At 40.4% G+C, this 72,089-nt stretch overlaps 1 protein-coding gene and 2 pseudogenes across 1 annotated transcript; 1 reads left to right on the top strand and 2 right to left on the bottom strand.

Annotated features, from left to right (window-relative positions):
• Positions 1-31,113: 31,113 nt before the first annotated feature.
• LOC122016545 (probable nucleoredoxin 1-2) lies at positions 31,114-33,773 on the top strand. Its single transcript, XM_042573882.1, has 4 exons — positions 31,114-31,209; positions 31,854-32,333; positions 32,446-32,934; positions 33,061-33,773. The coding sequence occupies exons 1-4, from the start codon at positions 31,126-31,128 to the stop codon at positions 33,661-33,663; spliced, it is 1,656 nt and encodes a 551-aa protein (XP_042429816.1). The 5' UTR covers positions 31,114-31,125; the 3' UTR covers positions 33,664-33,773.
• Positions 33,774-36,039: 2,266 nt separating this feature from the next.
• Positions 36,040-36,211, bottom strand: LOC122018190 (annotated as a pseudogene).
• Positions 36,212-36,218: 7 nt separating this feature from the next.
• On the bottom strand, positions 36,219-36,365 carry LOC122018195 (annotated as a pseudogene).
• Positions 36,366-72,089: the final 35,724 nt, after the last annotated feature.

Below are 72,089 nucleotides of genomic sequence, written 5' to 3'. Positions count from 1 at the left end.
TAGTTGCTCTAACTTAACCACCTAACCCTCCCCCTTTGGCATTCATAAAAAAAAATAAGCAAGGGTAAACAATCATAGTGTAGAGTTACTGTAAAAAGTAATCAAATTAAAAAACAGCTAATTTTGAAAAATATCTAAGTTTAGTTCAAAATTCAAAGATAAAAGTACAATTTTTAACACCAAGTTAAAAATAGTCAAGTTGACTTGGGGGAGACAAGTTGAAAAGTATAAATTTAAAGTTAATCAAGTTTAACTTTTCAAGCGTGTAAAATTTTTCAAATAAGGTTTTTCAAATTTACTTTTCAAGTTTAAGTAATATTTACTTTTCAAAAAGGTAAATTTTCAACTTTGATTTTTCAAAACAAAGCAAAAATTAAACAAGTAAGATTAATTTTTCAAGAAGTAAAATTTTTGTCAAAATAAATTTTTAAGGCTAATTTGATAATAGCTAAGTTTGGAAAGTTTAATTTTCAAGCATATGTTACAAAACTGAATAAGTTTAAATTTGCAATATTCAACTTTTAAAATCAGGTTTAAAAATTAGGTGGGATTAAACTTCCAAATTTTTCAAACACTTAGTTAAATTTAACTTTTTGAAAACTGGTGTTTTAAAAAATAAGTTAGTTTTAAAATAGATGTACAAAAGCAATTTTTCAAACACAAAAATTTTAATTAATTTCTCCCCCTGAACTTGATACTTAAAATTAAACAGCTGTCTAACCAATTAGGTACTAACTAACTATCAGAAGATAGTAGCTTTCACTTGGTTAGTCAGATTAAGGTGATTACAAGCAGTCAGTGTTTGACTTGACTGATGATCTTAATCTGATTACTGTCTGATTTGTATTTAACGTCCAGACTTATGCTGATGCACTGAAATAAGCATCTTAAGTCCAGACAGTTGGCCTACGCATCTCACCCCTTTCTATGTTTGTCAAACACAAGCAAGGTAAGCCTAAGGTGTTGGTGAGATGCTCAAAAACTAGTCCTATGGGTACATGCTTTCTAAGGATTCAAAGCTAGTCTAAGGCCAAAACTGTTTTTGAAAATCTAAAAATGGAAAGTTTTGAAAACAAACAATTTTAACTTATAATTTGAAAACAATTATTTTTGAAAACAATTTTGAAAACCCCTAGTCTATTAAGCACATCCCTAATTTTCGACGTAAGTTGCTAAATTCACTTTCAGAGAGTGGTTTTGTGAAAATGTCAGCTAAATTTGATTTGGACTCAATGTATTTGAGTTCAATATCACCTTTAGTAACATGATCCCTGATAAAGTGGTGCCTAATTTCAATATGTTTGGTTCTTGAATGATGCACAGGGTTCTTGGTTAAGTTAATTGAACTTATATTGTCAATTAATACTTTTACATTTGTGATATTTAAGTTGAAATCTTTTAGAGTATGCATCATCCATAATAATTGTGCAACACATTCGCCTATAGCTATATATTCTGACTCAGTTGTAGATAGAGCAACACAATGTTACTTTCTACTAAACCAGCTGACAAGTGATGAACCTAATAATTGACATCCACCACTTGTACTTTTGTGGTCTAATTTACATCCAGCATAATATGAGTCAGAATACCCTATTAGTTCAAAATTATTTGTCCTAGGATACCAAATTCCTACATTTGTTGTTCCCTTAAGGTATCTAAAAATTCTTTTGACTTGTGTCAGATGGGATTCCTTAGCACAAGTTTGGTATCTAGCACACATACTAACTGCAAATAAAATATCAGGTCGGCTTGCAGTTAAGTACAGTAGGCTACCTATTGCACTCCTATAATATTTTAAGTCAACTGGTTTTCCACTTGGGTCATTGTCTAAGATTGTGTTTACTGCCATAGGTGTTTTATTTCTTTTGTATTTTCCATTCCGAATTTTTAAGTAAGTCTTTAATGTATTTATGTTGATAAATATAATTTCCTTCATTTGTTTGTTTGATTTGTAATCCTAAGAAATAAGTTAATTTTCCTACTAGGCTCATTTCAAATTCTTTTTCCATTAGATTAATAAATTCTTCTAAAAATTCTGAATTTGTTGAACCAAATATTATATCATCTACGTATATTTGTGCAATAAATATGTCTGTATTTAATGATTTAACAAACAAGGTTGGGTCAATTTGACCTTGGTTGAATCCTTTAGATGTTAAGTACGATGTTAGACTTTCATACCATGCCCTGGGTGCTTGTTTAAGTCCATATAATGCTTTCTTTAACTTAAAAACATAATCAGGGTGTTCTAGACTTTCAAACCCAGGAGGCTGACCTACATAAACTTCTTCTTTAATTAGTCCATTAAGAAAGGCAGACTTAACATCCATTTGGTATAGTTTAAATCCCTTGTGGGCTGCATAACTTAGTAACATTCTAATGGATTCTAATCTAGCTACTGGGGCATAGGTTTCATCATAGTCAAGTCCTTCAACCTGACTAAACCCTTTGGCAACTAGCCTAGCTTTATTTCTAGTAATTTCCCCAGTTTCACTTAATTTGTTTCTGAATACCCATTTTGTTTCTATTATTTTCTTATTCTTAGGTGGTGGTACTAGGTCCCAAACTTCATTACGCTCAAATTGGGCTAGTTCTTCTTGCATAGCTATAATCCAGTCTGGGTCTAGTAGGGATTCATCCACAGTTTTGGGTTCAATTTTTGAAATTAGAGAAATTTGACTTAGGTTTCTAAAGGATGATCTGGTTTGAACTCTCAAGTCTGGGTCACCAATTATTTGATCAGTTGGATGGTTAGGATTTACTCTTATAGTTCTAATGGGTTCATTTTCTTGATTGTGTTCATCTTCTTCATAGTCTAGGGATTGATTGGTTTCTTCAGAATTATTAATCTCAGTAGGTTGAAGTTGAGTTTGTCCTTGGGTTTCTTCAAATTTTACATTTGTGGTTTCCTCGATTTTTAGTGTAATTTTATTATATATTCTGTAACCCCTACTGTTTAGAGAATATCCTACAAAAATTCCATTTTCTACTTTAGAGGTGAATTTTCCTAAATGTTCTCTAGTATTTAGGATGAAGGCTGGACACTCAAATACTTTAAAATATTTTATGTTGGGTTGTTTGTTATAAAATATCTCAAAGAGGGTTTTATTATGTCTTTTATTTAATGTTGTTCTATTTTGCACATAGCAGGCTGTGCTAACAGCTTCTGCCCAGAAATATTTAGGTAGGTTATATTCATTTAACATGGTTCTAGAGGCTTCTAGTAAGGTTCTATTTTTTCTTTCTACAATTCCATTTTGTTGGGGGGTTTTAGGACATGAAAATTAGTGATGGTAACCATTTTCAAGACAGAATTTGTTAAAATTATGATTTTTAAATTCTCCCCCATTGTCACTCCTAATTCTTTTAATTTTAATATCTTTTTCATTTTCAATTTGTTTGCAGAAGTTTATAAAGATTTCAAAAGTTTCATCTTTATGTTTTAAGAATTTTACCCAAGTAAATCTAGAATAATCATCTATAATTACTAAACAATATAAGTTTCCATTTATAGATTTGACTCCATGGGAGTCAAAAAGGTCTAAATGTAGAAGTTCTAATATTGAGTTAGTTTGTGGCTGATTTGTTTGTTTGTGAGTGAATTTGGTTTGTTTATCTTGTTGACAAGCATTACATATGGTTGAATCTAAGTTAGGTAATTTTGGTAAGCCTCTCACAAATCCATTTAGTTTACTTATATTTCTAAAGTTGGTGTGAGACATCCGCCTATGTCATAACCAAGTTTCTTCTTTTTGTGTTAAATAACACTTAATGGAAGAAGTGGTTAAGTTGATGGCATAGATGTTGTCTTTTCTAAAACCTTTAGGCTTATGGTAGGATTATCTAGATGTTTGATTAAACACTCTGTGGATAGAAATTTAACCTTATATCTAGTATCACACAATTGACTTATACTAAGAAGATTATATTTCAAATTTTTAACAAGTAAAACATTTGTAATTATAAAGTCTATTTTTAATTCAATATTACCTATACTAATTACCTTGAGTTTGCCATTGTTTCCAAAGGCAACTGTTCCTAAGCTTTTGTAAGTGAGTTGAGTGAACTTGGTGTGATCTCCAGTCATATGTTTGGAGCAACCATTGTACAAAATCCACTTGGTTTCCTACAGTAAGTAGGATTTAAAGTTAGTCTTTTTATTTTTGAGCAGGAATTATTTAAGTTAAGTTTTTTTTTTTTTAAATTAAAGTGAGTTTTAAGTTTGAAATTAGAATTTTGAAATTACTTAATAAGTTTAAAATTAAAATTTTGAAATTAATTTTTTAAGTTTAAAATTAAAATTTTGAAATTAATTTTTAAGTTTAATATTAAAAATTTGAAATTAATTTTTAAGTTTAATTAAAATTTTGAAATTAATTTTTAAGTTTAAAATTAAAATTTTGAAATTAATTTTTAAGTTTAATTAAAATTTTGAAATTAATTTTTAAGTTTAAAATTAAAGTTTTGAAATTAATTTTTAAGTTTAAAATTAAAATTTTGAAATTAATTTTTAAGTTTAAAATTAAAATTTTGAAATTAATTTTCAAGTTTAATTAAACTTTTGAGATTAATTTTTAAGTTTAAAATTAAAATTTAATTAAAATTTTGAAATTAATTTTTTAAGTTTAATATTAAAATTTTGAAATTAATTTTTAAGTTTAATATTAAAATTTTGAGATTAATTTTTTAAGTTTAATTAAAATTTTGAAATTAATTTTTAAGTTTAAAATTAAAGTTTTGAAATTAATTTTTAAGTTTAAAATTAAAGTTTTGAAATTAATTTTTAAGATTAAAATTTTGAAGCCTTATTCATCTCACCCGATCTATATTATCAATCAGGGAATCCTATGATTTTGTGAGATGAAATTGGATTTTTAATTATGGAGTTTTGGTTTAACTTGTGTTAGATTCAGATTTAGCTTTGGTCTCCACAAATAGGCATTCTTCGGATAAACTTCTAAGCTTGGTGAGTCACATGGACGTCATTAGAAGTAACCAACCTTTCGAGGTTTTCCGAATAGTCCTATCCACGGAGCTTAGTACTAAATCTTGGTCTAACTGGTTAGGGTTCATTTAAGGGTAGCTTCGGTCAGTTCCACTTGGCCAAATGCACCAGATCGAAACCATATCTTTCTAGACATGCGATGCCCAAACTTCCCTAACGTACTATTATCCAAAAACTTCACCAGTACCATGATTCAAGTTAAACTTGGTATCTTTTTAACTAATCCTAATTACCCTGCCAGGTTAGTTAATTTTGGAGGTGCCAGCTATTCTGGAGCCTCCCCCTAAATTATTGACCTTTTAATTTAAATTTTCGTTTTAGGTTTGTGTCGATTCCTTTTATAGTTATGGTTAACTTGGTGATAATTTTGTTGATTTTTAAAGTGTTTAAATTTTGATTTAGGTTTGTATTTTGGATTTTGGTTTGGTTTATTCGATTTTATATAATGTATTTTTTCTTTAGGTATATAATATTGATTAAGTCCTATTTGCATGGTTAAGCACGCTTTCGGAACCCAAGCTAGATTGGTTGATTTGTATTGGGTTATTAATGATTTGAAAGTTTTATTTGAATTCGACTTATATCCTAGTCCGGTTTTATTATAGCATTCTTTTTTATTATTTAGGATTAAGTCTAGATTTTTTGATCTTGTTGTGAATTTTTCTAACATTTCTTTTAAATTGTTAATCTCATTTTTTAATGATAAATTTTCCTCCTCAAGTGTTAGATCTTGAGTTGGATTTGTATTTTCTTTTTGTTCCTTGAGGTTTTGATTTTCCTCAAGAAGTGATTTGTTTTCATTTTCTAGTTTAATCAATTTACTATTTAAACAGGAAATAATTCTAAAAAAAATTTTGTTTAAATTAAAATCTACCTCATTCAGGCCTTCGGAAACGAGTACGGACTCGTGGCTTGTTTCGGGATCAGACCCGTCTTCATCTTCCGACTCGTCTTCTGTTTCATCTTCGCAGGCCATCAGTGCGAGGTGGCTCTGATGTTTCTTCTCTTCTTCTTCCGATTCGTCCGAGGAGTCATCCCACGTTGCTTTGAGGGCCTTCTTTTTGGTTGGCTTCGATTTGTCGAGCTTCAGTTTCGGGCATTCGTTCTAGTAGTGTCCCTTTTTGTTGCAGCCGTAACAAGTCACGTTCTTTTGTTCTGAGGGAGAACTGATCTTTTGAAGGTCCTTTTTGCTGAAGCTCCTTTTTCTCCTAATGAACATTTTTCTTACCAAGTTCACCAGGTGTTCTTCGTCTTCGGAGTCTTGGTTGGAATCTTCTTCATATTCAGGTTTGCTCTTCTTTTCTTTGGAGGAACCTGCAAATAAGGCTATACCTTTCTCGGCTCCAGCATTAGTTTGTTCATGTAATTCTAATTCACAGAAGAGCTCGTCTAATTTTAATTTAGAAAGATTTTTAGAGATTTTGTAGGCATCTACGATTGATGCCCACAAACTATTACGTGGAAAAGCATTTAATGCGTACCTTATTAAGTCTCTATTTTTCATCTGGTGGCCTATCGCATGAAGCCCGTTGAGGATGTCCTTGATCCTCGCGTGGAGCTGATTCGCCGTTTCACCTTCCTGCATTCTTATATTAAAAATTTTATTTAAGAGCAGGTCTCGTTTGATTACCTTGGCGTCGCTCGTTCCCTCGTGCAGCTCGATCAATTTGTCCCACAGCTCTTTAGCGTTTTTGTGTGGACCGACTCTGTTTAGTTCTTCTCTTGTTAATACGCACTGTAGAGTGTTGATTGCTTTATTTTCTGTTGACGCCTTCTTCTTCAAATCTGCTGTCCAGTCTTCAGGATCCAGTATATTCCCGGAGTTGTCAGTTGGAATTTTATAGGGTCTCATAACGCTCATCCACTGGTCGAAGTCTGTTTTGAGGTAGACCTCTATGCGCTTCTTCCAGTACGGAAAATCGTCCCCGTTGAAGAGTGGAGGTCGTACTGTACTGAATCCTTCTTGTTGGGACATCCTGTACACAAGTAAATAACCAAGAAAAATATCCCAAGACTTGGTCTTGGATTAATAGTGCGGGAAGAGAAAATAGTAGAAAAATCTAGATTGGTGTTGCACCAATTTAGATTTAATTGCAATAAAAATGTTAAAAAAATGATAAACCAGTTTGGAGTTAAGTGTAAAACTGAAGACCGGAAAAAAAGAAAAAAAAATTTCACCCCCAGTCTGATTGGTGGTTGCACCAAATCAGAGTGGTACCTGCTCTTATACCACTTGTAGGACCGTTAGATTCGATAGAGGGGGGGTGAATATCGAGTATAAGCGCAGCAGAAAAGTAAAGTAGACACAGTGTTTTTTACTTCGTTCGGAGCCTGTGACGACTCCTACTCGAAGGCCCATACTCCTTGAGTACTTTCGTTGGGCAATTCACTAGCAATTCGGATAATTACAATTTAAGTACAAAAAGATGCTAATGAAAAGAAAAACAAAGCTGTACCGATAGACAAGGAATTTAAAAGAGCGGGATTGTGTCGTCGGACCTTTGTGATCGTCGTTGGAGCGTAGAGAAGCAGAGCGAGTAATCTCAGAGTTCTCAGATGTGAAAGATGATTCTGAAGCTCTTGCCTGTGGCTTCTTTTATATGTTGCTCCGGGCGCCTGGATTCCTTCCGGGCGCCTGGAATGTGACGTAGCTGCTCAAACCAAGATGCTCCACGTGGCGACGACTTGGCCTGGATATAATTTGCTTTCCGGGAGCCCGGATCCCTTCCGGGCGCCCGGACCACCTTGTTCCAGAAAACTCCCTTTTCCTGCAAAATAAAGTTAGTCTGAGGCAATATATATTCTGCAAAATAGATTGTTAGCACATTTATGAATTTGCACAAATAGTATGACTTAGATTCCGTCTTTCCGAGACCGGAATCTAGTCACGATCTCGACTTAGACATCCGAAATGGATCTAAGCCAGATCGACGCCTAATGTTCCCTTCCCGGGAACGCGTCCTCGCAGTCACTCCCCTCTAGTGACTTACCTCACTTACCTGCCAGACGTCCGGTCAGCCCTTCGACCCGTCTGGACTTCTTGCCAGCTATCCGGTCAGCCCGTCGACCTTGCTGGACTTCTTGCCAAGCGTCCGGTCAGCCCGTCGACCCGCTTGGACTTCTCGCCAGCTATCCAGTCAGCCCGTCGACCTAGCTGGACTTCGTGCCAGACATCCGGTCAGCCCGTCGACCTGTCTGGATTTATCCTGCACACTCGATCAAAGTGTTAGATAACGACGAACCTAACTTAACTTGATTTGTCATTCATCAAAACCTGAGTTAGACCGTTAGTGCTAACCGCACCAACAGTACTGTTTGTCAGGACGGTGATGGGATGCGCCAAAAAATACGGTCGGAGGCGTCGAGCCATGAGAACAAGTCCGTAAACCAACTTTTCCAGGGCCGAATACTGAGACTCAGCCCTCTTCAATAGATGGCTGAAAAAATACACTGGCCGTTGTACATTGTCCTGCTCTTTAACCAGCACGGCCCCCACGGCCTCGGGGGTGGCTGACAAGTAGACCCAAAGGGGCTCTCCCACAACAGGCTTAAACAGCGATGGTAAAGACTCCAGGTATTGCTTTAGCTCCTCAAAGGCCTGTGTGCATTCTTCCGTCCACTGAAACTTGGCCGCTTTCCTGAGCACTTTGAAGAAGGGCTCAGCTCGATCTGCAGATCTGGAGATGAATCGGGACAGTGCTGTTATCCTGCCGACCAGCTTCTGGGTTTTCTTCAGATTCTGAGGGATCTGCATGTTCCGAAGTGCTTGAACCTTCTCAGGGTTGGCTTCTATCCCGCGTGCAGTCACCAGATACCCCAAAAACTTCCCTCCTTTGGTCCCGAACAAGCATTTCAGATGATTCAGCTTTACCCCATATTGCCTTAGAGTCCCGCAAGTTTCCTCTACATCTCTTATGAGATTGGACGCCAAGGGGGATTTGATTAGGATGTCATCAACATAGACTTCGATGTTCCAGCCAATCTGACTTCGAAAGACTTTGTCCATCATCCTTTGGTAGGTAGCCCCAGCATTCTTGAGTCCAAATGCATGACCGTATAGCAGAAAGTACCGTCAGCTGTTATGAAGCTAACCTTCTCCTAATCCTCCTTAGCTAAGGGTATCTGATGATACCCTTGATAAGCGTCCATCATGCATATCCTCTCACAGCCAGCAGTTGAATCCACCACCTGATCGATCCGCGGGAGAGGATAACAATCTTTGGGGGTGACTTTGTTGAGGTCGCGAAAGTCTATGCACACCCTCCACTTGTTGTTAGGCTTTTTTACCAATACGACGTTAGAAAGCCAGGACGGGAATTGTACCTCTCGAACATGTCCTGCCCTCCTGAGCTGATCCACTTCAGCTTGGATAATTTTATTCTGGTCGGCCGAGAAGTTTCTCTTCTTCTGCTTGACGGGCTTGGCTTCGAGCATTAAATGCAGCTTGTGCTCAGCTATCTCTGGTCTGCCTCCGGGCGGTTCCTCCGGGGACCAAGCAAAAACGTCCCTATTCTGGGTTAGACTCTATATCAGCTGCGACTTAATTCCTGGTGGTAAGTCACTAGCGATGCGAGTGACGCTCTCTGCCCTATCAACATGCAGCTGCACCTCTTCCCAAGGGATAGGCTCCTCGGCAATAGGCAGAGGCTCCTCTTGGATAGCGTGTACACCACCATCCTGCGTCCTCCGGCTTTTGCGCGCCTCCACCCGGACCATGTCAATGTAGCAGCTGCGAGACACCTTCTGCTCTCCCTTGACTTCCCCGACCCGCTCGCCGACCGGGAACTTGATCTTCTAGTGAAAAATGGAGACAGCAGCTCGGAACTCATGCAGAGCTGGCCTTCCCAGGATGACGTTGTATGAGGAAGGCGAATCCACCACTATAAAGGTGCTCCTCCGGGTGCGCACCAGTGGCTCGGTGCCCATGGAGATGGCCAGCTTGATCTGACCCATGGGCTTAACTTCGTTGCCTGTGAACCTGTACAGAGAAGTGGTTACGGGTTGGAACTCAGCGACATCAATCTGCATCTCCTCGAACGCAGCTCTAAACAAAATATTGACCGAGCTCCCGGTATCCACAAATACCCGGGCCACTCGGCTGTTAGCGATAACGGCCTTGATTATGAGAGCATCGTCGTGGGGTAGTTCCAGACCCTCCAAATCTTGTGGCCCAAAGCTGATGATAGGGCCAGACGCCTGCTCGTGGCTGCATCCCACGGCTCCCACATATAACCGCCGACCATGTGACTTGCGGGCTCGGCCTGAGTCCCCGTCAGTGGGCCCTCCTGAAATCATGCTGATTTCTCGCACGGCAGCGTTGCCCCGGTTTTCCAGCTCTCCGGCATCTCTTCGATCTTCCCCGGGACCGGCTTGGTTGGAAGGACCGGCTAGGTCGGGTCGGGTCTGACGAGCACGTCCAGCCGCGGCCCGTTCTTCCTCCATTCTCTGTATTTGGGGCGCTAACTCCGGGGGGGGCAGACCTTGCTCGGCGGCTCGCCTGGAATCACGAGCGAATTGGAAGCAGTTGCTGAGATCATGCGTCCTGGACTGATGGTATGTGCAATATGGTGCTCCCCTTGGTCCAGGCCTGGGCGCGTGTATGGCAGCAACTCGTGGGGCTGGTCTGACTCCCTGAGCGGGCTGAGGGGCAGGCCTGGGTTGAACGTGCTGAAAGGGCTGAGCTGGTTGGGGTGCTATCCTTTCAGGTCGGTTGCCAGGAGTCACCGTCTTTTCAGCCTTCCTCCTAGCGGCCTGAGCTTCCTCCACCTTGATGTAGCAAGAAGCTTTCTCCACCATATCGTCAAAACTCCGGGCGGGGTTTTTGATGAGGTCCCTGAAGAATTCCCCTTCTCGCAATCCGTGGGAGAAGGCGCTCATCAATATTTCTGAGGTGGCGGAGGGGACGTCATTGGCCACCTGACTGAACCGGTTGATGTAGTTTCGCAGAGGCTCGGTCGGCTCCTGTTTAAGAGCGAAAAGGCAATGGTCGGTTTTTTGATATTTACGATTGCTGGCGAAACGACGTAGGAAGGCCATTTTGAAATCCATGAAGCGGTTGATGGATTCTGGGGGCAATCCATCGAACCACTTCTGCGCCGACCCAGATAAGGTATGTAGGAAGACTCGGCATTTGACGGCATCGCTGTATTGATACAGCATAGCCGCATTCTTGAACTTCCGCAGATGCTCTTCCGGGTCCTTGCTTCCATCATATTATCCGATGTTTGGGGCTCTATAACCCCTTGGCAGGCTTTCCCTCAAGATCTGAGCCGAGAAGGGTACCTTATCATCCAGATCTTCAGGCAGATCTCTGGCAGAGATTATAGCCTTCCCCTTTCCTGAATCCTGGGGTGGATGCAAAGAGCTCTCCGCCACTGACGCCGGCGGCTCTTCTTTCTTCGGACTATGCTCTCGAGGTCCAGCTCGATGATAGTTGCGGCGAGGCTCTCGGAATGAAGTACGAGGGAGTTCTTCCGGTTGCTTTCTCTTTGAGCTCCTGTCGGAAACAAGAGCTGGTTCTTTGGATGCTTCAGGTGCTAGGCGAGGTCGTGAAACCGTGCCTTGTTTTTCAGAGGCAGCTCGCTTTCTGACCTCCTTGAAGAGCTCGTACTCCCCCGCGGTCATGGTAACTGATCCGGCGGTAAGAATGGGGGACCCACTTCCTGAAGGGTCCCAGCCTGAGGACGGATGGAGGGCTGACTAAGCGGGTAATGGCCGCGTCAAGCAGTTGAGCAGGTCCGAGCGGAGCCAGAGATAACCTAGCCATAGGCTTGGGTTTCCGACGCCAAGGCGGGAGGACTGAATGGCCGAGCGGGTGTCTGCCCGGCTGGAACCGAAGGGCCGAGCGGGTGGTCCGTTCGGCCAGGATAAGGGCGAGGATACAAAGGTTAGCCGAGCGGCCTATTCGTTCGGCTCGGGATATGGGATGTCAGCAAAGGCATGTCTGATGATTATGTCGTACACAAGATTTCACGATAGAGGGTCTTGCCGTCACATCATGGAGAGGTCGATACAGTAGCGGTATGGCCTTATGGATGCCCTTCTGACAGACTCATACCTGGGCATGGTCGAAAGCAGGTGATTGCTTTTCTTCACCGGAGGTATGCAGGTCTGCATCTTGAGGCCACCTCTTTGTTATTCCTCGCCTGACTTGAGCGTCGGAGGGCCGTCGCCGGGACACCTCTCCCGGCTCGGTTTTGTTGCAGGTTCGCCGGAGCACTCGAGGATCCAGCAGGGAGCGCCACATCCCCAGCGTCTGTTGACTCCTGGTTCGGACAGGATCAATTTGGCGCCGTCTGTGGGAACGCACCTGCATCCGAGCAGAGGCAATGGACGAGGCTGGAAGACTACATACCGTGGTACTCTCACAAGAAGAGTTGGACGCTATAGTCGAGGCGAGGGCAGCCAAGATAGTGGCGCAGCAAAAGGAGAGAGCACAAGCTGAGCGAGCGCAACAGCAAACAACCTCGGCTTCAGCAGGCCGGGCGGCGCAAGCAGACCGCCCGGAATATGTTTCAACAGGAGGGTTCCCTCAGGCACTCTTCCGTACTCCCCCAGAAATCGCGCCCGCTCATGGGGAGCAAGGATCTTCATCTGATGAGCCTCCCGTTCGGGATCATAGGAAGGGAAAAGCTCCCCGAGCGAATGCACCGCCCGAGCAGGTTCACCGACAGTTCTCTGAAGCCATACATCGGGATCCGTTACCAAAATACTACACACCACCGCCGATCGGAGCTTACAATGGGACGACCGACCCCGACGATCATTTGGGGAAGTTCAACAGCATCGCCACCTTGCATCAGTACTCCGATGGCGTAAAGTGCCGGGTATTTCTCACCACTCTATCGGAATCTGCACATAGGTGGTTTCGGGGGTTGCCGGACGGCTCTATCACTAGTTTCCAGGAATTCCGAACGACATTTCTTCATCACTTTGCGAGCAGCCGACGTTATCAAAGGACAAGCGTCAGCCTGTTCACCATCAAACAAGAACCAAGAGAATCTCTCCGGGCGTCCTATGGGCTCTCCGCACGACACCAATGGAGGGAACGGGCGTCACCCCATTTCACTTGGTATATGGAGGCGAAGCAGTCATCCCGATTGAAGTTGGGGTGGAGTCCGTTCGGGTACAAAATTATGATGAAAATAACGCCGAACGGAGGAACATGGAGCTAGACTTCGTCGAAGAGGAAAGAGCTAAAGCATCCGTCCGGCTGATGGCGTACCGGCAACGTATGAAACAGAACTACAACCGGCGCGTGATCCCCAGAGCCTTTCAGGTAGGTGACCTAGTTTGGAAGAAAGTCAAGCCAGTCGGAGATGTCGGCAAGTTGGAAGCTCCCTGGGCAGGACCCTTTGAAGTGGTCGAGAAGCTCCGTTCGGGCGCTTATTACCTCAAGGATGCGGAAGGTCGGATGCTGGATCGGCCATGGAGTGCAAATCACCTTCAGCCATATAGAGCTGGGTGAGAGGTGCACTTTTGCTCTATTTTGTGTAAATTCAAAATAGCTGTACTCCTTTTATCGCAGGAAACAAATTATTCCCAAGGCATTCTGTGTTCATAGCCGAACGGTTAGTTCTTCGAAGGCCCCGTGCCGCTCGGCCGGAGGTAAATTATTGGAGCCAAGCACTCGACGACGAAGGCCGTTCGGCCGGAGGTATATTGTACAAGCCAAAGGCTCGATTCCAAGACCCTTCGATCGGCCAGGTAAACGTTCAAATTAGGCTTAAAAGCCCGACGAGCTCCGTCGTTAAAGATCGAGCAGCTACGACCGGCTATAAATATCCGCCCGACGAGCTCGTCGTTAAAGATCGAAGCCGGGCTAAATATCCGCGCGACGAGCTCCGTCGTTAAAGATCGAGCCCCGCGCCGACTATAAATATCCGCCCGACGAGCTCCGTCGTTAAAGATCGAGAGCCCGACCGGCTATAAATATCCGCCGACGAGCTCCGTCGTTAAAGATCGAGAGCCGCCGACCGGCTATAATATCCGCCGGCGAGCTCCGTCATTAAAGATCGAGAGTCGCGCCGATTGAATATCCGCGCCGACGAGCTCCGTCGTTAAAGATCGAGAGCCGCGCCGACCGGCTATAAATATCCGCGCCGACGAGCTCCGTCGTTAAAGATTGAGAGCCGCGCCGACCAACTCTAAATATCCGCGCCGACGAGCTCCGTCGTTAAAGATCGAGAGTCGAACCCGCGACTGTGAGCTTACTGGACGAAACTAAGGACGCCAAATAACGAGCGTTCGCAAGTACTAAATTGATTAAGTCCGATCGGCCATCAGTTTGCCAATACTTCGCATTCACTGAATGCAAACAACATAGCCAAGCGCTAAACGATTTCGAGGAAAACAAGTCAACTGATTAACCTGATCGGTCGCCTAGTGGGGAACACGTGGAGCTTAACTAACTCTACGGATCAGCACCGCCATGCGAGAAGAGCCACGTGGCGCTCTGTCACCAGGCGCAATTAATGCGCCCATACCGCGCATGCTTCGACTTAATGAAAAGGATTTGCGTGATTTTCGAGAAGATTTAGACAAGCAAACATCCACGTTGAGCGCCAAGACATCTAAAACGAAGAGCCGAGCGGCTGAATTTGGCATAAAGGCCGAACGGCTCAAGGGATATTATAAGCGACGGTAAGGCGACGACTGCCCGCTCGGACACATAGTCCAGTCAGTCGGACTCACTGCCTCCTTCGACTAGACTTGAAGGGGAGGCAAGTGATCCGGCGGTAAGAATGGGGGACCCACTTCCTGAAGGGTCCCAGCCTGAGGACGGATGGAGGGCTGACTAAGCGGGTAATGGCCGCGTCAAGCAGTTGAGCAGGTCCGAGCGGAGCCAGAGATAACCCAGCCAGGCTTGGGTTTCCGACGCCAAGGCGGGAGGACTGAATGGCCGAGCGGGTGTCTGCCCGGCTGGAACCGAAGGGCCGAGCGGGTGGTCCGTTCGGCCAGGATAAGGGCGAGGATACAAAGGTTAGCCGAGCGGCCTATTCGTTCGGCTCGGGATATGGGATGTCAGCAAAGGCATGTCTGATGATTATGCCGTACACAAGATTTCACGATAGAGGGTCTTGCCGTCACATCATGGAGAGGTCGATACAGTAGCGGTATGGCCTTATGGATGCCCTTCTGACAGACCCATACCTGGGCATGGTCGCGTCTATATAAGGTCTCCATTTCTTCACCGGAGGTACGCTGGTCTGAATCTCTGAAGCCACCTCTTTGTTATTCCTCGCCTGACTTGAGCGTCGGAGGGCCGTCGCCGGGACACCCCTCCCGGCTCGGTTTTGTTGCAGGTTCGCCGGAGCACTCGAGGATCCAACAGGGAGCGCCACATCCCCAGCGTCCGTTGACTCCTGGTTCGGACAAGATCAGTAACATTAATCCTCCTGCTGGAGCTTCGACCAGAGTCCTCCATCTTCACGCTTCGGATCAGGCTGCTGTGTTTCCCACAGACGGCGCCAAATTTGATCCTGTCCGAAAGCTGAGTCGGACGGAGGCTGGTCATGGTGGCCTAGTTATTGACGGAAAGTCGTGGGCGATTCGGCTCCCACGGGCGGCTGACGATGCTGCAGGACCCTGCACACACTTAGACGATCTCCCCCTCTCACGTTAGAGACCAGAACCCAGGGAAAAAGTCCCCGGATCAGGCCCTCCGACGCTTAAGTCAGGTTCTTTTTCCCCAGAAAAAGCAGAGAGACTCAAAATGAAAAGTTGTGGAAAAAAAATGACGAGAGAGCGCGTACCCGCGTACGAGGAATCCCCTCCTTTTTATGCACCCGCCTTGCTTCCAGAACCTGCAACCCTGTCAGAAAACGTTAGACGCTAGGCTTTGTCGTATCTCCCGGACACCTGTCGTGCTGCTATTGATCGTGAAGGCATCTTCTTGTTTAGGAATCTCTGCCTTTACACATGGGTTTTGTCTTGTAGCGAAGGGCATCTGTCAGGCTACTATTGGTTATGAAAGCATCTTCTCCTTTAGAAACCTCCGCCTTCGCACATCTCACTGGTATGTAATGATTACCCTTGACGGACAATTGTGATCCTTCAATTCCTGCATAGCTTGGCTCATCCTATTTATCGCGGTTGGCATCTACCTCACACCCCTCGACCAGATCCTGCCTCTAAGCGTTACTTGTTAGTCGGGCTAACCCTAAACAGCCCTGTCGATCACGGTCTGTATTCTGTACCCTGTATTTGCTCGCCCTCGACTGTAAGCCCGTAGATCGGGCTGTTTTTACATAGCTCTGCCGCTTCTGACCTGTGAGTTGTGACTTGCACTTCCGGATCTTGGAGTCGCAGACCTGCAGATCGAGCCATCTCTACACAGCCCTGCCGCTTCCGACCTTTGATTTGTGGCTTGCACTTCCGGGCCTTCGAGTCGCAGACCTGTAGACCGAGTCGTCTCTACACAGCCCTGCCGCTTCTAACCTTTGATTTGTGGCTTGCACTTCCGGGCCTTCGAGTCGCAGACCTGCAGACCGAGCCGTCTCTACACAGCCCTATCGCTTCCGACCTGTGATTGTTTCCTGTCCCTCGACCATAGGCCTGCAGCTCGAGCTGCCTCTGCCCAGCTCTGCCGATCCCGACCTGTACCCCAGGTTCCGCCTGCCATCTTCCTTTGTTTTCCAACGGCTTCGCCTCCTTGAACAACACGTCTGCCTGACCTCTGCCTATTCCATATGCTAGCCTTTTGACTGCCTAGTCAGCTTGACTATTGACCGCTACGTTTTCTTGACTTTTGACCGCTATATGGCCTTGACCTTTCTCACCCTTTTCTCTGGGGCCCCTTCATTACCAACCGTATCATGCCTCAATGTTGTACTAGCGAACGGCTCCAAGGTTAAGATCCCCGTTGCAAATATGCCTGCAGTCACGACGCCAGTCACTTTAGCTACCTTGACGCATACAAACCAGATAGAAAAAATCAACATAACAAAAGCCATGAACGTGATGAAACCGATGCAGATTGAACGCCGCAGGTTGATTGACTTCTGCCGCTCTGAGATATTGTCCTTCAGTCGAGGGAGTATGTGCGTCGTCTCCGAAGCTGCATCAAATAGTTCTTTAGGTGCGGATTTATTGATGAAACACATGAGTTTATCCTGCTCATGATAGGCGTCTGTGATAACTCGGTCCAGCTCCCTCCTCTTCATTTTTCTAAAGTTCGAACTATCATGATTATGGTGGATGACAGAGAGAGAATCGCATATCTTTTTACCGATGGTGTCGATTTCGATCATTATCTTCGGTGCGATGATATCTATATATATTACTTGGTCATAGCATTTAAATCCTCATTTTGCCGAATGAATTCCTTATAATTAATATATTGGGAAGAGACGGTAGAATCAACAGTCGAAATCCAAAGTCTATCCATTCAACTATATAAAAAAAAACATAATTCAAAAATAAAATACAAATCTAAAAACGGCAAGATAAGAAAATATTCTTCTTACTTACCTAAATATATAAATTGCTCGTTCTTAAGTAATAGGCTCTTCTGCATTAAGCCGTCCGGCAGCTGCTGCGCTTATTCCCATTGCCCGACAGTCCTCTGACATATTATCTTCTTTGATTACGTCTCCTGTGACAAACGATGAAATCGCTCGTCCCCAGTACTCCCGTCGCACCCGACCTAAGGTCATCATGAGAGAGGTAAATCACAGCATCCTGAGTGAGTATGTGACAGATGGGGTGAGTTGCACAGTGATTAGAGATTTACACTCCGACTATCCTGAATTTCGATCCCACGATCTCATGTGACAAACATCCCACCACATACCAACTCGAATGACCTATAGGATCTCTTTCATTACGCCTCCTGACCCATATCTTCCTCGCGTATGACACCCTTTAATTTCCTCAAAAATAATTAAATTACAAAAAAAATAGTCTAAAATTGCTACGTCATCGGTCAAAACGATCAAAAATCTAATAAACTAATCCTAATTAATAACAAATCTAATAATCTATTATAACGGAAAATATTTTTAAAAAGTTTTCTCCGCAACCTTCTAGACCTACACGGATTTAAGGATGGAGATTTCAAAATATAAATTTTACCCTTTAATTTAATTATCAAATTTAACATATTTTTTCTTTTTGTAAAAAAATCCTTATATGATAATTGGACAATAATAAGATTATGCGTCGGAATTTAGCCTCAATCCTTCTACACAGGCGACTCTAGTTATCGAACTTCTTGTTGAACTCTTTCACGCATATGATGTTATACATTGCAATTACTTGTTGGCCTGGGTAAAAATCAAGATGACGTCTAATTTTTTTTTAACTATCAAAAGGGCACTCAACATTTATTTTTCATGTATTTGACAGTCAAGTAATTTGGACAAAAATCAAGATGATGCTTTTTTTACTAAAATCAAAGGAACATCCTACTTTTAGTTTTCATTAAAAGGACGCCCTTTTGACACTGTTTAGTCAATTAATTTTACTCCATCATCTTATATTCTATACAATATTATTTAATATTATTATCTTTCGTCTAAATCTTCCATCTAAATTTTAGATTAGTTAGACACATTGTAATAGTTACGATTTAATAAGTGCAATAAATCTAATTAAAGCTGAAATGGTATCCTAGTAAGATTCCATGATCTCCTTCAGCTTCGAGATCTTTGGCCGAATCAGATTCTTGAAGTCACGAGCTACGTAGAGGTTTATAAAGGATCGGGCTGATTAAATCCTCGTCAGAGGCAGAAGTCATGGAGTGTCACCACCGAAGCATGGCGAAGCTGCAACCATAAGAATAACATCGATCCCTTTTAAAGGGTTTATACAAAAATAAACTTCTACGGGACCATTTCGATTTAGGATTATTGGTGAATTCCAAAAAATAAAACTAAAATTTTGTTGGAAAAATATGAATGAAAAGTGGTGGAATGTATAAAGGAGGTTTGATTGTGCATGGTACTTTAGTCCTATATTGAAAGTTTCAATGTTTGATAGTTTCTTTATATTATTTCACAAGTATATTTATTATGAATTAATGCATGAGTAGAAATTTTCTTTTGTATATGAGTGCGTAGGGGATGTAAATCCAGGTTCACACTGAATCAAATTGATTCGTGTGCACCCAATAGCAATGAACTAAATTAATGTAGCCAAGATTTTATTAAAAAAAATTATACTTTTTATTAACCTTTTATATTTTTTTCCATTAGAAAGGGTGCCTTGGCTCAATAGTAAAATTATTATTTTGTGATAAAAAAATTACAGGTTCAAGTCCTGAAAACAGTATCTTACAAAAAGTAGGGTGAGGTTACGTACATTGGATCATTCCCGAGATCCCATATAGCAGGAGTTTTATACACTGGACTACTTTTTTTTTTTGTATTTTTTTAATTAAAAATAAAAATAGCTAAATTTAGAATATTACACTAAAAAAATGCACATATTGGTACTTGATTTGAATAATACTAGAAAATAAGACAGTGAATTTATTTAAAAAACACACACACATTTCAATATAACAAAAATACGAACACTTGCATTTTTATTTGAATAATATTAGAAAATGAAATATAAAATTTACTTAAGAAAAATACACATTTCAATATAACAAAAATACACATACTCATATTTTAATTTGAAAAACATTAGAAAATTATATCATATTTGATTATTTTTTAACTGTCGCTTCGGGCTCCTCGCCGAGATATAATTAGAGCTCTCCTGCATAAATCCTATCGTATCTTCATGATTATCATCGTCTGACATATTATTCTGCGAAGGTGGCGCATAGGACATGTTGTTTAATGGGGCCACCCAAAAATTGTCCTTATCCATCTGTCGCCTTGTATTGCCACGTCATCGGTCAAAACGGCTCAAGATCCATTATAATTGGGTGAAAGTCCAGCGCGGTTTTCTTAAAATCAGGATCATGCTTGGTAATTTAATGGAAAGTTAGTTGCTACTAATAAAGTCGTTAATTTTAATGCTGATTTACCCGACGAGTGACGTTGCTGCGGGGTTAGGGTTTAGTTTAGTTAAATTTATATAATGTTTCTTTCTTATGCTATCATAAATTTATTGTGTTTGTTTAATTTGTTTATTTTTTTAATGAATTCATCTTGACTGCCTTAATTTACTTTTATTTATTATTATTACTTTTTATTCTTTTTTTATTCGGTGTAAATTTATCATTTACTTTTTTAAATTATTTTTTTTAATGAATGAATCCAGTCAGTGTTATTTATTTTCTTGAATCACGGGCATGCATATTACTTTCCATTTTTATTTTTATTTTTTTATTTTACAATTGATGTAAATTTATAAAGAAAAAAGTGTTATTTTTTACCAGCTGATAAACTTGATTTTTTTTTCCACTTAACGTTTTTGTTTAAATTTAAGTATCTTCGTAAATGGGCGCTTTTAGTGAGTTTGGATTTGATTATTAAAATTAAATCCAAAAAGTCATCCTTACCTTCTTACTATTAATAATAATAATAATAATAATAATAATAATAATCTTAGCTAAATATTTTCATAAATGATGTGACAATAATTCGATCCATCTTCAACAACATATATTGTTTGATGCAAAGTACGTAGGGGAAGAAGTCTAAATAAAGTTTGATGCAAAATTGTTCCCCAATACAGTTTGTCGTCACTACTTACTACTTGACACAAAAAAAAAAAGACGACAGCACATAGGCGTTGGCATCATCAAGAAACTGCATACTTAATTTTTTTTTATGAGTTTAGTAAAAGTGGTCTCGAAGTGTTGGACATTGTAGTGGTATAGTTTAATCTGGCGCTTCAAATCCCTCGTATTGTTCACTATCTCCTTTAGTATCTCTGGAACTGAAATCCGTACTGATTCAACCTTCTCCGTCGAATAATTTTGCAGCAACTCCTCATTTGCCTGTCTGAGCTTAGATAAACACTCCTTCATCTGTTTACGAACATTGTTGAAATTGTGCTCGAGCAGACGCACTCCCTGCACCCTCATTATCTGGACCATTTGCTTCTCCTTGCTCAATTTCTGTTCTTTTTTGTCTAATGTCAATTTAGCAAACGGCTCCAGTGTTTTGATCCCCATTGCCACAGCGCTTGTCACGGCGCTGAACGCCGGAGCTTTCTTGGTGAATTCAAAGAAGATGGAAAGAATTAACATACCGAAGATGATGAATAAGACGAAGACAGTGTAAACTAAACGTCGCTGCCTGATTGACTTCAGCCGTTCAGAGATGTTGTCATTTTGTTGACGGAGTAGGGTCTTCGTCTTATGCAGTGCCTCTTCCAGTTCCTCGGATGCAGGTTGTTGATTGATCAATTCATCAAGCTTTTCTAGTTCTTCAAAAATGCCTCCGCCAAGTTTTAAGAGCACAGCCTTGCTCAGTTCCCTCACACTCTTCGCACGGAGAACACGCTGAACATTGTTGATCAATCTCTCTGACAGTGCTATTTAGTTTAAATTTGATATGCGGTATCATGACTTTCAGGTAACAGTGGATAATAATTTGTACATCCTTATTTTGTTGAATCAAAGACGTGTCGAAGAAATTAGATTCTGTAGTAGTCGTTAACCAATCCCACTCCATTCAACTAACAAAAACGATTAAAGAGAACAACAACAAAAATAATAATTAAGCCTTTTCCCACTAGGTGGAGAAAGACGATCAAAGACAAAAAAAAAAAAAAAAAAAATACAATAATTCTTACTAGATAAGGTGGTTTCAATTAATTTAGAAATAAAGCATACGCACAACTTCTATTAATAATCAGAAGAAAATAAAAATCACCTAAACAATTAGATATTAGAAGAAGAACCGCATACCTTTCTTCCTCTCCAGGAATCTGCCTCCAAGAAGCGTCGCGGGGAGCAATCTGAGAAAGGTAAGAGCGGAAAAAGTTGCGCTCGATTACTTCTTACCCGAGAGAATGGTGCTCCACTCTCTTAAGTCGAGTTCCGCCGATGTACATGCCAAGTAAGACAATACCACGTCATCATATGACGTGTCTTCGTTAGATTCGCTTAAAATAACAATTCCTATCCTGTTACATTTTTATAACGAAATGTTTCGACAACGTTCGTAAAAACACTAAGGTCCTGTCTTTTGAGCAGTTCGTGTCAGTGTTGTGATCTTCTACCGAAACTAAACTGCATGGACATTTGTTAGAAGAAGCAACAGCTACAAAGAAAAAGATGGTTTCAATTAATTTAGAAAGGAAGCCTGCGCACAACTTCTATTAATAATCGGAAGAAAATAAAAATCACAAAAAGCATTAAGTATTAGGAGAAGGATCGCGTACCTTTCTTCCTCTCCAGGAATCTGCCTCCAGGAAGCGTCGCGGGGAGCAATCTGAGAAAGATAAGAGCGGAAGAAGTTGCGCTCGATTACTTCTTACCCGAGAGAATGGTGCTCCGCACTCTTAAATAGAGTTCCGCCGATGTACATGACAGTTAAGACAATACCACGTCATCATATGACGTGTCTTTGTTATATTCGCTTAAAATAATAATTCCTGTCCTGTTACATTTTTTAAACGAAATGTTTCGACAACGTTCGTAAAAACACTAAGGTCCTGTCATTTGAGCAGTGTGTGTCGGTGTTGCGATCTTCTTCCGAAACTAAACTGCATGGACCTTTGTTAGGAGAAGCAACAACTACAAAGAAAAAGGTGGTTTCAATTAAATTAGAAAGGAAGTCTGCGCACAACTTCTATTAATAATCAGAAGAAAATAAAAATCACCAAAAGCATTAAGTATTAGGAGAAGGATCGCGTACCTTTCTTCCTCTCCAGGAATCTGCCTCCAGGAAGCGCCGCGGGGAGCAATCTGAGAAAGGAAAAAGCACAAGAAGTTGCGCTCGATTACTTCTTACCCGAGAGAATGGTGCTCCGCTCTCTTAAGTAGAGTTCCGCCGATGTACATGCAGATAAGACAATACCATGTCATCATATGACGGGTCTTCGTTAGATTCGCTTATAATAATAATTCCTGTCCTGTTACATTTTTTAAATGAAATGTTTCGACAACGTTCGTAAAAACACTTAGGCCTTGTCATTTGAGCAATTCGTGTCGGTGTTGCTATCTTCTTCCGAAACTAAACTGCATGGACCTTTGTTAGGAGAAGCAACAGCTACAAAGAAAAAGGTGATTTCAATTAATTTAAAAGGAAGTCTGCGCACAACTTCTATTAATAATCAGAAGAAATTAAAAATCACCAAAAGAATTAGGTATTAGGAGAATGATCGCGTACCTTTCCTCCTCTCCAGGAATCTGCCTCCAGGAAGCGCCGCGGGGAGCAATCTGAGAAAGGTAAGAGCGGAAGAAGTTTCGCTCGATTACTTCTTACACGAGAGAATGGTGCTCCGCTCTCTTAAGTAGAGTTCCACCGATGTACATGCCAGTTAAGACAATACCACATCATCATATGACGTGTCTTCGTTATATTCGCTTAAAATAAAAATTCCTGTGCTGTTACATTTTTTAAACGAAATGTTTCGACAACGTTCATAAAAACACTAAGGTCCTGTCATTTGAGCAGTTCGTGGCGGTGTTGTGATCTTCTTCAGAAACTAAACTGCATGGACCTTTGTTAGGAGAAGCAACAGCTACAAAGAAAAAGGTGGTTTCAATTAATTTTGAAAGGAAGTCTGCGCACAACCTCTATTAATAATCAGAAGAAAATAAAAATCACCAAAAGCATTAAGTATTTGGAGAAGGATCGCGTACCTTTCTTCCTCTCCAAGAATCTGCCTCCAGGAAGCGCCGCGGGGAGCAACCTGAGAAAGGTAAGAGCGGAAGAAGTTGCGCTCGATTACTTCTTACCCTTGAGAATGGTGCTCCGCTCTCTTAAGTAGAGTTCCGCCGATGTATATGCCAGGTAAGACAATACCACGTCATCATATGACGTGCCTTCGTTAGATTCGCTTAAAATAATAATTCCTGTCCTGTTACATTTTTTAAACGAAATGTTTCGACAACGTTCGTAAATTAAGGTCCTGTTATTTGAGCAGTTCGTGTCGGTGTTGCCATCTTCTTCCGAAACTAAACTGCATGGACCTTTATTAGGAGAAGCAACAGCTACAAAGAAAAAGGTGGTTTCAATTAATTTAGAAAGGAAGTCTGTGCACAACTTCTATTATTAATCAGAAAAAAATTAAAATCACCAAAAGAATTAGGTATTAGGAGAAGGATCGCGTAGCATTTTTCCTCTCCAGGAATCTACCTCCAAGAAGCACCGCGGGGAACAATCTGAGAAAGGTAAGAGCGGAAGAAGTTGCGCTCGATTACTTCTTACCCGAGAGAATGGTGCTCCGCTCTCTTAAGTAGAGTTCCGCCGATGTACATGCCAGATAACACAATACCACGTCATCATACGACGTGTCTTCGTTAGATTCGCTTATAATAATAATTCCTGTCCTGTTACATTTTTTAAACGAAATGTTTCGACAACATTCGTAAAAACACTAAGGTCCTGTCATTTGAGCAGTTCGTGTCGGTGTTGCGATCTTTTCCGAAACTAAACTGCATGGACCTTTGTTAGGAGAAGCAACAGCTACAAAGAAAAAGGTGGTTTCAATTAATTTATAAAGGAAGCCTCCGCACAACTTCTATTAATAATCAGAAGAAAATAAAAAACACCAAAAGAATTAGGTATTACGAGAAGGATCGTGTACCTTTCTTCCTCTCCAGGAATCTGCCTCCATGAAGCACCGCGGGGAGCAATCTGAGAAAGGTAAGAGCGGAAGAAGTTGCACTCAATTACTTCTTACCCGAGAGAATGGTGCTCCGCTCTCTTAAGTAGAGTTCCGCCGATGTACATGCCAGGTAAGACAATACCACGTCATCATATGACATGTCTTCGTTAGATTCGCTTAAAATAATAATTCCCGTCCTGTTACATTTTTTAAACGAAATGTTTCGACAACGTTTTTAAAAACATTAAGATCCTGTCATTTGAGCAGTTCATGTCGGTGTTGCGATCTTCTTCCGAAACTAAACTGCATGAACCTTTGTTAGGAGAAGCAAGAGCTACAAAGAAAAAGGTGGTTTCAATTAATTTAGAAAGGAACAACTTCTTTTAATAATCAGAAGAAAATAAAAATCACCAAAAGAATTAGATATTAGGAGAATGATCGCGTACCTTTCCTCCTCTCCAGGAATCTGCCTCCAGGAAGCGTCGCGGGAACAATCTGAGAAAGGTAAGAGCGGAAGAAGTTTCGCTCGATTACTTCTTACCTGAGAGAATGGTGCTCCGCTCTCTTATATAGAGTTCTGCCGATGTACATGCCAGGTAAGACAATACCACGTCATCATATGACGTGTCTTCATTAGATTCGCTTAAAATAATAATTCCTATCTTGTTACATTTTTAAATGTAATGTTTCGACAACGTTCGTAAAAACACTAAGGTCCTGTCATTTGAGCAGTTCGTGTCGCTATTGCGATCTTCTTCTGAAACTAAACTGCATGGACCTTTGTTAGGAGAAGGAACAACTACAAAGAAAATGGTGGTTTCAATTAATTTAGAAAGGAACAACTTCTATTGATAATCAGAAGAAAATAAAAATCACCAAAAGAATTAGGTAGTAGGAGAAGGATTGCATACCTTTCTTCCTCTCCAGAAATCTGCCTCCAGGAAGCGTCACGGGGAACAATCTGAGAAAGTTAAGGGCGGAAGAATTTGCGCTCGATTACTTCTTACCTGAGAGAATGGTGCTCCGCTCTCTTAAGTAGAGTTCCGCCGATGTACATGCCAGGTAAGACAATACCACGTCATCATATGACGTGTCTTCGTTAGATTCGCTTAAAATAATAATTCCTATCTTGTTACGTTTTTTAAACGTAATGTTTCGACAGCGTTCGTAAAAACACTAAGGTCCTGTCATTTGAGCAGTTCGTGTCGGTGTTGCGATCTTCTTCCGAAACTAAACTGCATGGGCCTTTGTTAGGAGAAGCAACAGCTACAAAGAAAAAGGTGGGTTCAATTAATTTAGAAAGGAACCTGCGCACAACTTCTATTAATATTCAGAAAAAAATAAAAATCACCAAAAGAATTAGGTATTAGGAGAAGGATCGCGTTCCTTTCTTCCTCTCCAGCAATCCGCCTCCAAGAAGCGCCGCGGGGAACAATCTGAGAAAGGTAACAGCGGAAGATGTTGCGCTCGATTACTTCTTACCCGAGAGAATGGTGCTTCGCTCTCTTAAGTAGAGTTCCGTCGATGTACATTCCAGATAAGACAATACCACGTCATCATATGACGTGGTATTGTCTTCGTTAGATTTGCTTATAATTATAATTCCTGTCCTGTTACATTTTTTAAACGAAATGTTTCGACAACGTTCGTAAAAACACTTAGGTCCTGTCATTTGAGCAATTTGTGTCGGTGTTGCGATTTTCTTCCGAAACTAAACTGCATGGGCCTTTGTTAGGAGAAGCAACAGCTACAAAGAAAAAGGTGGGTTCAATTAATTTAGAAAGGAAGCCTGCGCACAACTTCTATTAATAATCAGAAGAAATTAAAAATCACTAAAAGCATTAAGTATTAGGAGAAGTATCGCGTACCTTTCTTCCTCTCCAGGAATCTGCATCCAGGAAGCGTCGCGGGGAGCAATCTGAGAAAGGTAAGAGCGGAAGAAGTTGCGCTCTATTACTTCTTGCCCGAGAGAAAGGTGCTCCGCTCTCTTAAGTCGAGTTCCGCCGATGTACATGCCAGGTAAGACAATACCGCATCATCATATGACGTGTGTTCGTTAGATTCGCTTATAATAATAATTTCTGTCCTGTTACATTTTTTAAACGAAATGCTTTGACAACGTTCGTAAAAACACTTAGGTCCTGTCATTTGAGCAATTCGTGTCGGTGTTGCGATCTTCTTCCGAAACTAAACTGCATGGACCTTTGTTAGGAGAAGCAATAGTTACAAAGAAAAAGGTGGTTTCAATTAATTTAGAAAGGAAGACTGCACACAACTTCTATTAATAATCAGAAGAAATTAAAAATCACCAAAAGAATTAGGTAGTAGGAGAAGGATCGCGTACCTTTCCTCCTCTCCAGGAATCTGCCTCCAGGAAGCGTCGCGGGGAGCAATCTGAGAAAGGTAAGAGCGGAAGAAGTTGCGGTCGATTACTTCTTACCCGAGAGAATGGTGCTCCGCTCTCTTAAGTAGAGTTCCACCGATGTACATGCCAGGTAAGACAATACCACGTCATCATATGACGTGTCTTCGTTATATTCGCTTAAAATAATAATTCCTGTCCTGTTACATTTTTTAAACGAAATGTTTCGACAACGTTCATAAAAACACTAAGGTCCTGTTATTTTAGCAAACCGTGTCGGTGTTGCGATATTCTTTCGAAACTAAACTGCATGGACCTTTGTTAGGAGAAGCAACAGCTACAAAGGAAAAGGTGGTTTCAATTAATTTAGAAAGGAAGCCTGCGCACAACTTCTATTAATAATCAGAAGAAAATAAAAATCACCAAAAGAATTAGGTATTAGGAGAAGGATCATGTACCTTTCTTCCTCTCCAGGAATCTGCCTCCAGGAAGCACCGCGGGGAGCAATATGAGAAAGGTAAGAGCGGAAGAAGTTGCGCTTGATTACTTCTTACCCGAGAGAATGGTGCTCCGCTTTCTTAAGTAGAGTTCCGCCGATGTACATGCCAGGTAAGACAATACCACGTCATCATATGACGTGTCTTCGTTAGATTCGTTTAAAATAATAATTCTTGTCCTGTTACATTTTTTAAACGAAATGTTTTGACAACGTTCGTAAAAATACTAAGGTCCTGCCATTTGAGCAGTTCGTGTCGGTGTTGCGATCTTCTTCCGAAACTAAACTGCATGGACCTTTGTTAGGAGAAGCAACAACTACAAAGAAAAATATGGTTTTAATTAATTTAGAAAGGAAGCCTGCGCACAACTTCTATTAATAATCAGAAGGAAATAAAAATCACCAAAAGAATTAGGTATTAGGAGAAGGATCGCGTACCTTTCTTCTTCTCCAGGAATCTGTCTCCAGGAAGCGCCGTGGGGAGCAATCTGAGAACGGTAAGAGCGGAAGAAGTTGCGCTCAATTACTTCTTACCCGAGAGAATGGTGCTCCGCTCTCTTAAGTAGAGTTCCGCTGATGTACATGCCAGGTAAGACAATACCAATATTGCCTCCGATAATATACCTCAGAATCGACCTTGTTCCTTGATCTATAAAAAGTGAACCAGATGATCCTCTCTCTTGCCACTAATGGATATAATCATCCATTAAAATTGTATACTAAGACTAAAAGCCTGGGTGACGTTGTGCCTATGGACACCTCTCATATTAGGTGACGTCCCACACACCTAAGGGTGTAGTTAAATAGCTAGAGGTTTGAGCTGGGCTTAAATTTAATTTGAGCTTTAATTCTAAAGCATGAGCTTGACTTGTAATGAAATCAAATAGTTTATGAACTGAGTCAAGATCGGTTCGAAAATGACTCATTTAAAAATTTAACGAGTTAAGTTTGAACTCAATTCGAAAATAACTTATTTAAATGTTAAACGAGCTAATTTAGCTAATGAATATGTTTGTGAGCTCGTGAACTAAATAGTGTTAAACCAGCCCCGGTCCTAACAATCAGGAGGCCCGGGGCGAAACAATCAAAATAGACCCTTAATTTTTTTTCATAAAGTAAAAATTATTTATAATGACTTCTTTTAGTTTTTCTAGATGCAAAATCATCTATAATATTATTAATTTCAAGATTTTCTAAAATCTTTTTTTCAATAGATAAAATTGTTAATCCATGCAATCTCTTTGTAATATTATTGATCTCATGTATATTCTTAACAATTTTAATTTCGAGAAACTCCTTTCAGTTGATCTTACGGTAACAGACATAGTTAACAATATTTTCTAAGCAATTGCAACATTTGGATAACAATCTATATTTTTCATAAAATTAAAAATATCAATTGCTGACATTATCTCATTTGGTAAAGTTACTTGTAATATTTTTAATTCCGTAAACAAATCATCTAACTCAACATCTAATAAATTTTCATGCTTAAAAGTGGATGTTAATACAATATTTTCTCAACTCATTATTATCTAATGATTTTAATGTTTTAGAATCAAACAAAAAATCAAATATATTTTCAAATATTATCATTTCACCAAATGTTTTTATTACAATAATTGTAAAACTATAATTTAAATAAACTAAATAAAACTATAATTTAAATCAATTAAAATAATTATACTTGAATGAAAAAGATGAGTAGATCTGTAGATGACAGTCCGCAACCGTCGCAACTCGCAAACCTCTGCACCGTAAGCTCAAAACCTCCAGGAGCAACGTGTCAGAGGTGGTGGTGTAGCTGTGTAAAGAAGTGGCAAAGTCACAGCCTCGCTGTGATGCCGTCGCGATCTCATAGAGTCGCTAGTAGAAAAGAGAGCAAATAAAAATCGGACAATAGTTTACAAACCTAATTCTTAAAACAATTAATATATATATATATATATATATATAAAAGTTAAAAGTTGTGGGCCCTCCAAAAATTTTAGGTTGTGCGGCGGCGAAAGACAAATGCAACAGTGAAAATTTATAAAACTTAGTTTTTAAAATAATTAATATATATATATATATATATATATATATATATATATATATTATATAAATATTTAATATTTATGGGCCCTCCCAAAGTTGGGGCCCTGGGCAATCGCCCAGGATGGCCCTGCCTCTGGGCCGGGCCTGTGTTAAACTCGAGCTTGACTAATAATATTTTCGAACTCGAAAATAAACTCGAGCTCGGTCCATTAATTTAATTGAATGATTTTTTTTTTAATCTAGATCCAAATAGTTGACAATCGGCTTAACTCATTTATACCTATGCATACCCCCTTAAACACCTAATATATTTTTTTGTGAAAATATTTTTAGACTTAATATTAAATCATAACCTCTAAACTTAAAAAAGTTAAAATCCTAAATGTCTAAACCATAAACCTAAAAATAAAAAATAAAAATTGTTGCATGCGCACAGTACACTCGTATTTATATATACTATTTAAGCAATAATTTTTTTTAAAAAACCAAAAAAAACAAACAAAACTAAACAAGTTGTTGCACCATTGGAGGTGTAGGATGATATTTTTCTCTCTCTATCTATTTATTTCCTGCACATCCATCATGGACAATGTACTTAGTATTATTTTTTTTTTTAATTTAAAAAAATTTTTTCCATCAATTAAACCCTTCACGTTCTTTCTCAAATCGAATAATTAATGCAATGGTTATTTTCAAATCAGAATATCTTGATTCCATGGGAAATATGGAAAGCTGTAAAGGCTGAACAAAGGCTACCGGATTCACTGCTGCTGGATAATTGCAAAAGAAGGTCCTGTAATACTGCCCTTGTTGTTTGGAAATTAAAGAGGAAGAAGAAATCAAGCTAAGGACAGTACTATCTTAGTGCTGTTGCTGGGAAATGGGAGAAGCTTGCTGTTACGTTATTGGGTTGCTGGAGGCGAAGGAAGGGAATTAAGAGGGATGCCGTCGATTGAAAGAGGGCAGCAAAGATGGTGCTATGTAGAGAAGAAGCTGCTGTGAAGAGGAGAAGAAATATAGAGATTTGCTGTTGTTGCCGGAGAAGAGGGAGGAAGGAAATAGGGAGGTGGAAGAAGAAAGGGATGGGGTAGCTCGGCACGTGGAAAAAGAGAAAAAATTACTTTATTTTTTTTAAAAAAATTATGTTAAATTAATTGAATCAGTTTAATTTAATTTTTAACTTGGCGCTCAAGTTTTGTTTTTATAATTTATTTAATTTTAAAATTTTCAAACCAAAAGATCTATCTATTTTAGGGATATATTGATAATTTATTAATAGAAAATTTAATATTAAAATTAATTTATAAGAAATATAAAAGATTACTTAATTTTTTTTAAAAAAATGAAAGTTACTATTTACAAAATTGAAATCCAAATTTAAAAATCTATAATTTACATTTATATAGAATTCAGATTTCATAAATTTCGATTTTATAAAATTTAATATTATAGGAAAGCATTGAAAGGCGGTAAGGGTAAATGAAAATTTTCTATAAATAAAACGATTTAGCTCTCCCAAGTAACTTCATCGATGCGAAAATGGCAGCCGAGGAGGTGGGAGACATCGTATCGCTTCTCTCCACCGACGAGAGGAACTTCCTCATCCGGAATAATGGCGACAAGGTTTGCTTCCTTTCAGTACCCACTTTGACCTGTTGTAGTTTTGTTTATGAGGAACAAACCTAGCTATCTCTTTGTAATGATATTGATTATTCATCTCAAGTTTTGGCGATTGTAGAGTAAGATATAGGTTGAACACTATAGAATGTTGGGATCTTGTTCTTTGCATATCGATCACTCTAAGCTAAACCTTGCTTTTGGGGATTTTGGCTGGTTCAAGCTAAGAGATATTATGGTCGATCCGATTTTTAGCTATTTGACTAACATGAACTGAGGACTGGATTTTGGTTGAGGGTAAGTACTCTTACGGCATGAAACTTTGACCTATGTGGGCAATCCTTTTTGATCTTTGATGAGATATTTCAGTAGTTTGTGGGAATTGGATGAGAAGGGACTATACAATTAGAGGAGCACTTTGGTTACATTTCTTTCTTCTTTTTTTTTTTTGTACCTTCAATTATTTAGAAGTGGAGGTAGTTGAGCATTATTATTTCTTCATTGCACTCAGAATGAAGAAGGAATGTCCTTTCAATTCTCTTTTTATGTTGGCTGCACTTCATAGCCCAATGTCCTCTTGCATGTTAACATGAATGCGCTTATGAACAGTTTTGAAAATCACGCGACTAATCAATTCTTTACTTGTTTAGGTGGCTATTGGTAGTCTCAAAGGGAAAATTATTGCTTTGTACTTCACACGCTTTTCACTGTGCAATCTCTTCACTCTTAGGCTGATTGAAGTGTATAATGAGCTCTCCTCCCAGGACAGTAACTTTGAAATTATTTTTGTGTCTAAAGATTCTTATGAGGAATTCTTTGATGAGTGCTTCTCAAAAATGCCATGGTTAGCAATCCCATTTTCTGACAGTTGGACGAGGACAAAACTTGAAAATATTTTCCTGGTCATGGCCTTTGATCCCGAACTTATCATCCTTGAAGCCAATGGGAAGGTTCTTAATAGAGAAGGTGTTCAAGCTGTAAGAGAATATGGTACCGAGGGTATTCCATTTACTATCGAAAAGATGAGTAAACTGATAGAGGAAACAGAGAATGCTAAGAAGGATCAAACTCTTCAAAGTGTCTTAGTTTCACCTTCCCGTGACTACTTGATTGCAAACGATAGATCTAAGGTGATGCAAATGTTCCAGTATTTTTTTTGAGATGTTGACTAACACAGTAAATGCCTCGACATATACTAAATGCTTAATCAATTATGTCTATTATATGCTGATTTTGATGTAGGTTTCTGTTTCAAATCTCGAAGGAAAAATAGTGGCTTTGTACTTCTCATGCAAGGATTGTTGTGCTGAGTACACTCTAGTACTTACAAAAATCTATAGGAAGCTCAAAGAAATTGGAGAGAGCTTTGAGGTTGTGCTAGTGCCCTTGCATGACGAGGAATCCTGTTATGATAAAGCCGTAGAAAGCATGCCCTGGTTTGCATTTCCTTTCAATGACAAAAGATGTGATAAGCTTTCTTGCTATTTTGGTCTCCAGTTATATATATGTTCCACTGTCATCTTGATTGGATCAGATGGGAAAACTATTGATGTTGATTTAATTGAACTTATTAAAGAGTATGGATTTGATGCATGGGAAGCTTTCCCGTTTTCTCAGGAGAAGATGCATGAGTTTTCAGAGAAAGAAAAGGCCAAACTTGAGTCGCAGACACTCGAGTCACTTCTTGTTTCGGGTGATCTGGACTATGTCATTGGAAAAAAAGGATTGAAGGTAAAGAATTTTTTTTTTCTTAACATGTAAGCAGCAACCAATTTTCCTAACTGAACTTTCCTTTTTTTCGCTGGAGTAGATTTTTTCTTATAATCTTGAGCTCGTGTGGTAATATTCTTCCGTTAGGTTCCAGTAAAAGAGCTTGTTGGAAAGACCATCCTCCTGCAATTCACATATAGTTGGTGTGGTGCCGATGTCAATGAACTGATCGAAGAGTATCACAAGATCAAGAATGTGGATACTGATTTTGAGGTTATCTTCGTCCCCGGCAAATATGATGACGATGAGAATTTATTTAATGAATTCTTCTCAGACGTACCATGGTTGGCGCTACCTTTTGATTATGAGAGGAGTGAATTTTTGAATCGTAGATTCGAAATCCATGGCATACCTTCCCTGCTGGTTGCTATAGGTCCTACAGGACGAACAATTACCAATGAAGTCTGGAAATTGTTGATGATACATGGAGCTGATGCTTACCCATTCACTGAGGAGAAACTCAAAGAGTTGGAGCATCGAAATAAGGAAATGCCAAAGAGGTGGCCTAAGAAGATAAGAAGGCATGACCTCCATAACCCCCAGGATCCTGGCGACCATTATCTCTTCCTTATCCGTTGTTGCTCGACTTATTGCTGTGATCGTTGTGGAGAGCGCGGAGATAGTTGGTCCTACTGTTGCATAGAATGCGATTTTGATCTGCACCCGAAATGTGCACTATGGTGTTTGTGAAGTGAGGAAGAATATGTGTGTGCTGTGAAGAAAACCATAACCTTATTTGCCTTGTTCATGTTGTAATAAGTTGGCTAGCTTTGAACCCATTAAACCTTTGATTTTAGACTATTTCCTCAAAGTTTATCTACTGTGTGGATGGATGATGAAAATACAATTTGTGTGATCCATCCTTTGGTTTGTAAAGTGCGGACTAGAGGATCTGACTACGAAAATATATGTTGCTATTTGGAAATGTCCCCGAAAAGACATGTTGCGACTTGGAAACATCCCTTTTGGGAACACCCCCAAAATGATATGTTGAGATTTGGGAACATTCCTGAAAGACATGTTGCAACTTGAGAACACCCCTATCGAAAACATCCTCCGCGGTCAACCGCTTAGGAGAAGAAGCCGCGGTGACCTAGCCACTCGGATATTTTCCCGCTTGGGTAAATAGCCACTCGGATTCATATCTATCTTCCATGGGAAATGTGGAAAACTAGAAAGGGCTACGGGATTCACTTCTAGCTATCTTCCTTGTTGCTTGGAAAAGACGAAAAAGAAATTAAGGACGTTATCTCGGTGCTGCTGCTGGAAACTGGGAGAAAGGAGGTGGCGAAAAACAATTAAATGTAATATTTTACCTATTTAATTTACTTTTGTTATTGAAATTTTTTTGTAAAAGAAAATATTTAACATGTGGTTGTGTTTATTGAAAAATGAGTGGAAACTCTATCTAAATAATTTAATAAAAAAAAATAAGAACCTGATAATTAGAGGCAAATGAGGTCATTGCAATGACGCATTGATAGTTGTTTTTTCACGAGTAATTTAATTTAATTTTAGGGATGTATTGATAAATCCGATAATACCTATATGCCAATTTAATTAATGAATTTGCATTTATTAATAATAAATTTAAAATGATTTTCTACGAATTATATAAAAGTGTACATAATTTTAAAAAATATTAAAATATTTTTACTTTCCATGAAATATAAATTTTTTATAATAATTTTTTACAAAATTATATGAATCTAAATTTAGATTTCTATTAATTCGAACAATTAAGTTTTGGATTCGTGGAAATATTTTTATAAAAAAGTTAAATTCTTAATACTCTATTTTAAAATTTAATGTAAAAAAATTCACAAAAATAAGATTATAGGTTTTATGAAAATTTAATAAAATGAAAGTTCATATTACAAAATTGAAATCCAAATTTTAAGAATCTATATTTTACATTTATATAGAAGACAAATTTCATAAAACTAAAATTATTTTTTTCTTTTTAAATTATAAAATTTGATTTTATAAAATTTAATCGTATAGGAAAAGATCGAAAGACATAGGGATATCGTGTTGGTTGAATTTTTTATTTTAATTTTAAGTTTTAAAGATTTCTTTCTTAACTCACCTGCCAATTCAAGTCCGTCTCAGACCAATCCATATAGATTTCCGGCCAAATGGATTGGTTCACTTAAGCTTGTCTTTGATAAAATTTTAATTAAATATATTTAAATTATTTGACGACAGATAAACTCAACTCAAGTTGATGATTCTAATTACTTTTAAGAGCAATATGAATACGGACCCACCACTTGGACCTGCCTTTCATAAAATTTAAATTAAATCTGTTTAAATTATTTATCGAGACGGATCAATCCGACAAATCTAACCTAAATAGATGACTCTAACTATTTTTAAGAGCAATATGGTACTGTTATTTAAAATCAATGTCAGACTTTATGTCAATTGGTTCGGACTCCGTAACTTAATTTAACATGCTTATAATTATAATTAGTTATGTATTATAACTACCTTGTATACACTCTTTGTTTTTTCCCTATCCCGTTCCTATGGAAATCTTAGTCCAAATGCTTCAATATTAGATCTAGATGTTCTCTGTAGTTTCTTCTCTAATATTAAATTGGAATAGTCTCGTTATTAGAAAAAATCTATTTACGTATTTTCAAAAGAAAATAAAAGACTATTTTATTTCTTATATAATTTATACTAGCGATTTTGCACATGTGTTACGTGAGCTAAGTCCTTATACCAAGTGGGGGAATACAGGGAGAGATATAAGGAAAGAAGAATTAGCATTAACAAATAGTTTTAATTTTTTAGGATTATCCCTACTTTTATTTTTTTTAATGAAGCAAGATTCTAATATTTTTATAATTTTATACACTTCTTGGGATATTTACAAAAAATTGAGATGGGACAACTGTCCCACCAAAACTATACGTGTCTCCGCCCTTTTGTGTGTGTAATATAATACAGTGACGGATCTAGGAATTCAAGCATGGAGGGACAATTTTTACGTGCAACAAGAGGCGGTATCCTCTATCTCTACCGGTGGAATCCCATAATACTAGGGGTTCTATCGCCGGTAGGGGGGCGACTGCCAATGCCGCCTCCCCTGTTGGATACGCCCCTAATATAATACATAAATGCGTGCGGGTAACATACTCTCTTTTATAAAAAAATAATTTAATTCTTTATATCAGATATTAAACTAATAAGAATAAATATTACACTTAATCTTAGCCAAAAAAATTATCCATAAATTGGATACGAGTGTGCTCATGCAATAGTACAATGATAAGGTGACACTCAATAATTTGTGCAAAAGAATCCCAGCAATAACATACTTTCTCTTATAAAAATTAATTTAATATAATACTTGATCTTAGCTAAAAAGCTGAGAAAAATATGTTTTCTAATATCACCGATCCAAGGTATTTATAGAACATTCTCTGCTCGCAGTGTTGTCAATTCTAAGATGTGGGACTAAAGAGAACTCTAGATTTCTAATTAATTAACGAGAAAAGTTATCAATAATACGCTACAGCTAAGTCTCGAAGTCTAGATCACTGATTGATGTGCTTGTGGAAATTACTAATAAACCTTAGAAATATTTCGGTATGAATAACAAAAGGACATTAACGTACTTTCATTTTAGACTTCACCAAAATTAGTTATTAAAGGGAAAGATTAAATAATAAGATATATGTATATATATAAATATGAATTTCTATTAGTGTTTCCTTGTAAACAATCCTCTTTTTTAAGATTAATATATTTTGGAGTCCTTCTTGAATAAATACAATTTTATGTAAAAATAGAACATCTTGGAGTGTACCGAATTTTTTGTCAGAAGACTTATAGATTTTCAAGGATCCTTTCATATATTATATTTGATATTAAGAAAAATTGATTTTGGGTTCAAGAGGGACTCATTTTTTGATGAAGAAATGGAAACACCACCTTGTTAATTTTTGGCAATATTATTTTCATTTTTGGTCTCAACCATATAGGATTGGTATAAAAAAGTTATCAAACTATTCTTTTTATTTTCTGGGTTATTTTTCAAGTGTACAAATGAATTCTTGGATGGTAAGGAATCAAATGCTAGAGAATTCATTTCTAATGGATACTCTTACTAAGAAATTCGATACTATAATTCTGATTATTCCTCTTATTCGATTATTGTCTAAAGCTCAATTTTGTATGGGTATCCTATTAGTAAACCAATTTGGACTGATTTAGCAGATTATGATATTATTAATAGATTTGGTTGGATATGTAGAAAGCTTTCTTACTATCACAGTGGATCCTAAAAAAAAATAGAGTTTGTGTGAAATGAAGTATATACTTTGGCTTTTATGTGCCAAAACTTTGGCCCGTAAACATAAAAGTTCAGCACATAGTTTTTTTTTGCAAAGATTAAGTTCGGGATTATTAGAAGAATTCTTTACGGAAGAACATGTTATTTTTTTAATCTTTGCTAAAATAATTTATTTTTATTTATATAGATCATATAGATAACATATTTGGTATTTGGATATTATCCGAATCAATGACCTGGTAAATTATTTATTAGTCATGATATAATACAATACAATATAAATATATATAAGATTCATAGAAGATGTACAAATGATCTATATTTATACTATAGATCAAGAGAAAAAATATTCAGAGAATTATCATTCTGAAATGCTTGTGTAGACTGTATTGCTTGAATCAACTAAGTAGTTAAAATTCTTATTTGCACTTTATTTTCTTCTCGGGATGTTTTTTAATTTTTATGTATACATAGGGAAAGTCGTGTGTAATGAAAAATGCAAGCACGTTTTGGGGAGAGATTTGTTATCTATCATACCAAAAGAAAAAATATCTACTCCATCCGACTAGTTCTGAGTTCGAGTCCCGGGCAACCCATAAAAAATCTCCTAATTGTTCCAAAACAACTAGAAAGAGATTCTTTAACTGGAAAGAATTTTTCACAACTCAATCATGTATTATGGAAACATAAAAAATTTGATCTTTTCTAACTCTGTCGGTAACTCACTGGATGCTCGAGAAACAAAGAGAAGATATATATGAATGAGATATCCCGCAACAAGAAAAATAAGAAGGATTGAATAGAGAAACTCTGAGTATTTGTTAGTGCTACTAGCCATTAGTATAGACCGATGAGATATGAGGGAAGGCTTCCTCTAATACGCCAAATTTTAACCTTATGCGATAATACCCTATACTTTAATTATCTTACCGTCCTGAAGGGACTCTAATGCTGAGATACAGCAACATACGGATTGTGAAATACAACCACTGTTTATTTATGCAAATAATATATTAATAAACTAAATTTCATCAAAATATAATCCTATTACATAAATAAAATCGTAAATGATTACACTTAAAAATTTTAAGTACTTGCAAAAAAATATTATAGTAGCATAGTACATGTGATAAAAACAGGTAATTCGTTCCTCTCAACGTCCCAACTAATTTATTCCTATAGAAAATATAAATCATAAAGGACTATTAACTGTTAGTACAAGTGATCAAGATATAAAAACAATATGTTCAAATACATCAAATTTTGACTTAAAAATTTCATCTCATGTGATGATATCTCATGGGTTAAGTATCACACGGTCCAAGGAGACTACAGTAGCATCATACATGACAGTGTGATATACGGTAGGCGGCTGCTAGTATAAAATGATCAAAATTTGACAGAGAGCCTCCACTAAACTAATTATCAAAGTGACAAATGTAAAAATTTAAAAAAAAAAAGAATGTAATGAAAATGAACTAGCTATTTAGGCTCTAGGTAGAATTGTTTTTTTCTATGGGTTCGGCCTTTGAGACCAACAAACTTTTAAACTTGGGATGGAAAATGATGATTTTAATTTTTTTTTAACGAATTAAAAGATTAATTTTTAAAAAATATATTTTTATATAAAATTTAATTTTCTTACTATTTGAGATTTAAAATTATTAATTAAATGGTCATATTCTAAGTTTTGATAACCTAATTAACTAGAGAAGTATAGGATTTACGGTATATTATTATTAGATATAATAATATATCTTAAAGAGATAATAAGTGTATAATTCACTTAGCTGAAAATAAATGTATTCAGAATTATTTTTTTAAAAAAGATAGAAATATATATAATTACTTAAATAAAAGATGAAGAAAACAATCCCTATGAAAAGAAATAAAATTAAAGAAATAAAAATTATGTAATAGGACAACAATAGAAAAAATTATGCTCTCATGATCAACTCATCATTATCCACGAAGTAGAAAAAATAAATAAATAAAAAGCACATATATAAAATAACAAAACTCAATATAATCATTAGAAAATAAATATTACAACGAGAGTAAACAAGTCATTATCATTTATCAAGAACTAAATGAGTTAGGCATAAAGTAAAAGAAAAAATAAATTATATTTTTCATCACCTAACCTAGAATAGTTGTAAATGATAGAATGAAGATAAAGGGGAAACCGAACAATTTATGATTATAAATACATCTAAATAAAAGCTAAATTTAATGTCTATCAAGGAAGCGAAATGGTTGAGGTATCTAACTCGTTATTGCTAAAAAATAATAAAATCCTCCATTTCAATCAGATGCAATACGGACGAATGCATCAACATTTGAATTTAATCAAGTAAGGAGTATAGTAGTGCCAACAGGATCAACATGATAGTGTTAGGTGTGTTTTCACTTTCCCAATCTTAACGAGCAAGAGTAGCACAGAGAAGGAGAGTTGAAAAAGGGGAAGAGGTGGAACTAAAAAACTAGCATTTATATTTTGTATTGTATGGATAAGATAAAAATTTTCTAATTCATGTTCTTATTGATCAAAGGAGAAAGTGTGATGATCCTGTCCGCATATGGAAGAGATGGAAGTTGGGGATGTTGCTATCTTGCTGACCACTAGTGGACTCTGCTCGGACCTGTAACCACAGACCACATTAGTGCCGAGCCAGGGAAGGGGTTCCCGGCGTTGGCCCTCCGACGCTCAAGTCAGTCACCTGCGATGAGGATGAAAGCAGAGCAACAAGAAGTGAACAGTAGCAACAATTATTGCGCATACCTTCGCTGAAACTTGGACGTCCTTTATATAGAGCTACTGTAGCGCGCGTACATGCTTCCCAAGGTATGCACGCTTCTCAAAGCTTTCCTTGAAAAAACTTGTCGGTAAAGTATCCCTGATACAGTACCTTAACGAGCCAAGCATATCTCTGAAGTGACAGTGGAAGTTTCCGTTATACGATCCTCTGTCTGACCACGCCTCTTGTCAGCGACACTAGCTCCAAAAGGATATCGAAAGATGGTGCTATGTCTATTGTTGGGCCGAGCGGGATAGCCGCTCGACTCGGGATTCTATTGTCCGCTCAGCTAATGAGTCGGCTACCTGGCCGAGGAGGATAGCCGCTCGGCCGTTACTCCACTGTCCATCTGGCTGATGGGTACACCTATCCTTGGTGACTTCTCCCTTATTGAGCATCGTGTGCTCGGCGTGCTGCCGAGTCAAAGGTGATGTCGAATCGTGCCTTTCTCCTCCGAGTCGGGAGACCCACTCGCCCGATCTGCCGATGATATCGGAACGTTGACCGTCTTAACTTTGACCTCCGCCATGACAACGGTCCTCCACAGGGTGGGCCCCTCCTTATCAACGCATCACGTGACTAATGAAAGAAAAATGTAATGAGAAGGCTAGGATTGAGAGATATTAAATATGAATAAATTAGATCTTATAAAATAATATGCATAATTAAAAATAAATCTAAAATGTTAAAAAAGATCCTCTTTATGACTCTCTCTTTCTTTGATGTAATCAAAATCCGAAACTGAAACTTTGATCGTAAAATGAGATCATACAGATTTTTAATCACATGACCCTATTATTTTCCATTATCTTTATATATATATATATATATATATATATATATATATATATATATATATATATATAATAATAATAATAATAATAATAATAATAATAATTACCCTAATTTTTAAAGAATAAGATCGTGTAAATTTTTGATCACGTCGGCCCTATTTTTTTTTCTTTTCGCTTAAAAAATATAAAAATATATTTAATATATTAAAAATAATGAGCCCCAATAAAAATTAGGGCCCTAGGCCTATGCATAAAGTCGACCCTGATCATAAGTCTCTCTTTTCTTTGCATGTAAGAATTGTGCGTTAATAGTTTAAATAGAAGAATCTAGGAAATATTTATGTCTACACTGTTGGGACCAATATGCCCGCTAGAGGGGGGTGAATAGCGGTTCTCATAAGTCTCTCTTTTCTTTGCATGTAAGAATTGTGCACTAATAATTTAAATAGAAGAATATAATCTAGGAAATATTTATGTCTACACTGTTGGGACCAATATGCCCGCTAGAGGGGGTGAATAGCGGTTCGTCGCGCTTGCGTCGGTTTGCTTCGTCTCGATGATATGCAGCGGAATACAAAGACAAAAATACTCACAACGCTAACAACTAGGGTTTACTTGGTATCCACCTCAAGATGAGATGACTAATCCAAGGATCCACACACGACACGCTATCTCCACTATGAAAACCTCCTTCTCGATCGCAGCCGAAGGCGGAGAAGCCTTGTGTTGGTTGCTACTCGGAAAACCTAGAGGTTCCACTGTACAAAAATTTTGTACAAAGGTCTGAACCTTTTCCTAGCTACCATGTGTTCTTTTAAATTAAATTTTGGATCGCCTGCGGAACTTAACAACGTTTGATCCAAAACTTAATCTATTTGTTCTTTTAGGTTTTGACTTGGATCTCCTGCGGAACTTTACACGTTTGATCCAAATCACCTAAGTTATTAATTCCATTAAATATTAATTTCCATAATTGGTTCCCAGTACTGACGTGGCGAGGCACATGACCTTCTTGGATATGGGAACAACCACCACCGACTAGACAAAACCTTTTAAGGAAAGCTAATATTTAATTTCCTAAAATAACTTTAGGTTAACCGAAAAGAACAATCAAATCACAAGAAAAAAAAAACAAAAGAACACAACATCGAAAAACATATTCGAAATACTAGAATCGTAAGCCTCTTGTATTTGGTATTATTTCCAAAAATAACTAGTATGATGCGGAAAGAAAAATTACTAGTTATACCTTTTAGAAAGACCTCTTGATCTTCTACCGTATTCTTCTTCTAACCTCGGACGTTGTGTGAGCAACGATCTTCCGAGATGAGAACCACCAAGCACCTTCTTCTTCCTTACAAGTTTCGGCCATCAAAACTTCTCCTAGGATGAAGAGGTTCGGCCACCACCACCATGCTCCAAGGGATGCTAGAAAAGAGGCTTCTTTTCTCTCCTTCTTCTCCTTCTTAGATCCGGCTACCAAAGCTATCTCCACCATGAGAAGGTTTCGGCCACACAAAGGAGAGGAGAGGAAAGAAAGGGCCGGCCACACCCAAGGAGAAAAGAGAGGAAAAATAGAATAGAGTTATTTTCCATGAAGCCTCCTCTACCCCCTCTTTTATAATCCTTGGTCTTGGCAAATAAGGAAAATTTAATAAAAACTTCCTTAATTCTTTTGCCATTGAAAAAGAAAATTTATTTAATTAAAAATAATTTTCTATCAATTCATATGGCCGGCCATATTAAAGCTACAAACAAGGAGAGTTTTAATTAATTAAAACTTCCTAATTTGTCTCTAGAAATTTATAAAAAATTTCTCCAATAATTTTCATCCCTTCATGATTGGTTAATAAAAAGGAAATTTTATAAATTAAAATCTTTCTTTTAAACATGTGGATAAAAAGAAAGTTATCTCTAAAAATTAAAATCTCTTTTAATCTACAAATAAGGAAAGATATCAAATCTTTTCTTAATCTCTTGTAGAAACTTATAAAAGAGAATATTTAATTTTTAAACTCTCTTTTAAATCATGAACATGGTTAAAAAGGAAAGTTTTCTTAAAATTTAAAATCCACCTTTTAATCAACAAATAAGGAAAGATTTCAAATTTTAAACTCTCTTTTAAACATGTAGATGATTTACAAATAAGGAAAGTTTTTACCAAAAATTAAAATCATCCTTTTAATCTACAAATAAGGAAAGAGATTAATCTCTTCTCTTAATCTTTTGTAGAAAGCTATAAAAGGAAATTTTTAATTTTTAAACTCTCTTTTAAAACCATGATATCCACATAAGAAATAATTTTAATAAAAATCCTTTTTAATATTCTAGTGGTCGGCCACCTAAGCTTGGGACCCAAGCTTTGGCCGACCACCAACTTGGCTCATCCACTTGGTCTTGGCCGGCCCTAGCTTGGGTTCCAAGCTAGCTTGGCCCCATTGGATGGGTAAGAAGGTGGGTATGTGGTGGGTATAAATCTCTATATACAAGAGGCTACGATAGGGACCGAGAGAAGGAATTGGTTTTGGTCTCCCGATGAAATTAAGCATCCCGTGTTCGCCCCGAACACATAACTTAATTTCATCAATAATAATTCATTCCACTAAAGAACTATTATTGAACTACCGCACCAATCGCAAATTACATTTTGGGGTCCTTCTTATTATGAGTGTGTTAGTCACCCCTGTGTTTAAGATATCGAATGTCCACTAATTAAATAAGTTACTGACAACTCACTTAATTAATATCTAGCTCCAAGAGTAGTACCACTCAACTTCATCGTCATGTCGGACTAAGTCCACCTGCAGGGTTTAACATGACAATCTTTATGAGCTCATCTTGGGGACATTATCAACCTAGATTACTAGGACACAGTTTCCTTCTATAATCAACAACACACACTATAAGTGATATCATTTCCCAACTTATCGGGCTTATTGATTCATCGAACTAAATCTCACCCATTGATAAATTAAAGAAATAAATATCAAATATATGTGCTTGTTATTATATTAGGATTAAGAGCACACACTTCCATAATAACTGAGGTCTTTATTCCTTCATTAAGTCAGTATAAAAGGAACGACCTCAAATGGTCCTACTCAATACACTCTAAGTGTACTAGTGTAATTATATAGTTAAGATAAACTAATACCTAATTACACTACGACCTTCCAATGGTTTGTTCCTTTCCATCTTGGTCGTGAGCTACTGTTTATAATTTATAAGGAACCGATAACATGATCTTCTGTGTGTGACACCACACACCATGTTATCTACAATATAAATTAATTGAACAACTACATTTATCATAAATGTAGACATTTGACCAATGTGATTCTTATTTCTAGATAAATATTTATACCAAAAGCTAGGCTTTTAGTATACACTCTAACACCTTGTACAAACTCACACACACAACAATAAAACTCACACAAGAAGAAAATACAAAGATACAAGTGAAACACACACTCCTTGCTTACTTGTTGCTTGTTGTTGTCTCTTGAACCTTGAGAGAACACTCCCAAGAGCCTTCAAGAACTGGTGGTGAAGATCGGAGAAGCTCGCTGTGAATCGCAGGAAACAAATCGCAAAGATCTACGGAGAAAACGCTTCGCCAAGGCTTTAAACAATGCTCCCAATCGATTCAATTCATCCCCAATTGATTGCCACGTCAGCACCGCTCCATCCCAGCTGTCCATCGCTCGTTTCCTGCACAACGGTCACTTCCCAATCGATCAACCGATCGATTGGGACTGCCTAAATCAATTGCCCGATCGATTCAGAGCCTTTCTATGCTCTCGCGTCCGCGCGAGAGCTTCTGCTGCCCAATCGATCGACCGATCGATTGGCAGCTCCCAATCGATCGCTCGATCGATTGTGAAAGCCTCTGTGCTCACGATTTCACCTCCCAATCGATCGATCGATTGATTGGGCCTTCCCACAATCGCAGCACACTCCAATCGATTGACTGATCAATTGGACCGTGGTTTAATCGATCTCTTGATCGATTGAATAGCCTGGACTTGACTCAAACTCAAGTCTAAAGTCTCCAACCCAACTCCTAGTCAACGGTGACCTGTTGGGTCTCCATGCCTAGCATTTGGCCACATCCGACCAACCTCGAACTATCCTTCTAGCCTCCTCCATTAGCCTTGCGTCCCTCGGATATCTCCCATCCTTCACGCCTTGCCTTCAGGAGCTTCCTTCGGCCTCATCCTAGTTGTTGGATTATACCACCATACTCGACTAACCTCAAACTAGCCTTCTAGCCTCCTCCATCAACCTTGCGTCCCTCAGATATCTCCCCATCCTTCACGCCTTGCCTTCAAGAGTTTCCTTCGGGCTCATCCTAGTTATCGAGTTCTCCTTGCCAAGTCACACTAGAACTTACCTTGCCAAGACCACATACTTGGACTTACAACCTGTGCCAAGATCACACTTGGACTTCCCAATTACCTGGCTCCTCACCAGGACTTTCTCCCTTGCCAAGATCACACTTGGACTTTCCAAATGCCTGGCTTCTCACCAGGACTTTCTCCCTTGCTAAGATCATACTTGGACTTTCTAATTGCCTGACTCCTCACCAGGACTTTCTCCCTTGCCAAGATCACACTTAGACTTTCCAATACTGCCTAAACTCTAGTTAGGACTTCACCACTGCCTAACCTCCAGTTAGGACTTCCAGACACCTAACCTCTAGTTAGGACTTACATACACCTAACCTCCAGTTAGGACTTACCCAGTCAAGTCTCTTGTCATCCCTGACCTACTTGACTTGTTTTCTCATCAACCTGGTCAATCCTTTGACCATCTCCATAATTAGACGATTGCCCTAGCAATCTCCATATATTGTCAAACATCAAAACTCAAATCCCGACTCAAGCTTGACTCAACTCAAGCTTAGTCAAACTGGTCAAACTTGACCAAGGGAAATTGCCCCAACAATCTCCCCCTTTTTAATATTTGACAATACCTCTAAGTTAATACCTCTAAGTTAGGCTAAATCCCATAGCTTTAACCTCTTCCTTTGTTAGAGTGTATACTAAAAGTCTAGCTTTTTGTATAAACATTTAATAATCACATTGGTCAAATATCTACATTTATATGCTAAGTGTAGTTGTTCAATTAATTTATAATGTAGATAACATGGTGTGTGGTGTCACACACAGAAGATCATGTTATCAGTTCTTTATAAATTATAAACATTTGCTCACGACTAAGATGGAAAGGAACAAACCGTTGGAATAGTCGTAGTGTAATTAGGTATTAGTTTATTTTGACTAATAAATTACACTAGTACACTCTAAGTGTATTGAGTAGAACCATTTAAGGTAAGTTCTTTTTATACTGACTTAATAAAAGAACAAGACCTTAGTTATTATGGAAGTGTGTGCTCTTAATCCTAATATAATAACAAGCACATATATTTAATATTTATTTCTTTGACTTATCAAAGGGTGAGATTTAGCTCGATAAATCAATAGACCCGATAAGTTGAGAAATGATATTACTGTTGGTTGCTACTTGAAAAACCTAGAGGTTCTACTGTACAAAAATTTTGTACAAAGGTCTGAACCTTTTCCTAGCTACCATGTGTTCTTTTAAATTAAATTTTGGATTGCCTGCGGAACTTAACACGTTTGATCCAAAACTTAATTTATTTATTCTTTTAGGTTTATACTTGGATCTCCTGCGGAACTTAACACGTTCGATCCAAATCACCTAAGTTATTAATTCCATTAAATATTAATTTCCATAATTGGTCCCCAGTACTGACGTGGCGAGGCACATGACCTTCTTGGATATGGGAGCAACCACCACCGACTAGACAAAACCTTTTAAGGAAAGCTAATATTTAATTTCCTAAAATAACTTTAGGTTAACCGAAAAGAACAATCAAATCACAAGGAAAAAAAAATTAAAAGAACACAACATCGAAAAACATATTCGAAATACTAGAATCGTAAGCCTCTTGTATTTGGTATTTATTTTCAAAAATAACTAGTATGATGCGGAAAGGAAAAATTACTAGTTATACCTTTTAGAAAGACCTCTTGATCTTCTATCGTATTCCTCTTTTAACCTCGGACGTTGTGTGGGCAACGATCTTCCGAGATGAGAAATCACCAACAAACCTTCTTCTCCTCCTTGCTAGATTCGGCCAAAACAAGAGCTTCACCAAGGATGAAGAAAACCACCAACCAAGCTCCAAGGGATGCAAGCTTTCTCTCCTTCTTCTTCTTCTTCTCCAAGTAGTATCCGGCCACCACAAGAGCTTCAAGGGAGATGAAGAATTCGGCCACCAGAAAGAGGAAGAGAGAAAGAGAGGATGACCGGCCACAACACCAAGGAAAAGAGGGAGAGAACAATATAAGTTGTAACCCATGAAGGCACCTCTACCCCTTCTTTTATATTCCTTGGCTTTGGCAAATAAAGAAATTTATTTATAATAAAATTTCCTTAACTTTCCTTGACAACAATTAATTAAGAAAAATTAAACAAAATTTCTTAATCAATTAATCATGGTCGGCCACCTCAAATAGACAAATTAGGAGAGTTTCAATCAACAATAAAAACTTCCTTATTTGTCTTTGGAAATTTAAAAAAAATAAAATTTCCCTTTAAAATCCCTTCATGGTTGATAAAAAGAAATTTCTATAATTTTAATTTTTCAACATGTGAATAATTTTCAAAGAGAAAATAAAATATCTTTCCAATTTACAAATAAGGAAAGAGATCTAATCTCTTTCTTTAATCTTTTGTAGATCTTTTTAAGAGAGATATTTTAATTTTAATTCTCTTTAATAAATTATATCTTCCACATAATAAAAATTAAAATTAAAAATCTTTTTAATTTTATTATGGCCGGCCCCCTCTAGCTTGGGTTCAAGCTAAGGCCGGCCACCCATAAACCAAGCTTAGGCTGGCCCTAGCTTGATTCCCAAGCTAGCTTGGCCGGCCCCCTTTAGGTGGGTATAGAAGGTGGGTATAGGTGGGTATAGTACTCTATAAATAAGAGGCTACGATAGGGACCGAAAGGAGGAATTGGTTTTGATCTCCCGATAAAATTAAGCATCCCGTGTTCGCCCCGAACACACAACTTAATTTTATCAATAATAATTCATTCCACTAGAGAACTATTATTGAACTACCGCACCAATCCCAAATTACATTTTTGGGCTCCTTCTTATTATGAGTGTGTTAGTCTCCCTGTGTTTAAGATGTCGAATGTCCACTAATTAAGTGAGTTACTGACAAATCATTTAATCAATATCTTAATCCAAGAATAGTACCACTCAACCTTATCGTCATGTCGGACTAAGTCCACCTGCAGGGTTTAACATGACAATCTTTATGAGCTCATCTTGGGGACATTATCAACCTAGATTACTAGGACACAGTTTCCTTCATCAACAACACACACTATAATTGATATCATTTTCCAACTTATCGGGCTTATTGATTCATCGAACTAAATCTCACCCATTGATAAATTAAAGAAATAAATATCAAATATATGTACTTGTTATTATATTAGGATTAAGAGCACACACTTCCATAATAACTGAGATATTTGTTCCTTTATTAAGTCAGTATAAAAGAAACAACCTTAAATGGTCCTACTCAATACACTTTAAGTGTACTAGTGTAATTATATAGTCAAGATAAACTAATTCCTAATTACACTATGACCTTCCAATGGTTTGTTCCTTTCCATTTTGGTCATGAGCTACTGTTTATAATTTATAAGGTATTGATAACATCATCTTCTGTATGTGGCACCACATACTATGTTATCCACAATATAAATTAATTGAACAACTACAACTAAATGTAGACAATTTAACCAAATGTGATTCTTTATTCAAAATAAATGTTTACAAAAGCTTAGGCTTTTAGTATACACTCCAACAATTACTTATAGTGTGTGTTATTGATTATAGAAGGAAACTGTGTCCTAGTAATTTAGGTTGATAATGTCCCCAAGAGGAGCTCATAAGGATTGTCATGTTAAACCCTGCAGGTGGACTTAGTCCGACATGACGATAAGGTTGAGTGGTACTACTCTTGGATTAAGATGTTAATTAAATGAGTTGTCAGTAACTCATTAAATTAATGGACATTCGATATCTTAAACATAGGGAGATTAACACACTCATGATAAGAATGAGCCCATAATATAATTTGGGATTGGTGCGGTAGTGCAATAATAACTCTCTAGTGGAATGAGTTATTGTTGATGAACTTGAGTTGTGTGTTAGGCACGAACACGGGATACTCGAGCTCGTCGGGAGGCCAAAATCAATTTATCCTCTAGGTCCCTGTCGTAGCCTTATTAATGCCTTAAATCCACTCATGAAAAAGTCTATCTTGGTGTCCAAGAGAGTGTCGGCCCATGGCTTGGTGACCAAGCCATGGGGCTGGCCACTTCCTCCTCAATGGGGGCCGACCCCTTGCTTGGTGCCCAAGCAAGAAGGGGCCGACCATAATATTCAAATTATAAGGGGTGTTTTGAATTTTTAAAAAATCTTCTCTTTGTAGACATCTACAAGTTTTAAAAGAGAGATTTTAAAATTATAAAACTTTCCTTAATTGAATTAGGCCACATGGTTTAAAAGAAAGTTTAAAAGTTTTAAAACTTTCCTTATTTAAGCATCCTCATGGTTTTTTAAAAAGAGTTTTAAATTTGAAACTTTCCTTTTTTGTAACCATGTTAAAAAAGGAAATTTTAGAAGAGAAGTTTTAAATTTTAAAACTTGGTTTTAATTTTTAAAACTTTCCTTTTAATATCCATATTGGAAAATTAAAAGAGAGCTTGTAAAATTTTATAAGAGCTTTCCTTCTTTGCTTACAAATTTTTTACAAGATTTTTTCTTCTTCTTTTAAGGGCTGGCCACCCTTGCTTGGTGTCCAAGCAAGGGGCCGGCCAATCAATAAAAGAGGAGGATAAGGAAAATTAAAAGGGAAAAGGAAAAATAAGAGGAAGATTTTAATTTGTAAAAATCTTTCCTTATTTGCCTTGGGCAAGTATTATAAAAGAAGGGGAAGAGAGGCCTCAAAAACCAATTCTATTCTTTTCTCTCTTCTCTCTAGTCTTCTCCTAAGGGCCGACCCTTGCTTCACTTCATGCTAGGGTCGGCCACCTCTTGTGGTTATTTTGTGTGGCCGGATACAAAGAGAAGGAGAAGAAGAGGAGAAGTAGGGATTGCATCTATTCTTATTCTATTGCTTGTGTTCTCTCTTGTGGCCGGACCTCTTCCCTTTTCCTTTCCCCTTGCTCTCTTTTGTTCCTTGGTGGTGGTTGTGGCCGAAACTTAGAGAAGGAGGAGAAGCTTTTGGGTGATGTTCATCTTGGAGGATTGTCGCCCACACGACGTTCAAGAGAAGACAAGGAATACGGCGGAAGATCTCGAGGTTATTAGCGTACAAAGAAAAGGTATAACTAATAATTATTTTCCGTATCATACTAGTTTTTCTTTGTATGAATTCCAAACACACGAGGCATATGATTCTAGAGTTTCGAATTTGCGATTCGAGTTTGTGTTTTTTTTTTTCGAATTTGTGATTCGTTTGTTCCTTTTGGTTAAACCTAATGTTATTTTAGGAAATTAAATATTAAATTTCCTTAAAAGGCTTTGTCTAGGCGGTGGTGGATGATCCCATACCCAAGAAGGACTAGTGCCTCGCTATGCAGTCCTGGAAGCCAATTTTGGGAATTAATATTTAATTGAATTTATAACATAGGTAGATTTGGATCAATAGTGTTAAGTTCTGCTTGCGATCCAAGTCTCAACCATTAAGAACAGATAAGTTAAATTTGGAATCAATAATGTAAAGTTTCGTTTGCGATTCCTAATTTAACTTCTAAAGAATACAATAGGTTATTAGGAAAGGTCCGACACATGCATAAAATTTTTGTACAGTGGAACCGGTACGATCTTCCTAGGACTAACCAACAATTGGTATCAGAGCTATGGTTTGCCTCTGTGTGTTTGATTTTCAAATTAATTATGCACATGCTATACATAATTTAGGCAGGATAATGGTATGATATGCTAACTCTTTGGTTGCAGGCTCCACCTATTATGACTTATAGATGTTGTGTGTGATTGGACCCTTGGACATGTCAAGGGAATTATTTTTGTGTGTGCATGATTGTATGTAACTAATACAGCAGGAGCTGTATTAGCCCTAGGATTTTAGAATTTTATTTTCGATCTAAATTACATGTACATTCCTTCGTAGAATATAGGATCGATATATGTAAAATTCTAATTTTATCGCGGATCAGATGCTTGCGAGGCGTGGTACTTTTTGAGAACTAGAGGCGTAGCGGAATAAGAAGCAAGATAGACGCGACGACTAGACCTGATGGCTGTGGCTAAAGATGGCAGCAGCTAGGGTTGGAGCACACGGAGAATAGTGACGGAAAAGGCTATAATAGTTGGAAAATTAATTTCCAAATTTATTGCTTTTATTTACTGTGATATGTGTGTGTGCATGTGATATATGCTAGCATAGGTTAAAATTCCTCACCTTAAATAACTAAGTGGGAGAGGGATTTTTAAATAAATTCCACGATCTCCATTACTGGTTTGTAAGTGATACAACAAGCTTGTGTGTTGACTCTGAGTGCCTCTCTCCACAACGGATGAGTTTGTTGTGGATCACTAGATCAAACTTTCTTTAAGGATGGTTATAGGAAATTATTTAGGAGCGTGTGATCTTCTCCAACTGAAGGGGCACAATTCTATTTAATGGACTAAGTATCAAGTAATGATATACACTTAGACGCATTCAATAGTATCCTCCCCAACGGAGTCACTGCTATTGTTTTGCGTGACCAAAGTAAAACCAACTATTAATTTTATTTGTCATAAAGTTAGAATGACAAGATAATAAAATTAATGGGTAAGACCCTCCTCTTACAAATGTTGAATTTGTATACGTCCACACTAGCGTGACATGCAAAATTCCCAGTATTTGAGGTGTTGATGAATTTAAATAATATTGTTTGAGGAATCAATGTTATTTTAAAATTCAAAGTTTGGCCAAATATTTGATAAAAAATAGACCAACTATTAATTTTATTTGTCATAAAGTTAGGTTGACAAGATAATAAAATTAATGGATAAAATCTTTTTTAAATTTGTATACGTCCACACTATCGTGACATACAAAATTCACAGGGATTTTAAAGTGTTGGTCTTGACTAAATATTTTTGTGATTCTTAGGATTTCAAATGTTTGTCAATCCCCTAGCTGTTATACTATAGAATAGACTTAGTAGTCCCAATTATATTGATTGAAAATAAGACTTGGACATTAAGATGGACTGTCCTCTCTGAACTAAGAACAATATAGGTGTATTTAATTCATTAGTTGTTGAAATATGTTTAGTGGTATTATCTATCGGTACTTGGTGTGTAGATACGGGAGCCACTAATCATGTCTGCAATTCATTGCAGGGTTCCAGGAAACCCGACAACTATATGAAAGGGAAAACACCGTCTACATGGGCACTACTGTAAAAGTAGCAGCTGTTGCAGTGGGAGATATTTATCCTCTGATAGGAATAAAAAATGGATTTTCAGAAATTATCTTTACGTACTAAGTTTAGAAAGAACCTGATTTCGGTTTCTAAACTATTAAAGAATAGATATTATGTCTATTTTGATAACAAAGTTGTTATCAAGAAAATAGGAAAGATATCTGTTCTGGTACGTTGTTTGGCAATTTATAAATCCAATAACTCCCACGATGCAACAAATGGAATTTAATAACAAATCTTCTAATTCTAATAAGAGAAAGCAACCTTCGGAAATGAACCAATCATATATTTGGCATCTAAGGCTAGGTTATATTAACTTGAGTAGGATTCATTGGTAGCCGATGAACTTTTGGGTTCATTGGTAGTGGAAAACTTTTCAACCTGTGAGTCTTACTTAGAAGGAAAAATAACCAAGAAGCTTTTAAGTCTAAGGGGTATAGAGACAAAGATGTGTTGGAATTGATTCATTCTGATTTGTGTATAACTATCCAGGCAAGAGGTGGTTTTGAATATTTCATCTATTTTATAGACAACTATTCAAGATACAGGTATATTTACTTGGTGCGCCCAAGTCTAAGTTCTTTGATAAGTTCAAAGAGTACTAGGCTGATGTGAAGTAACGTCAAGGTAAAAGTATCAAGACACTACGGTGAGATCGTTGTGGCGAGTACCTCTTGGGAGAGTTTAGGAGTCATTTATCAGAAGTCAGGATTCAATCCCAACTAAATGCACCTGGTACACCCCAACAGAATGGTGTAGTAGAAAGAATGTATATGTCTCTAGATCGATGATAAGTTATTCAGAGAATTACCAAATTCGTTTTGAGGATATACACTGGTAATGGAAGTGAACATAGTACCTTCTAAGTTAGAACCCTCAACTCCCATAGGATTGTAGAATAGGCATAAGCCTAGTCAAAAGTATATTCAGATTTGGGGTAGTCCAACACATGTACTGAAGGGAGACACTGATAAGTTGGAATAAGAGTTCACTTGTTTGTGGGTTATCCTAGAGAAACGAAAGGAGGTTTACGGTACTTAAAATCAGAAGGTCATTGTTAGCACCAATGCCCGATTTTAGAAGAGGACTATGAACCATAAGCCCATGAGTAAAATTGTTCTTAAGGAAATTAGAGAAGACATGTTTAATCTAGTACCAATTGTACAAGATGAAATATCACAAGAAACTGCAACATGTATCACAAATAATACACAATTGTAGAAAGTGCCTCATCGTAGTGGGAGGGTTGTTAGGCAACCTGAAAGATTCATGTTTTGAGAAAGTCTTTGGACTAGATCCTTGGTAAACATGAACCTAATTCCCGAACATATGACGAAGCACTCCAAGATAAAGATACAACATCTTTGCAAAAAGCAATGAATACAGAATATATGTATTCTAATAAAGTCTGGGAGCTTGTAGAACTACCAAATGGTGTAAAAGCCATTAGGTTTAAATATGTCTACAATAGAGAAGGAAGGATAGACGGGAAGGTGCACCACCATGAAGACTAGGTTTGACGCAGGTGACGCTGAGAGCCTCAAGAACGTTTTTGAGATTCATGTTGATCATGAGATCATTTTAGCTTCCTCGTCCAATCGGCCAAATGATCCGCCGACCAGTACCATGTTTGTTCAAGGACCATTTTATGACCAGTCTCTGCTTCCCTATCCATCCCTTTATCGTTGAAGTCTGTAATTATATCCGTGTTCCCCTTCCGCAACTTGTGCCGAACTCCTTTCGCCTTCTGTGCGACGTCATTTTGTTGTTTTGGCTGCACGACATCCCTCTTACTTGTCGAGTCTTTCACTACTTTTATTACCCTAAACAATCCAAACTAGGGACCTTCCTGTTTCAGTCTCGGGTCAGGTTGGTTTTCTTTGACAAAATTTTGACTTCCAACAAACATTGGAAGGAATATTTCTTTTTTATGTGTCTTCTCGAACGATCTAGCTTCCGAACCCGCTGGCAGGTCGGATTACCACCCCAACCCCATCTAAAGAAGTACAAGAGCCGATCGGACTATCTGCACGCGACATCCATGATGGCCGATCAGAAGTACGACATCCATAAGCTGTTGTTGGAGGGTGTCATGTACATTTTCGGTCTGAGTCCGATCCGCACCCGGCTCCCGAGCGGCCTAGGTATGGAACTACTTGATCCTTTCTTTTGAGTCTAACTGATTTCTAGTTTTCTTTTGCAGTTAAAGTCATGATGCAAGCACGTGTGGCCGGCTTGACAAAGCTTAAGGATGCAGAGATCAAGGCGGCGACTACAAAGGAACTCGCGAGCCACGACCTTCTACCGGTCGGCTTGCATGTGTTGGAGTGTATACTAAAAGCCTAGCTTTTGTAAATATTTATTTTTGAAATAAAAAAATCACATTGGTCAATATCTACATTTATTTGTTAAATGTAATTGTTCAATTAATTTATATAGTAGATAACATGGAATGTGGTGTCACACTCAGAAGATCATGTTGTCGGTTCTCTATAAATTAAGATGGAAAGGAATAAACCATCAGAATAGTCGTAGTGTAATTAAGTATTAGTTTATCTTGACTAATAAATTACACTAATACACTCTAAGTGTATTGAGTAGGACCATTTAGGTAAGTTCTTTTTGTACTGACTTAGCAAAAGAACTAGACCTTAGTTATTATGGAAGTGTGTGCTCTTAATCCTAATATAATAACAAGCACATATATTTAATATTTATTTCTTTGACTTATCAAAGAGTGAGGTTTAGCTCGATAAATCAATATGCCCGATAAGTTGGGAAATGATATTACTTATAGTGTGTGTTGTTGATTATAGAAGGAATCTGTGTCTTAGTTATCTAGGTTGAGAATTTCCCCAAGAGGAGCTCATAAGGATTGCCATGTTAAACCCTGCAGGTGGACTTAGTTCGACATGACAATGAAATTGAGTGGTACTACTTTTGGAGCTAGATATTAATTAAGTTAGTTGTCAGTAACTTACTTAATTAGTGGACATTCATAATCTTAAACACAGGGAGAATAACACACTCATAATAAGAAGGAGCCCATAATGTAATTTGGGATTGGTGCGGTAGTGCGGTAATAACTCTCTATTGGAATGAGTTATTATCGATGAACTTGAGTCGTGTGTTCAGGGCGAGCACAAGATACTCAAGCTCATCAGAAGGCCAAAACCAATTTCTCCTCTAGGTCCCTATCGTAGCCTCATTATAGCCTCAAGTCCATCCAAATGTAAGACTCTTCTTGGTGTCCAAGAAGTGGGTCGGTCCAATGCTTGGTGACCAAGCAAGGGCCAGCCACATCCTCTTCTATAGGGGTTAGCCCTTTGCTTGGTGACCAAGCATGAAGGGGCCGACCACAATAATTCAAAAAGGGAGGGTTGTTTTGAATTTTTAAAATCTTCTCTTTGTAGAAATCTATAAGTTTTAAAAGAGAGATTTTAATTTTTAAAACTTTCCTTATTTGAATTAGGCCACATGTTTTAATAGAGATTTTTAAAAGTTTTAAAACTTTCCTTTTTTAACCATCCTCATGGTTTAAGAAAAAAAGGAAGATAAGTTTTAAAATTAAAATTTACTATCATCATGTTAAAAAAGAAAATTTTATAAGAGAAGTTTTAAATTTTAAAACATGGTTTTAATTTTTAGAACTTTCCTTTTTTAACTCCTACTTTAGGAAAGAGAGCTTGTAAATTTTATAAGAGGTTTTCTTCATGTAATTTTTTTAAAAAAAATATATTTCCTTATTCTTGATGTGGTGGCCGGCCACCTTGCTTGGAGCCCAAGCAAGGGGCCGGCCAATTATAAAATAAAATCATCATCAATTAATTTTGGTGATTCATTCAATCAAGAGGAAAGAAAAGGAAAAATTAAAAGGGAAAAGGAAAAACTCTTGGAAGATTTTAATTTTTGTAAAAATTCTTTCCTTATTTACCTTGGGCAATTATTATAAAAGAATGGGTGAGGAGGCATCATGAGATATTATTCTTATTCTCTTGCTTGAAGAACCTCAAGTGGCCGACCCTCTACCTCTCCCTTCTCTTTTCCCTTTTGCTCTCTTCTCCTTGGTGGTGGTAGTGGCCGGATTTTAGAAGAAGAGGAAGAAGCTTTTGGGTGGTGTTCATCTTGGAGGATCGTCACCCACACGACGTCCAAGGCGAGGCGAGGAATACGGCAGAAGATTTTGAGGTCATTAGCTTGCAAAAGAGAAGGTATAACTAGTAGTTTTCTTTCGCATCATTCTAGTTATTTTCTTTGTAAGAATTCTAAATACAAGAGACAATTAGATCTAGTTTATCGAATTTATTTTTCGAGTTTGTGTTTTCTTCTTTTTCGAATTTGTGATTCGATTGTTCTTTTTGGTTAACCTAGAGTTATTTAAGGAAATTAAATATTAGCTTTCCTTAAAAGGTTTTAACTAGGCGGTGGTGGTTGCTCCCATATCCAAGAAGGCCATGTGCCTCGCCATATAGTCCTGGAAGTCAATTTTGGAAATTAATATTTAATGGAATTAATAACATAGGTGGATTTGAATCAATAGTGTTAAGTTTCGCTTGCGATTGAAATCTAAACCATTAAGAACAGATAAGTTAAATTTGGAATCAATGATGTTAAGTTCCGTCTGTGATTCCTAATTTAACTTCTAAAGAACACAATAGGTTATTTAAGGAAAGGTTCGACACTTGTACAAAAAATTTTTGTACAGTGGAACCGGTACATTTTCCTAGAACTAACCAACAATTGGTATCAGAGCTAGGGTTTGCCTCTGTGTGTTTAGAATTCAAATAGGTTATGCACATGTCATATATAATTTTGGCAGGATAATAGTAGGATGTGCTAACTCTGTGGTTGCAGGCTCCAACTATTATGACATTTAGATATTGTGTGTGATTGGACCCTTGGACATGTCAAGGGCATTATTTTGTGTGCATGATTGTATGTAACTAATACAGCAGGAGCTGTATTAACCCTAGGATTTTTGAATTTTATTTTCGATCTAGATTACATGTACATTCCCTCGTGGAATATAGGATCGATATATGTAAAATTCTATTTTTGTCGCGGATCGGATGCTTGCAAGGCATGGTGCTATTGGAGGACCAGAGGCACAGCGGAATAAGAAGAAAGATAGATGTGACAACTCGACCCGATGGCGGTAGCTAAAGATGGCAGCAGCTAGGGTTGGAGCATACTGAAGACAGTGAAGAAAAAGACCATAATAGTTGGAAAATTAATTTCCTACTGTGATGTTTATGTGCATGTGATGTATGCTAGCATAGGTTAAAATCCTCATTTTTAAATAACTAAGTGGGAGAGGGATTTTAATAAATCCCATGGTCTCCATTACTGGTTTGTAAGTGATGCAACAAGCTTGCGTGTTGGCTCTGAGTGCCTCCCTCCACAATGAATGGGTTTGTTGCGGATCACTAGATCAAACTTCCTTTATGGATGGTTATAGGAAATTCTTTAAGAGCGTGTGATCTTCTCCAACTGAAGGGGCACAATCCTATTTAATGGACTTAGTATCAAGTAATGGTATACACTTAGATGCATTCAATAGTATCCTCCCCAACAGAGTCACTGCTATTGTTTTGTGTGACCAAAGTGAAATCAACTATTAATTTTATTTGTCATAAAGTTAGGATGACAAGATAATAAAATTAATGGGTCACACCCTCCTCTTACAAATGTTGAATTTGTATACATCCACACTAACGTGGCATGCAATATTCACGGTGATTCGAGGTGTTGGTTAATTTAAAATAGTATTGTTTGAGGAATCAATATTATTCTAAATTTAGAGTCTTGACCAAAGTTTATTTTTATGATTCTTAGGATGACTTTCAACCCACTGGCCATTATACTGAAAGAGAACAAACTTACTGGTCTCAACTATATTGATTGGAAAAGAAACCTGGACATTGTTCTTACTGCTGAGAGCTATAAGTTTGTACTGACTGAGGCTTGCCCTGATACACCTGACGGTGACTCTACCCCAGAGGAGATTGAGTATCATAAGAAATGGGTAAAAGCTGATGAGATGTCGCGGTGTTACATTTTGGCATCAATGTCAAATGTATTACAACATCAGCATTAAGATTTACCAACCGCTTATGATATAATGAACAATCTCAAAGAACTCTTTGGGCACCAGAGTCGGACTGCTAGGCAAGAGGCAATGAGAAAGCTAATGACAACCACCATGTCTGAGGGGACACCCGTAAGGGATCATATCCTCAAAATAATACCCTATCTGAACGAAATACAAGTTCTTGGAGGAAAAATCGATGGGGAAACCTAGGTCGATATAATTCTCCAAACGCTACCCAGAAGTTTTGAGTAGTTCCGCCTGAACTATAACATGAACAAAAGAGAATATATGTTGGCGGAACTTCTGACAGAACTACAGGCAGTAGAAGATATATTTCGTCAAAGTTCTCAGATTCACTATGTTGAAAATGATTCTACTTCTAAACCGAAAAGCAAGAAGAAGAAGAAACAGGTCTTTTCAGCAAAGAGAGTGAATAAAACTCAGGGACAAAAAGCTGGAATGAAGAAGCCGAAGGGCAAGTGCTTCATCTGCAAGCAGTCAGGACATTGGAAGGCGGACTGTCCTCATAGGAATCAGAACAATAAAGGTATATCTCATGCTCTAGTAGTTGAAATATGTTTAGCGGTGTTATCTACCAGCACCTGGTGTGTAGATACGGAAGCCACTGATCATGTCTGCAATTCTTTACAGGGGTTCCAAGAAACCCGACGACTATTTGATGGAGAGATAACCGTCTATATGGGCAATGCTATTAAGGTGGCGGCTGTTGCAGTGGGAGACGTCTACTTATCTTTTGATAGGAATAGAAATTTGGTTTTAAGAAATTGTCTTTATGTACCCAGTTTTAGAAAGAATTTAATTTCAGTTTCTAAACTGTATTTGGATGGATATTCAGTTTCCTTTAGTAACTGATCCGGTGGTAAGAGCCCGGGACCCCTAACGAGGGGTCAACGCCACGTGGAGGTCAAAAGGCCAGGTGGTCTGTCGAAGAAGGGTGAGCCGACCGGACTCATGAGAAAAGGGCAGGCCGATCGGTCTGCCAGTAAACATCTGATAGTAAAAGGCGCCCTGATAGGAATCGGGGTTCCGACGCTCAATGAAATAGTAAACAATGGCCGAGCGGAAGGCCTAAGAGAAGGTAAGACGTAATGGGCGCGCCGCCCGGCCGGCGCAGGGAATTAGGTCCATCCGGATGGCGCTCTTCGTCTAGCCGGCCGGGCGGATGTCCTGGCCGGCGGTGGGTAAATAGTGATCGGAACATCTGTTGACAGCCGTCAAGTCGTATGGCTAAGCCATACTCCTAGTCTGACAATGGGGTGTCCTGTTGTCCCATCGAAGGCGCGATGGGACTGTTGCAGTATGGCGTCAGGTAAGCTTTCTGACAAACACATATCGAGGTATGGGCTGCGGACACGTACACGCCTCGGTGGGCGTGTAGAAGCTCTTTCACCACTCTATGTAAAGAGTCGCAGACTTCGCCGGAGGTACGCGTGAAACATCTCTGGAGCCACTCTTTTCCACTGTTTGCTTGCCTGACTTGAGCGTCGGAGGGTCGCCGCCGGGAACCCCTTCCCGGCCCGACTTCTGTGCTTTGGAGGCCTACGCCACCGACTAGGAGCGCGCCATGTGCCCAGCGTCCTTTGGTTCGGCGATTCGGACAGGATCAATTTGGCGCCGTCTGTGGGAACGCTCCTGCATCCGATCGGAAACAATGGACGAGGCTGGACGACAACACATGGTGACGCTTTCGAACGAGGAACTCGACGCTCTGATCGAGATAAGGGCCGCCAAGCTCGTGGAGCAAAAGCAGAAAACCATAGCTGAGCGGCCAGAGCAGCAAGCAACATCAGCGTCTGGTGGTCGAGCGGAAGCACCACCGGCCACCGTTGCATTTCATCGAGCCTTATTCCGCACCCCTGAAGCTGCAGCAGCTCAAAGGGACCGGGGATCTTCTTCGGATGAAAGGCCTAGACGAGAAGACAGAAAAGGGAAAGCCCCCCGAGCGGGCGCATATCCCGAGCGGATCAATCGCCAATTTTCAGAGGCTATTCTGCAAGATCCTCTGCCAAAGCACTATGTGCCTCCGACGATCGGCGAGTATAATGGGACAACCGACCCAGATGATCATCTGGGTAAGTTTGATAACACAGCTACGCTCCATCAATACACAGACGGAGTGAAATGCCGAGTTTTTCTTACCACTCTCTCGGGATCGGCTCAACGATGGTTTCGGAGGTTGCCGGACGGATCCATCACTAGCTTCAAGGAATTCCGAACGGCCTTCCTCCACCATTTTGCGAGCAGTCGACGCTTCCAGAAAACAAGCGTGAGCCTGTTCGCCATCAAGCAAGAAGCCCGTGAATCGCTCCGAGCTTACATCCAGCGGTTCAACAAAGTGGCGATGGACATTCCAACGGCCACCTCGGAAACCATGATGAATGCCTTTACACAAGGCCTAGTGGATGGGGATTTCTTCCGATCACTCATCTGAAAGACGCCCCGAGACTATGATCACATGCTACACCGGGCGAACGAATACATCAACGTGGAAGAAGCGCAAGCGGCCAGAAAAAAAGAAATTCCAACCGAGCGGCTGCGGAGACAGCACGCCGCTCATCAGCCGCCTAGAGGACCAAGAGCCGAAGCAATCTTCCCACGCCAGTCCCATGTGCAAGAGGTAGCCGCCTCGGTCCAAGCTAAAGAAGAGATGGACCCGATGTTGCTCCTTCCACCGGACGGATCGCACAACACAAGGGATTGTCAAGTCTTCCTTCGTGACTTATCACATGCCCGGAATGCGGACGGTCTCCCTCAGTCGACAGGCGACAGAGAACTCATGAAGCCGATCGGACGCGAGCTGATAGGCCACAGCAACAACAAACTCCCGATCGTCATCATTCTCCAAGGCAGGAGAATCGCCGAGCGTCCAGAGAACGGTCCCGACCGTCCGCTCGGGAAGAGGAAAATAGAAGCAATACTTCCCGAGGCGAGATTAACGTTATTGCTGGCGGGCCGACCGGAGGAGACTCCAACCGAGCTAGAAAGGCGAGCGTCCGGCAGCTCCAGATTCATGCAGTCGGCTGTAGCCGAGAACGAGCGGAAGGACCCGAAATTAGTTTCGGGCCCGGGGACTTGGAAGGAGTTGAAGTGCCCCACGACGACGCTCTGCTCATCAAAGCGGTAATAGCTAACTACACTATTCACCACGTATTCATTGACACAGGAAGCTCGGTCAACATCATATTTAAGAAGGTGTTCGATCAACTACAAATTGACCGAGCCGAGCTGTTACCCATGACAACTCCGCTCTACGAGTTTACGGGTAACGAAGTTCAGCCGGTCGGACAGATCCGGCTGGCTATCTCGTTGGGAGAAGAGCCGCTCAAGAGGACAAGGACAACAAACTTCGTGGTGGTCGACTCTCCCTCGTCCTACAATGTCATTTTGGGATGACCGGCGCTCAGCGAATTCCGAGCGGTCGTCTCAACCTTCTATCAGAAGATCAAGTTCCCCGTGAAAGACAAAGTGGGAGAAGTACGGGGAGATCAGCTAGCAGCTCGGCGATGCTACATCGAGATGATCCGGGCAGAAGCCCATTCCGCTCGGAAGGCACCCCGGATCGAGGTAAACGCCATCACTGAAAAGTCACCCTCTTTAGTTTATGAAGAAAAAGAGGAAGTGCAGATTCACCCAACCCGACCGGAGGCCACGACTTTTATTGCATCCGATCTAGAAGAGAAGCAGGAAGAGGAACTGATCCAATGCCTCCGGAGAAATCATGATGCCTTTGTCTGGTCGACACATGAGCTGCCCGGAATTTCACCAAGTATTGCGCAGCATGAGCTCCATGTCCGACCGGACGCTCAACCAGTCAAGCAGAGAAAAAGAGATTTCAGCTCCGAGCAGAATGCCATCATCCGGGCGAAGGTGGAGAAGCTTCTAGAAGCCGGCCATATACGCGAAGTGCAGTTCCCGAGCTGGTTGGCGAACGTAGTATTAGTCTCCAAGCCGGGCAACAAGTGGAGAGTATGCTCGGAGATCTCAACAAAGCTTGCAGAAGATTTTTTATCCTCTGCCCGGATAGATCAGTTGGTGGACTCTACGCGGTGCGAATTAATCTGTATGCTCGGCGCCTACAGGGCTATCACCAAGTGCGCTCGCCGTGAAGATCAAGAAAAGTCACCTTGACGGACGACACTTATTGCTATAATGTGATGCCGTTCGGATTGAAGAATGCGGGGGCCACATATCAACGCTTGATGAATAAAGTATTCAGAGAGCAGATCAGGCGGAATATAGAAGTTTATGTGGACGACATTCTCATTAAGTCCGTCCGAGCGCCCGATCTCTACAAGGACATGGAAGAAACCTTCCGAACGCTACGCAAATATGGAGTCAAGCTAAATCCCCAGAAGTGCCTGTTCGGAGCAAAGGGAGGGCGTTTCTTGGGGTACATAGTGACCGAGCGGGGCATCGAAGCAAATCCCAGCAAGGTGAAAGCTCTGCAAGATATGCCGCCTCCAAGAAATACAAGAGAAGTGCAGCGTTTGACCGGTCGGATAACCGCTCTGTCCAGATTCATCTCCAAAACCGCCGACCGGAGCCTTCCTTTTTTCAAGATCTTACGCAAGGCTACAAAATTTCACTGGGATAAAGAATGCGATCAGGCGTTCGAAGATTTAAAGGCATATCTGAATTCGCTTCCGGTATTAGCCAAGCCGACTATTGGTGAACCACTTTGTATTTATCTATCCTCGACCGAGCAGGCAATCGGCTCAGCACTGGTGAGGGCGAGCGGGGAGGAGCCTGTATATTTCCTTAGCCACATTTTAAAAGATGCTGAATCTCGCTACACTGGGCTTGAGAAGCTGGCTTTCGCTCTGGTCCTCGCCGCTCGGCGCCTCCGTCCATACTTCCTGGCGCATACTATTATCGTCAAGACCAATAGCCCGCTGGGGCGTGTGTTGCTGAATCCAGAAGCATCCGGGCGGCTCATCAAATGGACGACGGAGTTGAGTGAATTTGACATCCAATACCAGCCCCGCTCGGCGATCAAAGCGCAATCCTTGGCCGATTTTGTGACTGAGGTGCAAAGGCCGGAGCCGGAAGCTATGTGGAGAATATATGTGGATGGGTCGTCCACTCGGCTCGGAAGCGGGATTGGAATATTGTTGCTCTCCCCTCAAGAAGAAAAGATGCACTTATCCGTCCGGCTGGATTATAAAGCTACCAACAATGAAGCAGAGTATGAGGCCCTCATAGCTGGCTTGCAGGCTGCCCGGCATGTGGGAGCCGGTCGGGTAACGCTTCACTCGGATTCGCAGTTGGCCGCTCAGCAGCTCTCTGGTACCTTCGAAATCAATAGTGCTCGGCTCAAGCTCTACGCTGAAGCCTTCGAGAAGCTCAAAGCCGATTTTAGAGAAATTATTGTCCAGAAGATACCCAGAGTAGAAAATCAAGCAGCTGATGAGTTAGCCAAACTTGCGAGCTCAATAACGCCGGTCACCATTCAGCAGCCGATTGAAAAAGTACTGTTGGTGGCGCACGGACGACTGGAGAACACCCTCATGGAGTTTTTGCGCTCGGGCACCACTCCTGCCGATCGGAACGAAGCCCAGCTGCTAAGGAGGAGGGGCGGTCGGTTCACACTCATCGGCGATCAGCTTTACAAAAGGCTTTCTCACGCCCGTTGTTGAAATGTGTGAGACATCCTCCAAGAAGTACATCAAGGATCGTGCGGGGGACATCCGGGCGGACGAGCACTAGCTAAGAAGATCCTGCTAGCTGGATACTTTTGGCCAACTTTACAAGCAGACGCTGCTCGGACCGTGTCGACATGCCTTTCATGCCAGAAGTACCATAACTTCAACCACCGACCGGCAGAGGAAATGAAGGCATCAATAGTTTCATGTCCGTTCGATCAATGGGGAATGGATATTGTTGGTCCATTTCCGTTGGCGACCGGGCAGCGGAAATTTTTGTTAGTGGCGGTTGATTATTTTTCCAAGTGGGTGGAGGCCGAGCCGCTAGCCAAGATCACCGAACAGATGGTCAAAAAATTTATCTGGCAACACATCATCTGTCGGTTCGGCATCCCTCGCCGATTGGTTTCCGAAAATGGGCGGCAATTCACAGGGAAGATGTTAGAGGATTGGTGCAAAAGCTACGGCATCGAGCAACACTTCACGTCCGTGGCTTATCCCCAAAGCAACGGTCAAGCCGAAGTAGCCAATCGGGAAATTCTTCGTATTTTGCGCGCTCGGCTCGACCATTTGGGAGGAAGTTGGCCAGATGAAGTGTCGGGCATCTTATGGGCCATCCGAACGACTCCAAAGGAAGGGACGGGCGTCACGCCTTTCCACCTGGTGTATGGCGGCGAAGCAGTCATTCCTGTTGAAGTTGGAGTCGAATCCGCTCGGATCTAGAGCTATGATGAGGGCAACGCCGAGCGGAGGAACATAGAGCTGGACCTGGTCGAAGAAGAAAGAGCCAAGGCGTCTGTCCGGCTGATGGCGTACCGGCAACGGATGAAGCAAAATTACAACCGTCGTGTAATCCCCAGATCATTCCAGGTCGGCGATCTTGTCTGGAAGAAAGTCAAGCCGGTCGGCGACGTCGGCAAATTGGAGGCACCGTGGGTGGGCCCCTTCAAGGTTATTGAAAAGCTCCGCTCGGGCGCATATTATTTGGAGGATGAAGACGGGCGGCAGCTGGATCGACCGTGGAGTGCAAATCATCTCCAGCCCTATCGAGCTGGATGAAAGGTGCACGAATGTAACTCATTTTTGTGTATATGCTAGTCGCCCTTGTTCTTGTAATACAGGAAGCGAAATTAATTCAAAGGATGGCCAAGGGTTCCGCCGATCGGCAATATCGAAGTTAGCCGTGAAGACCGTCGAGCTCCGACGTTAAATATCGAGAGACGAGCCGGCGTCTATAAACGTCCGAGCGGAAGACCGTCGAGATCCGACGTTAAATATCGAGAGACGAGCCGGCGTCTATAAACGTCCGAGCGGAAGACCGTCGAGCTCCGACGTTAAATATCGAGAGACAAGCCGGCATCTATAAACCCTCCAAGCGGAAGACCGTCGAGCTCCACCGTTAAATATCGAGAGACGAGCCGGCGTCTATAAACGTCCGAGCGGAAGACCGTCGAGCTCTGACGTTAAATATTGAGAGACGAGCCGGCGTCTATAAACGTCCGAGCGGAAGACCGTCGAGCTCCGACGTTAAATATCGAGGGACGGCGTCTATAAACCCTCCGGCGGAAGACCGTCGAGCTCGGCGTTAAATATCGAGACGAGCCGGCGTCTATAAACGTCCGGCGGAAGACCGTCGAGCTCCGGCGTTAAATATCGAGACGAGCCGGCGTCTATAAGCGTCCGGGCGGAAGACCGTCGAGCTCCGGCGTTAAATATCGAGAGCCGCGCCGCGTAAAACCGTCGGCGGAAGACCGTCGAGCTCAGGCGTTAAATATCGAGGCGAGCCGGCGTCTATAAACGTCCGAGCGGAAGACCGTCGAGCTCCGACGTTAAATATTGAGAGACGAGCCGGCGTCTATAAACGTCCGAGCGGAAGACCGTCGAGCTCCGACGTTAAATATCGAGAGACGAGCCGGCGTCTATAAACGTCCGAACGGAAGACCGTCGAGCTCCGACGTTAAATATCGACAGACGAGCCGGCGTCTATAAACCCTCCGAGCGGAAGACCGTCGAGCTCCGACGTTAAATATCGAGAGACGAGCCGGCGTCTATAAACGTCCGAGCGGATAGCCATTCACATGATACAATCAACGATAGCCTGGTCGTTAAGACCAACATATGGCTGAGTGGCTCGCTTACCAAAAATATACGGAAAACCCCTTGGGGGGTAAGGCACAAAGCAAAGATTAGTCAATGAGAACTAAAGATAATTACGATACCAACGAAGGGCGTTCTCATGCCGAGCGGCTGCTCAGTCGCATGATGAAAGACGTTATTGAAGACAATCGACTTTAGCCTGACAAAGCGTGGTGCCGAGCGGAGGAGTTTTAAAGAACACTTTAGTTATGACGAGAGAAAAATTTCTTGCCAAAACAAAAGTTGAAGGAAAGGAAAAGATTATCTATTAAGCACAGGGCTAACCAAAAAAAAAAAAAAAGTTACAGCAAAAATAAGTATGGCCGAGCGGCGGGGATACAAAAAAGTTCATAAGAAACACTCCTCAGGCGTCGAAGTCAAAAAGAGCATCGGGGATGGCGCCCATCACAGTTGCAAGGTCCTCGGGAGGGATGGTCAGCTCGGCGGGCAGGTGGCCTTTGGCCTTTAAATGACCCACAGCCGCTTTGATTGCCTCTTCAAAGGTGAGGGAGATCTTGTCAGTAAACTTCTCCCCAAAGGCATCCGAGCGGACGAATGCCTTCCTCACCTCGTCAGAGCGCGCCGACTCCCCCTCTTGATACTCTTTGAGTGCGGCATGGGCAGCGTCGCTGGCAGCTTGGAGATCCTTCAAATCTCCATCAAATCTTTGAAGATCGGCCGAGCGGCTCTCCTTCTCGGTGGCCAGAAGAGCATCCAGATCCTTGATGCGTTGCTCCAGCCCTCTGATCTCCACCTTCATACGGTCCATGTCATCAACGGCCTGGCGCTTCCGAGTGGTCGCCGTCTTGATCTCCTTATCTCGTTGTTTGACCATCGCTTCAAGCCGAACGACCTTGCTCGCCATCTCGGAAGCCCGTTTCCGTTCGGCTTCCAGTAATTTTTTGGCCTTCTCCAGAGCGGCCGTCGACTGTTGGCTGTCCCCCGCGGCCTTGAGTTTTTTCAATTCATCCTCCAGCTCGGCCAACCGATCGCTAATGGCGATCTGCTCCACCCAGTTCTGCTAGCAAGTGTGAACAGGTTAAAAACATACTTCAAATATGCAAACAAAGAAAAAGAGCATACCCCGGTGGCCTGTTGTAGGTTGCTATCGCCGAGTTGCCCGGGAGTCAGCATGGCTATTCGACGCCGAGCATCCACCCAAGCTTGGGCAAGAGGGCCCGTCAAGGTGATCTGCTGCTCAGGGACCATTGGCCGATCAGCAGCAGCCATGTACGCCTCCGAAGGAAGGTGCAGAATGATTTTAATTAAATTCTGGCCGCTCGGCTCACTCTGAGAAGCAGCGGCCTTACCGGATGGCCCACCGGTGGACGAGGAAGGAAGCTCGCCCAAACGCCTGATACGGCGCGGAGTTCTTGAAGGGCTGGACGGCGGCACCTCAGAGCTTGCCCTCAGAGAGCCATGTGGGGTCGGGGTACTCTCTAGGGAGACCGTCCCGGGCAACACCGGAGCATCCGCGCCCCGCTCGGGCTGTGGCTCATCATGTGGAGTTGAGGTCAGAGGCAGATTCCGGTCGTCGGCGCTTCCGAGTGACTAACGGAACATCATCGGCCGAACGGCCCTCTACCTCAGCTTGGTTAAAAAGTTCAGTGCCGCCCGCTGCCTCGTCGTGAGAGGTAGCAGCGGCTAAGGCTTCAGGGGCATCCTGAGCCCCCTCACCTGATTCGCCGGTCGGATCGGCTGGATCAAGGCCCCGCTCGGTGACCTCCTTGTTCTTCACCGCCTCAATCTGAGCGGCTTTCAATTTGTGTTTCTCGGTCGCCTTAGCATGCCACATAACTTCAGCTGCAGAAACAAAGATTAAATCAATTATAACAAAAGAAAAAGGAGGGATGAGAATCGCTTACTCATGCTGCAGGGCAGATCAGCTGCGGTGGAAGACAGGCCGAATATATACATTACTCCTGGGAGGAGTAGCTTGTAAATGTGATAGCGCTGACCCACCAACCGCTCGGCCGCATGAAGGTAGGCCGCATCACCTCTAAATTTGCCGAGCTCCGGTTGCGCCGGCATCGCCGTCTGCCACTTGGTACGAAAAGTTGGCCGCTCGGGAAAACGCACATAGAAAAAGTGCTCCTTCCAATGTTTGTTGGAGCTCGGCATATTGTCAAAGAGGACGAAGCCTATCCTAGACTGGAAAATAAAGGTACCCCACTCGGCTTGCTTGGGATAAAAAAAGTAGTGAAAAATCTTAGGCTCGAGGGGGATGTTGTTCAGTTTAAAAAGGACTATCACTCCGCTCAACAGCCTAATGGAGTTGGGGACTACCTGGCCGAGCGGAATGCGAAAATAATTACAAATTTGTAAGAAGAACTTGTGGGGTGGGAAACGTAGCCCGGCCAAAAATTGGTCTCGGAAGAATAGAACGGTGCCGGGCGGCGGTTCGTCAGGCCGATCGGCCGGTGTGGCTAACACTATTTGGTGGTCGGTCGGCAGATCATAGGTTCGAGTGAGGCGCAAGGCGTCCTCCTCGTCGAACCGGCTTTCCATGGTCGAATACCAAAGACCCGGAGCACCGCCGGTCGGCTGTGAGGTGTTGGTCATGGTATAAGGCTAGGGATGGACGCGCGATGGAAGGAGGGAGAAGTAAAAACAGGGAAAGAATGCGGGATGATGAAGGAAATAGCTAATAGAGGGAAAAAAAGGAGGGGCAGCAAGGAAAAGGAATCCTTACGGGCAAAGAAGACGATCGAAGGAGGCTGTAGAGTCGTCGGAGAGCTGAAGCGCAAGGTCGCCGGAAAAAAGGAACCGAGTGATGGCTGAAGACGATAAGGTTGAAATGCGGCGAAGAGCTGGGATCGGGAGCTTTATAAGGGCGGCCGCGATCGATTTACACCGTCCGATCCAGGTCATCGATAATGAGGTCATCATCCAGCCGTTCATTTCAAACGGCGGCTGTCCCATCGGAGTAGCGCCACCGCCATCTGACGACAAGCGCCGCGATCGCCCGCGTGTCGGCGGGATCTTGATCGCATTTAAGAGCTCCCTTACCGTGCGCGGTGCGTGATGGGTAGTGGGGAGAGCATCGGACATGGATTCCAAGAGAACACAAGGCACGGACAAGATACGCCCGAGCGGATGAGTATACCTATGCGGCGGCGGCCTAATCGATGGTCATTGCTCGGTCGGATCGGCGGTCGGTCGATCGGACTTCGCCTCCTTCGACTAGACTCGAGGGGAAGGCAAGTGATCCGGTGGTAAGAGCCTGGGACGCCTAACGAGGGGTCAACGCCACGTGGAGGTCAAAAGGCCAGGTGGTCTGTCGAAGAAGGGTGAGCCGACCGGACTCATGAGAAAAGGGCAGGCCGATCGGTCTGCCAGTAAACATCTAATAGTAAAAGGCGCCCTGACAGGAATCGGGGTTCCGACGCTCAATGAAATAGTAAACAATGGCCGAGCGGAAGGCCTAAGAGAAGGTAGGACGTAATGGGCGCGCCGCCCGGCCGACGCAGGGAATTAGGTCCGTCCGGACGGCACTCTTCGTCTAGCCGGCCGGGCGGATGTCCTAGCCGGCGGTGGGTAAATAGTGATCGGAACATCTGTTGACAGCCGTCAAGTCGTATGGCTAAGCCATACTCCTAGTCTGACAACGGGGTGTCCTGTTGTCCCATCGAAGGCGCGATGAGACTGTTGCAGTATGGCGTCAGGTAAGCTTTCTGACAAACACATACCGAGGTATGGGCTGCGGACACATACACGCCTCGGTGGGCGTGTAGAAGCTCTTTCACCACTCTATATAAAGAGTCGCAGACTTCGCCAGAGGTACGCGTGAAACATCTCTGGAGCCACTCTTTTCCACTGTTTGCTTGCCTGACTTGAGCGTCGGAGGGTCGCCGCCGGGAACCCCTTCCCGGCCCGACTTCTGTGCAGGTTCGCCGGAGCTTTGGAGGCCTACGCCACCGACTAGGAGCGCGCCACGTGCCCAGCGTCCTTTGGTTCGGCGATTCGGACAGGATCAGTAACAATGTGGTTATAAAGAGAAATAAGGTGATTATCTGTTCTGGTACATTAGTTAGCAATTTATATACTTTAAAACTAATTTCTCCCACAAAGCAAAATATGGAAATTAATAACACATCTTTTAACTCTAATAAGAGAAAAGAACCTTTGGAAATGAACCAAACGTATCTTTGGCATCTAAGGCTTGGTCATATTAACTTAAGTAGGATACAAAGGCTTGTAGCCAATGGACTCTTGGGTTCATTAGAGTTGGAAAACTTTCCAACATGTGAATCCTGCTTGGAAGGTAAAATGACCAAGAGACCTTTTAAGGCCACGGGGTATAAAGCCAAAGATGCGTTAGAACTGGTTCATTCTGATTTGTGTGGTCTTATGTCTATCCAGGCAAGAGGTGGTTATGAATACTTCGTCTCTTTTATAGACGATTATTCAAGATACGGATATATTTACCTGATGCGCCGTAAATTTGAATGCTTTGACAAGTTCAAAGAATATAGGGCTGATGTGGAGAAACGTCTTGGTAAAAGTATCAAGACATTACGGTCTGACCGTGGTGGCGAATACCTTTTTGGAGAGTTTATGAATTACTTATCAGAAGTCGGGATTCAATCCCAATTATCTGCACCTAGTACACCCCAGCAGAATGGTGTGACAGAACGAAGGAATATGACTCTTATGGAAATGGTTAGATCGATGATGAGTTATTCAGAATTACCAAATTCGTTTTGGGGATATGCTTTAGAAACAACAGTGTACATTCTGAATATGGTACATTCTAAAACAGTTCCTTCTACTCCCATGGAATTATGGAATGGGCGTAAGCCTAGTCTGAATCATATCCGGATATGGGGTAGTCCAGCACATGTGCTGAAGGGAGATACTGACAAGTTGGAATCACGTACAGAAGTTTGTCTGCTTGTGGGATATCCTAAGGGAATGAAAGGTGGTTTATTTTATAATCCTAAAAATCAGAAGATCATTGTTAGCACCAATGCTCAATTTTTAGAAGAAGATTATGTAATGAACCATAAGCTCATGAGTGAAATAGTTCTAGAAGAAATAAGAGAGGACACGTCTACTTTAATACCAACAATACAAGATGAAGTAACACAAGAAACTGCAACACGTGTCACACATGATACACAACCAGAGACAGTGCCTCGTTGTAATGGGAGGGTTGTAAGACAACCTGAGAGATTCATGTTTTTTGGAGAGTCTTTGGACTTGATTCCGGGTAAACATGAACCTGATCCCCGGACATATGATGAAACACTCCAAGATATAGATTCAGTATCTTGGCAAAAGGCAATGAATTCTGAAATAGAGTCTATGTACTCTAATAAGGTCTGGGAGCTTGTAGAACCACCTGATGGTGTAAAAGCCGTTGGATGCAAGTGGATCTACAAAAGGAAAAGAGAGATAGATGGGAAGGTAGAAACCTTCAAAGCAAGACTTGTTGCCAAGGGGTACACTCAGAAAGAGGGAATCAATTATGAGGAGACTTTTTCGTCGGTAGCTATGCTTAAGTCTATTCAGATACTCTTATCCATTGCCGCTCATATGGATTATGAGATTTGGAAAATGGATGTCAAGACAGCTTTCCTTAACGGAAGTCTTAAAGAAAACATCCATATGAAGCAACCAGAAGGGTTCATTGAAAAGGGCAAAGAGCATCTAGTGTGCAAGCTCAATAGGTCCATTTATGGACTGAAGCAAGCTTCAAGGTCTTGGAACATCCGGTTTAATGAAGTAATCTAGCCATATGGATTTATTCAGTGTCTGGATGAGTCTTGTGT

Source organism: Zingiber officinale, chromosome 8B, assembly GCF_018446385.1.
Source record: "Zingiber officinale cultivar Zhangliang chromosome 8B, Zo_v1.1, whole genome shotgun sequence".
In the NCBI taxonomy this organism is placed as follows: Eukaryota; Viridiplantae; Streptophyta; class Magnoliopsida; order Zingiberales; family Zingiberaceae; genus Zingiber; species Zingiber officinale.
Note: the sequence above shows the minus strand (reverse complement) of the source record. Positions and strands in the feature narration are given on the sequence as shown.

Bases quoted from the DNA above. Each gene is read 5' to 3' on its own strand.
- LOC122016545 (XM_042573882.1), top strand. From the start codon at position 31,126: ATGGCAGCCGAGGAGGTGGGAGACATCGTATCGCTTCTCTCCACCGAC. The intron at 31,210-31,853 runs GTTTGCTTCCTT...TTACTTGTTTAG, and splicing joins TCCGGAATAATGGCGACAAG to GTGGCTATTGGTAGTCTCAA. The intron at 32,935-33,060 runs GTAAAGAATTTT...TTCTTCCGTTAG, and splicing joins TTGGAAAAAAAGGATTGAAG to GTTCCAGTAAAAGAGCTTGT.